Genomic DNA, 71,882 nt, shown 5'->3' with positions numbered 1-71,882 from the left:
ATGTTCCTACTCATTTCAGCACACTGAACCTTTTGGTTCCCAGGAATACTTCAAGGATCTCAGACTTCTGCAAAGAGTGAAAAGTTACTCAGGACTATGAACTTGTGTGGGGTTAACAGGGTAGGAATACAGGGTAGGTTAACAGCTTGGAATGATTATGTCCTTAATTTAGTGCTGCAGGTACAGCAAATGCCTTGTTATTCATTCAGTAAATGAAAACTAAACTGGGTAAAGCATATCCACCACAAAACCATCTACTTGGGTACCACCTTCCAAACTCATTTTCTTCTCCCTTACATAGTTTTGCTGATGGAGACATAATGCTTAGACAAAAAAATAGGAAGTTCAGATAACTATAGGTATCCAGAATTATTTTATCAGCATATTAATGGAATACAGTTGTTTACCATAATTGTTATCATCAAGGATGGCATCTACCAGTCTTACTTTTCTATCTTGCTAAGCTTTTCTATTTCTTCCTTTTTTAACATGGAAAGCCAAGCAATTTATCCACCTTTCTATTGCTTTGATCTATTGCAGTAATCACTGCTTTTCTTTTACAATGGATAAATAATGGGTATTTTCCCCTTTTTTCCTGGCCTAACTTATTTTCTCAGTCCCTCTCTGCATGACATTCTTTCCAAAATGCTCATATCCTTCCTCTTAGAACTCATTCACCAGCCCCTGGATGCAGATCTAGTCTGGTTTTCTCTGCATGCCCTGAAGTCTCTGAGCTCCTGTTACAAAAAAACTTCCTGTAGTGATGGGGTACCATAACTTGGGGTAGATCTGTTGCACCTTTTTTAAAATAAACCCTACCAAAAATATCCAAAGATCTTTTTAACTCTAAAGTTAGGTCTCATGAGAACACAAACTGGACTGCAATTATTTTGCTGACAATGAAAATTCATGTATTTGGGGAGAAATAATTCATAACCATATACATAAACAACCATAAATATACCATAAACATAAGGATAACCATAAACAACTTTTGTAAACAACTTTACCTGTGCTGATTGTCCAGGCAAAATTATGTCAGATATTTAGCTATAACAAATACCTCACTGGAAATGTGTGCAAAGCCTAGTGCAGTACTCACTGCTTCTTTCTTCAGGAAAACAACCGAGGGGGAAAAAAAGAGAAAACCACACCAAAACCAACACAAAACTAAACAAACCCAAACCAATCTTCTAAAAGTAGTTTTCTGATTCTAAGCAAAAATAGTCCAAAGTCCTGAGAAAGAGAAATTACTCTGAGCAAGTTTCAGACACGTTTTGGAACCCATGAAATGAGCTGTGTGCATATAAGGATTGTCCTTTTGGAGAAGATATGACAACAATATCTAGATTTTTAGCGTGACCTTGGTTTTTGACTATCATCTTATAGTGCAAGGATCTCCTTGTAGGAACTGGAGATTGTTCCTTCCCTGGGGAAGAACTGGGTGTGCTTATGGTGTGGTATGCAGGAGAAATAAGTGACAGCATGGAGACAGAAGTCTACAGCCAAAGAGAAATCTGAACAGCTTTAGACTTAGTTTGTGCTTTTCTTAACAGATCTGAGGGAGCCTATGCTTGACTTGCAGGGCATAGTCGGAGGTTTTCTTCCACATTTTGTATAAAAAGTGGCTGACTTCTTACATGCATTTAAATATTCACGTTGCTGCTTCTCTCTATACATCAGCCATTGAAAGACTGTCAGAAATGACAACTTCTGACATTGGCAAATGTGCTACCCATTGCTCAAAAACTCTGTGCTAAATAGATTTGCTCTATCAGCAAAATTATCAACCACTTTCATGGTGTTTCAGGAATTTCTTTTATTCCTGAATCCAAATCTCTGATCCAGCATATGTCAAATTATGACTCTAGATAATCAAAAATATTATCTGGGTACATCTGTCCTATCAAGTAATTTAAGTTACATGTTCATGCTACATGCTAGTTCCCTGGTTGTTCAAAATACATACACACATGTAGGTTTATTTGTTTCTGAGGACTACCTCAGAGTAAGTCCAACTAGTTTACTCTACAAAAAATGTAAATGCAGTTCTACTGCATCACCAATTGAAATGGGAAATATGGGTAAGAGTAAGGCAGAACTGGCTCTTTCTGCCAAACTCAACCACCTTGACACAAGGACCCATGGCCCAGAGCACATTATACCAATGTTACAGAAACACCCATTCTGGTGGGCTGTGAGAGAGTCCTTCAAGGTGTCCCAAAGGCTTTGAATGACAAACCCACAACACCTAACAGCTATATCCTGGGGCCATGGTTTGGCCTTTCGTCTACAAAGACTGTGTGGCTCAGGCAAACATCCTCTTGCTCTCAGCTGCATGGAGCCAGCCTTGCTCAGCTCCACTTACCCAAACCAGGTTGGGCAGTGTAGGGGGATAGAATATAAGAAAATAGTGTAGAAAGTAATCTTACCCTTAAGGAGTTGCAGCTGGGCCAATTATCAAGGATTTGGAACAGGCCTGACTTTAACAGGCCACAGCTGTAACCAGTGAGAAGAAGAATGCTATAAAAGAGTGGGGTGGCTGGTTGAGAAGGGAATTGGAGTCAGTTGGCTGTTTTGTGAAGAAGAAAGAGTCAGTGCTCTGAGCAGCTGCCCACAAGAAACACTAGGAAGGTATGAAACTTTTGTTATAAGGAGACAACAGTATGGAACCTTTGTAATAAGATGATAACAGGGCAGGGAGGGGAAATGAGTGGAAATTTGAAGCACATGTGAAGGTCAATGTCATGGATGAAGACCAAGTCATTAAGCAGTTCCAGCTACTGGGAGGCTGCTATAAGTATTCCCTAGAGCCTTCTCTACTCTAGGATGAGCAGCCCCAGCTCTCTCAGCCTTCCCACATGCTGAAGATGTTCCGTCATCTCTGTGACCTCGTGCTGGACATTCTCCAATAAGTTTACATCTCTTTTTGTCCTCAGGAGCCTAGAGCTGAACACAGCAGTCCAGATATATCTCACCAGTGCCAAGCAGAGGCAAAGGGTCATCTCTCTTGACTGCTTCTCCTAAAGCAGTCTAAGATACTTGGAATTGTAGGCCCCAGGCCTCGCTCCTCTCCCAGTTCCCCCAGATTTGAGCTCTCCTGAAGTGCATGTGTTTATCAAGCTTTCACATTGTTTAATGCTTTGAAAGCAGAAATTTATCCATTTACAGCAATGCTCCTTCTGCAGCTTGCTTTAGTAATTGAAAATTCCTTACAAGTTTCAGTTTCCATGAGGAGGAGTATTTTTCATAAAAGGGCTGTAAACAACATATAATGTGAACATATTCACAGCAACACATCCCACCTCCCAAGACAGCATTTTAGCTGGCAGCTAAGTTTACTTTACAATTTTAGCTCCTAAAGATGGCAGTTGTAAATCTGTATGTTATTAATTGTTGTGGCATATAAAGCAGTTAACGTACCAATTTGGCAAAAGTAGTCTCATAATGCAGAATATGCATATAGCACGTGGGCTATTAATAAGGAAGTCCCCTGCTGGTGAACAGGATTTTTCTTATTATCATTATTATTGTGATAGTAAAATTACCTTGATCAATGCTCTATTTTACTGGTACATTTCTCTTGAGTGCTCCTAATGGTACAATCAGATGTGTGCAGGTCAACCACTGATTTTTTTTTTTAATGTAACACTTCTTACAATGGAGAGTAGAATCATGGCAAGTTTTTGGAGATAAATTACTATCCTCATTGAAGAGAAAAAAAAAAAGTGGAATGAATGCAAGAATAGGTTGGTTTACATAGAGATATATTGACGTGCAAAAGTTTCAGTGCACTTTCTGTTCCTGAGATACAGAAACAAACTGAAGAGTATATTAGCGCACAAGAGGCAAAAGTAAAGTAAAAACTGGGGAGAATCAAAAAGTGCCAGAAACAAACAACACTCATTATTTCCCTCTTTTCCTGCTCTGCCCAAGTACTGCAGTCCATTTAGAGCTTCCCCGAAACAAAGAGTGCTTAAAAGTAGACTCAAATGGCTTTGTCCTTCCGGGTACATCTGCCCTATTGCCAGGAAATACTGACATATGCCTGTTGGCTGTAAACAAAACAAACTTGCCAGCCACACAACAGAGTCAGGTAACTGGATAAATTGGAACCAGAGAAGTCCTGAAGCTTCTGCAGGGACCTGCTGCAGGTACCAGATTCAGCATGTTTATATTTGTGCTTGTTCTGAATGCAGAGGAGAGCTGGGAGAAGGAGAGGCAGGTTTATATTGGGTTATAATATAAGATGGTTTGGACATATTAAGTACAGTTCTGATTCAATGCATACTCATACAAAACAAAAGGTCATAATTTTTAGTCTTTTTCTGGGAATCCTGCACTGCAGTCTGTTCAGAGAGACAAACATTTTCAAGATTAACTAACCTCTGTGTTGTGCCTCCTCATGGGGCTCAGCTCTGTTTGTGAGGTTTTTTTCTGTACTCTATCTACTACTCTTTTGAAGCTTTCATAGTCATTATTTTATTTCTTCAGGTTGTTGTAAGTGGTCTCTTAAGCCCTTTTTTTCAGGCTAAGGGATAGTGTGGATTCATTTTGACATTTGCTACTGTTGGTAAAGCCTTCAAGTTTCATTTTTACTTGATCACTAAATGGGAGCTTGATCTGACTGACAGATCAGTCCATGAAAATGGCTGTAGTAGATTGCAGTCCTTTCTGCTGTCAAGCTTACTGAGACCCTTTCACAAAGAAAAAAACCTTTGCAGATGCTGAGATTAAAAAAATTGTACCTTTTTTTTTTTAAATATGTTGTGCTCCTGTATAAATGCACTAGGATCCTTCTGTGAAAATAGACCAAGAAAAAAAAATCCTGGAAAGCTTTTGAAGGTCTTACACAGTTTCAGTCTTAGGTGAAGTATTATAGGTATGCTATAAATCCCCAAAATCACACAAGTTATAATGAAAATGTTGGCTCATCCCCAAAAATACAGACAGAGTATGATACTGTGTCCTTTTCTGATTTTGATCTAGTACACTGAGGCACTTCATTTCATGCAGATTGATCAAAATCAGTGTCTAGCTCACAGATTCTTCATTTCATTCTGTTGTTCCAGAATACCTGTCCTCACTGAATCATGGTGCAAGACAATATGTGAAAAAAGAAATAAAAGGACTGTGATCTAGATATTGCTTCAAGTAGCAATAATCTATGTTATTCCTTTTGTCTGAAGAAACTCACTGTGTATTGGGTGATTATCTCTTTCCCTCTGCTTTAGTCGGCCGCCTAATTGAGGTCCTGTTTTACAATACTGAATAATGCATATCGATTCATAGCGTTCAGAAAAACTGCAAGAGTAAGATTGGCATCTGGTGGACTTGACAGATGCACGAGGTGCTCACAATGCTTTTCTGTCAGGCAATTCAGTCCCCAGAAAAGGAGACTGCATGACTAATGAGTTTTGCACCTCCTCTTCATGTGCTCATCTGCTTTCCCATTGATGTAATTTATGAGGCACTTCTGTGAGTCACGGTTAGCACACTGAAGTGGCAGCGCTCAGTGGCAGCCATTATAATAACCATAAAGCAAATAAAACAGGATTCAGAAAAGTGGGAAATGAAGTCTTGGCAGCAGGGAACACCTGTTTTCTGTTTATGCTGTCACTAAATATTTGCAATTCATTAAATAGTCACAATCAGAGTTTAATAATGTATTTACATTCACAACTGCTTTTACAAACCAGAATTCTTGCATAATTGCTGGACTTCTGAAGAGCAGGTTTTCTTCATCTCTACTAAATGAAAACTTTCATGCCAGTTTGCTCTGATGAAGTGAATAGTTTATGTGACATCACTTTAATAAAACTTTTGACACTCACATGACCATCTGCTAAAGAGAACAGAGCAGATATTCCTAAACTGTCACAAGGAGACACTTCTGCAACCCCTACAGACACATCTAACCAAGCAGCAGATGGAGCTCAAAATAAACTTAATGTGTTTGAAATGCAGTTGTGTCACAAAGACACACTTGGAGCCAAGGACAGAAAGTCTTTGGTAACCATCAGAAAACTGCTGCTGTCTACAAGGGTCAATAGGGAGCCATTTAGTTGGTTCTTTGGAAGTGTATCAGTACAGGTACAGTACATGACAGTTTTTTCTGTGTAGCCCACTGGTTTTTGAGATGAACAGAAACACTGTGTTCCATGAGAATAAAATAAAGCAGGGAAGATTGTGTTCAGTCAGGAACACAGATTTAAGGTAGGTCAAGACAGACAGTGATGTTACTGTACATAGGATTTATTCTGACAGAATATAAAAGTAGGGTTGTCCAGGGTCTTTTAGGTACAAGCCAATAGCACAAGTCATGAATTTCTATTAGCATCCCAAAAGCTGTATTGCTAGAAGTCCAGAAAGCTGAGCAATACTTGTGTGCATGTTATGAAAAAGGGCATAATAAAGTGAATGTGTTCAGCAAGTCATTATTTTTATAAAAGCAGACTTTTGCTGACCGTGACAAATGTCTAGCAATCTGAAGCTGAGCTAATCATTAGGGAGAGCAGAGACAGGAAGTTCAATAAGAAGTGCAAAACACTGAATCAGCATTGAAACTGTCTGCATGAACAGCAGTCCTGCTGAGGAGAACCCGGAGACAACAGGGGATGGCAGGCTGAGTTCAAGCTGCCAGTGTGGCCCTACTGTAAATAGGGCAGGTTATGGACTGCCCCATGTGAGGATCATGGCAAGCTGACTGAGGAAAGTTCTTAGCTTCCTTCTCTCAGTATTACTGATGAATGCCCATGTACGTGTAGATAGGGGTTCTTAAGTTTAATAGGGCTGTGGAGAAACTGGAGAGGGTCCAGCAGATAAAAGCTAGGATGGCACACAGAACGTATGTGAGGAACTGGACTTTGGTCTTCGGAAGAGGAGATCAGAGGAGCTTGGCTTTCAGAGGGTTCATCAGCCTAAGTCTCTGCAAATGGCAGCTAAAAGCTGATGGTGCCACTCATCTCTGCAGAAGCTCGAGATGGACTTGAGTTGCAGTTTGGGAGGCTTAAGGTGGACATTAGGAAAAGATACATTCAATAGGAGGGTAGTGCAGCACTGAAACAGGTTATTCATGGGGCATCCAGAATCTATGATTTTGGAGGTTTTCCAGACATCTTAAGTCTGACTTACTAAATCTGCTGCAGCAACAGCCTTGTTTCAACCAGAAGGTTGGAGTACAGACCCCAAGAATTCCCTGCCAAACAACATTTTTTACAGTTTTAGGATGGTCTCAGGGTTTAAAACCAGCTGGCAACAAAGTACCACACATCCACTTGCTCGCTTCCCCAGCAAGATCAGAGAAATAATTGGAAGGGCAGAAGTGAGAAAACTCATGGGGTAAAGACTGTTCTAAAGGTAAAGCAAAAGGTACACACAAGCAAAACAAGGAATTAATTCATCCCCTCCTGTGGTCAGCCAGGTGTTCAGCCATCCCCAGAAAAGCAGGGGATGCTTATACTCTGATTTGGAAAGACAAATGCCATCATTCCAAATCTCTCTATTAGTTCTTCTTTCCCCAGCTTTATGTGGAGCGGTGGCCAGTGGAAAGTGAAACGCCCAGGCTAGGTAAGTGTCCAGCCAACCTCCAGCCAGTCAGGCACTTCCCCGACCCGAAGTCAGGGCCTTGTGCCCAAGGCGATGTCAAGCCTTGCGGACGTGTGGCCGCAGTAAAGAGCTCCGAAGTCGCAGGATGAAATGAAGAGGCGACCCTCAGTTTCTTCGGGGGGGGGGTGGTTTTATTGGTAGGGAAACGTGGAGTTTTTCGGTGGAAGAAGCTGAGAGCCCCGAGGCAGGGAAAGCCTCGGTTTTACAGAGGGTGGGAGGGGTGAAAGATAGCAAATCAGAGAGGGATACATTAAGGATTGGCATGATCGGAGAACCCATCAAACACAGTTGTGGGAGGGACCCTGGCCCCTAACCCAATCACTCGACACCCTGGCCCGAACTCTCTAGAAAAAGAGGCAGGGGTGTCGAGTGACAGGCAGGCTGCCAGGGGTGGGGAACAAGAAAGATAACCAAAACAACTGGGGAGGGGTTTGGGGATTGACACAAACTGGTAACAGGGCAGGACTTTCTGAGAGAACAATGGGGGGAAAACTGAACAAGCATAAAACACGCCACAACATTTATGTACTGAGCATGATGTCATATGGTCTGCAACATCCCTTTCATCAGCTGTGGTCAGCTATGCTGGCTGTGTCTCCTTCCATCTTCCATGCACCCCCACCCCTCTCACCATCGTGCCAGTATAAGAAGCAGAAAAGGCTCTGTGTGAGGCCTGCTCAGCAATAACAAAAAGATCTCCATATTATCAACCCTGTGCTCACCACAAATCCAAAACACAGCTCCATACCAGCCACTGTGAAGAAAATCAACTCAACCCCAGCCCAAACCAGCACAGATTGTTTTCTTATCCAACCTGCCCCACATGATCTAGTTGTAAGCAGTCTGAAAGCAGGTGGGAAGCCTGAAGCCATATCAGCAACACACAAGTTAAAAGGCTTCCTTAAAACTGCAGTAAAGGATTAATAGAGATTGCTTGCAAAGGCATCCAGAGAGAGAGTGGAAAACAAATTAAAACTCTGAGAAAAGGCAATCTGAGATGAACAGAACTCAAGCCAAAAAGAAGTTGAGAGGTAAGAGTACTCTAAGCCCATTTTTTTTAAGGTTAGAAAGGTGAGGTAGTATACTGCAGCACTGAAATAAAAAGTTACATTTCTAATGCTATTTGCACAGAGGCATCACTCCTTTATGAAAATAAACATTGGCACTCAAAGAAAAAACAAAGATCCTGCAGAAAAGAAGTAGCTTTCTTCCCCTTCTGCACAGATCTATGAAGCCCCAAATCTTTCCCTGCCTGGGAAAGTCTGGAGAAGAAAGATGAGATGAACTACTTGATTTATTTGAGAGACCCACTTCAACAGACAGAAGCTTAGTGGGGCAGAGCACCCTGATACCCTTACAGGCCGTGGTGAAGCACTTTCTACTTGCTGAAGTAATGAATTAAAAACAGAGGAATGGCATAGAATTGATGAATCTAAAGGTGTTTAAAAAGTCAACGTAGCCATTGATTCAAATGCAGTTCTATTTGAAAACTGTTTCAGTAGATTATACCTAGGTCATGGGTGCAGAAACCATACAACATTTCTTGAAGGTTAGTGCTAAAAGTGCAGGGCCGTGATGATAAGGACATGAACAAGATCAGAGGGCTGGAGCACTCTCCTACAGGCTGAGAGAGCAGGGGCTGTTCAGCCTGGAGAAGAGAAGGCTCCAGAGAGCCCTTAGAGCAGTTTCTCAGTACTTAAAGGGGGCCTATAAGATGGGAACAGACTTTGACAAGCACAAGTAGCAGTAGGATGAGAATTAGCGGCTTTAAACTAGAAGAGGGGAGATTTAGACTACCTGTAAGGTGACATTTTTAACAGTGAGGACTGTGAGGCAATGGAACAGATTGCCCAGAGAGATGGTAGATGCCCCATCCCTGGAAATATCCAAGGCCAGGTTGGATGGAGCTTTGAGAAACCTGTTATAGTGGAAGGTATCCCTGCTCATTGCAGGAATGTTGAACTAGATGACCTCAAAAGGTCCCTTCCAACCTAAATCATTCCGTGATGCTGCTCTATGATTAAAATAGCTTTATTTCAGAGGTGAGCCACACACTTTTCACAGTAGCACTGCTATTTACTGACATAAGTCAACCAAGACTTTGTGTCTCAGTGCTGAAACAAATCTATCTACAATTACCCAAGGCAAGTCTGCACACTGCAGTCCCTGTGGTTCAGAGGTTGAGTTTACTGCATTTGTATCATTTTCTGTAAACTGAAACTGCTGATTTAAATTTTTACCTGAATTTGTTTATTGTGCTTATTAATGCATTGCCAGTTTAGTAAAATCATAGTAACTTAGCTTAGTGTGTTCTCAGTTAAGTAAATATTGATGTGTCCAATACAAGCAAGTTGTACAGAATGAACATTGAGACCTTAAGTAACCTTAGACAAGAAATTTACGACTCAGCTGTCTCTCTGCAGGTTCATTTCCTCTCAGCAGCAATTCAAAAAAGAATTAATCCACTGCAGAATTAGCTTTCTCCAGAAATGCAAATCTTCTTCAGCAGAGCAGCATTATTTAAGCACTTTTATTGCTCAAGCAATTGGGGGTGACGTCTTCTTGGAAGAGCTTATAGAATTTGTAGAGTGTGAAAGTTACAGCAATGTGCAACCACAGCACAGAGATGGAGATAGATGCAAGAAGACAGGGACCTAACTGTATGGAAAGAAGCCAATTTTATACTTCATTATGATTTTAGATATAACCTTCTCAGCCAATGCCTCTCTTCCACATCTATTATTAAAAATTTGAAGTTGTTCATAATCTTTGTATTTACATTTTTTTCATACTTCTGAATCATTACATTCTCTTGAAATACAAGGTTAAAGATACAGGGTCTCATAGTCCGATTACTCACCCTGTTGCAAACAATCTTATGGCATTATATTTTGAAACCTTAGTTATTAAAAAAAATTGTTTTCTTGCCTTCCAATGTAGAAGCAGATAAATCATAATGACAAAGACATTTCTGAAGAAGCAGCAGAACAGCTTCTTCCACAGCTACATATACACCAGAAAACAACCTAGACATATATAAATTTGATCTATTCAACTCTTTCAATACTAAAAAGCATTTGCAGTTAGAAATTGAATTATTTTGGGGGTGGACAGGGGGAGGAAGCAATAGGGAAAGAGGAGATGGAAGAAAAATTGCTACAGCAGCAAGATGTTACATTTTTCTGGTTGTTAGACAAGAATTACTTTAATTTTACAGGCCAAAGAGTGATTCTCTAGCCTGCTATTTAAAACACAACTGTAGCATTTGAGTTCCTCACAGCCTTGAATATTTTCACACATTCCATCTTCCCAAAGAGAGCACAAGTGACACCAGCCTGATTCCAGAACACGAAACATGGGTAAATTCCCCAAAGTCAAATAAAACTACCTAATTTCCAGAGCAGAGCTGAGGAGCATGTTTTGAGCTGTATGAGTTCCCTACAGAGAACATGAAGAGAGTTAAGGTGCATCCAAATGCTGACTCTAAAGAGACAACTCAGACAGACAACCTGTTGGGAATATTTGCTTCCAGCTAACATGAACCCATCTCTCTGCTGGTTACACATGGAGCCAGATGGGATCTGCTTGGATGTAAATATGTAAATCCTAAACTTTTTCTTTTAGTCAAATGAATGTTACCTAGAACAGCTACAGTCTGCCTAAAGTAAGCTGATGGAGAATATTCAGTACACATATGACTCCTAAGTCTGAGTTTTCTCTGGAGGCTTCCAGGGCAGATCTTCAGTGAAAAGTGTTCCATCATCCTTCTGTAATAGTGGGTAGAAAATTTCCCTCATAATTCAGCCCTCAGGCTCATTCTTTCTGCTGCCTTAGAGTGCAAGAAAGGGAACTGTATCTTCTTGTCTCCTCAAAAAGTTTCCTAGTCATTAGGCCATGGGCTGTTTGGGACATAGCAGCTAGGAGACAGGGACAAAGAGAAAAGGTTTGTGTTGGAAGTGCCACATCCTCTCTTTACCTTTTGGCACCATGAGCTGTTTGCAATGGAGCTGCAGACTGCCTGGAAGGCACCTGGAAGGGAGAACACCAACACATGCTCTCACTTGCTCTGGATGTTGCCTGAAGCATGCAGGGGCCCCTGTGACCCCCGGCTGTTCCCCAGCTGCTGCACACAGAACCCCACAAACACACACAGAACAGGGAGCCCCACTACCAGGAAAAGAGGAATGGATTTTCAAGGGAAGACAGGATAGACTGCACTGGTGATGCAATGGTCATGGCTTTTTCACAAAACCTTTGTTAGCTAGCTCAGGTCTCTTGGAGAAAAAAAAAAGTAATTAAAATGCTAGCTGCTGCGTCTGTAGGTTGCCAGAAACAGAGCTAGATGTGGCTGCTGTGCATGAGGCATGATTGCACCAGCCCCATTCCCTTCATAAAAAAGCCTGCCTGCTCCAGTTGGGAGAGAGTGTTTGGATTTTCGTATGCTTTGTTTTCAAATCAGGCATTAGTTATGTTTAAGGTCTACGAATCTGGTCTTGTGGTTTAAAAAATAGTACAACACTCTGTGCAAGCTATGCAGCATGGGGTTGGGGTTTTTGTTCAAGTGGCATTACAAAATGGGAAGATAAGACTTGTGTAACAAGCCAGGAAATTTCAAGAACAAATCTATTTGCTGTAAGTTTCTCTCTTGTTTTTACAGTTTCAAATGATTTTCTTGCAAGTCTTATTCATGGCCAGTCCCACATCCTGGAATCCAAATTAAATTCTTCCCATCTTATTCATTTAGTGAAGAACAAAGATGTGTGAAAAGCCCCTAAAAGCAGGTATAACATAGAAAATTAATGCAATAATCCACAAATATTTCAATATGGAGACTATTATGCAGTTAGCATATAGCAGCTAAATTAGAAGCAGGTAAGCAACAAAAATAATCCCCAAGCTTCACAAACTCATTTGAATGGAAAAGTACAGTTGCAAGAGCTTCCAAATTTGAAACATGATCTGCAGTATCCTTAGCATATGGTGTTTACTCACCCTGCAAGTATTCAGAGCCTTGTTACTGAAGGAGATGGTCTGATGGTGTTATCTGGAATAACCCTCCTCCTCCTCCATTTTAATGCTGGAGACAGTAAACCATTCAGGTATACAAGGATTTGCATGCATTTTTGGAAACTATAGACTGACTTCCCTGTTATTATTTAACCAAAGAATCGAGACTGGCCACAAGTAGCAGTGAGGCATTAATGCACGAGCTTAGTCTTTGTGATACGAAATATCAAAGGGAAAGATAATTAAGAAACAATTTTGACTGAATTAAATACAACTGATTTGCCTAACCTGAGTTATGGCATGTGGAAGATGGCTCCTTCTCCACTTTCAGGACAGTTGCAGAAGAGGTTTGGTCACCTGGTAGCAGGACAGAAGCAGAATGTTGTGCCTGTGGAAGCATCCAAGCTGTCCATGCATAAACCACATATTATTGACAGGAGGCAATGGCAGGGGACAGTAGTGGTAGGTTTCCATTTGTGGTCAACAGAAGCCCCCATCTGCCTCCTTGGCTTGCTATCTAGATCAATTCATGGCTTGCCAGGGGCACAGATCCAAGGTGTAGCAGAGGAACTACCACAGATCTTGGGCTATCACTCCCTGCTGCTTATCCACATGGGTGCCAACAACATTGCCAGAGGAGATCAATGGGGTCAAGAGTGCCTACAAGGATCTGAGAGCGAGGATCAGGAATTATAGGCTGGCCAGCCTGCAAAAAATCCTGGACCAAGGCTCCTTGGAGCACATTTCTGGGCCCATGCAGAAGATAGTAATTAGGAAGAAACATCATGGGTTTACCAAGCATCAGTCATGCCTGAACAACCTGATTGCTGTCTATGATAAAATGACTGGACTTGTGGACAAAGAGAGAGCAGTGGATGACTTTGACCTTGTCTTTAGCACTTGTCAGCCCTTTTTAAAACACGCTTCCTTCTCTCAACTTAAAAAATAAAAATTACAACCAACAAAGTTCTGTAGTATTTCTCTACCAGTTAGCACATGGGTCCTTAGTTGCTTCCGACCACAGTGAGTTGGCATGGAAGATGGAAGAAGAACTCACACAAACAGTTATGTGAGTCAACATATGGCTTTGCCCTGCTGCAGATATAGGGAAGATATTCTCATTTTTATTTCCATGAAAAAACAATGCAGATTTCCATTGTATTGACAGATTTTTCTCCCAAATAGAAGTAATGGTCCACACCGAGATCTTTTGGTGGAGGTCTGCAGTCCAGCTGAGCGGATATGGGCTGGCAGAGCACCTGGGGTAATGCCACAAATGAGGAGAGGAAAAACAAATAAAGTATCAACAACAGGACATGAAACTGAAGAGATCAGAGCAGTAGTTGTAGAAGAAACTTTCTGAGCCTCTGTTCACCCGGACAACACCAGTCACATTTTTGGGATCACCAGCAACATTGCACCTGCAGGTTTAAAGCATTGTCTGGAGACTGCAGTCTTTCCTTGCTCTTTGGCCGAGAGCACATTCACCTTCCCCTTGTCTTTCCCGTACTTTTCCCATTTGGGTAAGTAAAGGCATTGCATAGAGATCTGCTGACATCTTGAGAACCTTCTCTGTCACATGCCATCAACACTTATGACTCTCCTTGACCTCCACCACTGCTTTTGAGGTCTTCCCTTTCTAGGCAAACTCATCCAAAGACTTCTGCTGCAGATCTCTATAGGTGATGCAACATGCCCATCCCTGAAGGGCACTAAAGCCACTCCACTCTCCCCACAGGCACACTCACATGGGTCTGACCAGACCGTTCCCGTTTCTGTAAGTAGTTTCTTCCAGAAATTGCCCCGAACTTCAGGGTGCTTTTTGACAGCAGTGAGATACTGGATGTAGGAATAGGACACAGGTACTTGCTTTCTGTGTGAGAAGACCTATACCTTCATCAGCACATGGAAAATATTCCCTCATCTGGGGCAAAAGCTCCACAGCTGTCCAACTCCTGAAGACAACAGCAAGAACACAACCACAGAACAGACTTCTCCCCATGCTGGCAGCCCATCCACACCTTTGCCTTTTAGCTCTACCACCTCTCTATGTTGATGCTGACCTATTTCTCTATCATCTTTTTTCTATAATAATTACATCTAGACCAATAATGATTCCTGAATTAGACTTAAGATTTTACTTTTGCTAACAATAACTCCTTGGCCTTTATATACAAGGTGTGTTTCCTCTTTGCACATAGACTTGAACACAACATCACATGAGTGGGTTTGAATCTGTCTGTATTGAGAGCCTCCACTGATAGCTTTTGATCTGGGATCTTTACCAGTTTCCATTGCAATCGTTGATATTTGTCTATGTGTTGCTTGTTACATGTCTAAATTTTTGCTTGTCTGTACATAATATTCCTTGCTTGGATTGTTTTACTGTTTCTATACACATTTAATTACAATGCTTACGATTATAATTCACATTTGGCTTCTATCACAAAGCAGAGACATGCTTCCAGCAAATTATTATTTACAACAAAACTGGTGAATGTCACAAAGGTGAGCTAGGGATTCATAAAGTTACATGTATTTAGTAGTAAAATAAGTTACTGTGTTCCATCCACTGTGTAGTGATTTCTACAGCTACAGCCTATGGTATTTCCTGTGCATGCTGACTTACATAGTGAAAGTGTAATTAAATAGGTGATCATTGGAGCTACAGCTGCTCTTTAAACTTCTTAGTATTCAAGTAAAAGTAAGAATGAGTTATTTCATTAGAAGGAGGGAATCAATTTCCACCTATATTCTGGTTTACAAGGTTAGTAGCACTGCATTTGTGTTAAGCATGAACATATATATCACTTTGGCTTCTCTTTGTTTCAGAAGTGGAACTGGTCTGGGAGTACCCAGATGACCTTCTGAGAAGGTCAAAGTCCAGGAAGGAAGAAGTGGTATTAATAATTCTAGCAAGGCAAGGAGTTATGCACTCAAGTGTTGTCCAGTTATCCCTCCTGGTGCCTAGATTCAAATTTTATATTCTCAGAAGTTCTATTTTGCTTGATGCCTGAGCCATAAAAAATCTGGCTAGAAGTGTCAATGTTTATATGCTAACAATTCCCATTCTTTCAAGTCCTGTGGGGGATGGTCTCACCCAGTACACAGACAGGAGCCAGGGAGGAAAGAGAACACAGTGAGTAGAGAAAGCAGTTCTGTCATCTCTTTTATAAAAGAACCCTGAGGTTGACATCAGAGACAATACTGCAGAGACAGTGTTTCTCTGCCTGTGGAAATCAGAATCTAAAGCTCTTTTTGAACACTCACTCCATGAAACTTCATTCCAGTTTCTCAAGTGGCACTTCACAGGCTAATTTGAACTGCAAGCAACCAACAAGTATCCTGCTGATAGCAGGAGTCTTTCCTTGCACCAAACTTCACAGGATGTGATAAATGTGTCTGAGTGAGGGAAGGGCCAGAGATCACTTTTAGGCTTTTGCAGGAAGACTGGAGTGAGCAGAACTGGCTTACTACTGCTCAATCCTTGCTCCCTCAATCCAACCCTTTGCATGTGCATATTCACCTTCCTTTAATCTGTCAGACCTTACCTCCACAAATAAAAGGGTGGAACATTCCTGATACCAGGAAGACTGAGATGAAAAGCCCTCAGCATCCCAACCTGTCCTACTATGTATGAAATAATTATTGATTATTGAATCAGAGACTTATGGCAACTATAAATCAACTTTTAGAACACTTGCTTAGAAGCTGCTGAATACCCAATATGACAGTGATATATTCAAAAAAGAAGGACTGTGACCCTTTCAATTAAAGTAATGAAAATCAATACAAAACCCAATGAGAAAGGTGATATTAATTTTAAACAAAACTTATTCTCCACCCATCCTATCATTCTTTCCTCAGTTTTACTCATATAAACATATACACTAGTACTATGGGATGGATCGCTTCTGCTTAACATGAAGAACAAGATGTGCCAGCCGGTGAATCCCTGCTACGTATTCTGAAATCTCTTTGCTGGTAGCTGTATTGGGCCACTTATTTTGCATCCCTCAGGAGTCCCCAGTTACTGAAGCATAATCTTTTGCCTCAGGAATTCACTTACAACAGCCTCCAAAATGTTAGGCAAGGCAGCTGCCCATTTTCTGTTATTTCCTCATTTTGGGTGTCTTGTGGCTGCAGTCTGTCTTCCTGCTGGAATTCCAGGATGAGAGGGGCACAACCCACATGATACAGACATGCAGGCATTCTCTTGTGGCCAGAGTGCCAGTCTTCCACTGCCAAGGCACCTTCCTCAGCTGCTACTGATTTTATTTCTGTCCCATATGCCATTGGCCATTGATGCTGGCCATTCTCCCAACCAGTGCTCTAGTGCTTTTTGGGGTGCTTTCATGTAGATCAGTTTCTGTTCATGCTGTCATCTCAGTCTGTGTATTTCTGTTTTTTTCCTTCAGCCTGGGTGAAGGCATGGAGAGCAGGGCTTAAAGCACATGCCTTGGCTCACTCTCTCATGAGCTGGAGAGATTTTTAAGGTGCTGGGCTTTCTTCTGTCTTATCTGTAGGCATCAGAATGCATGGGGAGAATGAGTATATTCCTTTAAGCCTTCCAGAGGCACTAACTTAAACAAGAACAGTGGACTATACATGCATATACACTTCTTCCAGCTATGGAACCAGACCAGAGATGTCAAGTGTAGAAATTCTCCTTCTGGAAGAGTTCCATAGGGAAAGAGGAATCAAATATCAAATTAATGTCAATAGTTTTCCACCATCTCCCCCTTTTTACTCAGCTGCTTAAGCCTTACTGAAATACAAGGAAAAAAAACCACAGAACAAAGCTCATAGAATCAAATAAATTATTATAACAACTCACAGACAAAATTCTTGTTTTTCAAAACTCATTTCAAAACCTCATATATGGAGACACAGTCCTTAGTCTCAAGTCTTTGAGAGACCACAGAAAGACAATACAGTTTGTAGATGTGAGGTTTGGAATTTCTAAAGCCAATCTCTCCTGAAATACTTTAAAGTTTGATAGATGTACACAGAGCTATAGAATTGCATGTGCAAGAATAACAGTACTTCCTGCTGGAACTATGCACTATGCTTATCTCCATGGCAGCCAAGCAATTAAGAAAAGAATAAGCAAACATCTACTGCTGTATACTTCTTTCCCTCAGCCCTCTTCCTGTTTTTTGTTATTTGCCAGCAATATGTACTATGATGTTTGGATCAGAAACATCAAGGTTAAAAGAACAGTTACTGAACAGGGCAAAACATTTTATATCCAGCCCTTCGAAGTTCTGTTCCTGCTGGAGGTATTCAGCCTGATCCTGTCCCACCTGGAACAAGGAGGGACTAAGGAATGAGTGCTGTAACAACTGGGTATCAGCTATCAGCTCTTTCCAGAAGGAGCTCTGCCAAATCTTCCACTTCACATTGGCAACTAATTGGCCCCAGCCCTAACCTCCTTTCCCTCATCACACAGGGGTGTCTACATCTTGTGCTGTCCTACTGTTGGCACTGTGAACCCTTGTGACCCATGGCCCCTTCTCTGGTTGCTGACACAAACTTCTCCACACAAGCAGAGGCTAGAGAGTGAGACTGCACAGGAAAAATATGTAGAGGGATACAGTATGGCTAAATGAAGGTGGTATAGAATGTAATCTTACCCCCTAAAGAGTTGCAGCTGAGCCAATTATTAGAGATTAGGAGCAGGCCTGATTTTAACAGGCTACAGCTGTAGCCAATAACAAGAGTGTTATAAAAGAGCGGACTGGTTGGTTGAGGGGAACCGGAGTTAGTTGGCTGCTGTGAGGATAAGGAAGAGTCAGTGCCTAGAGGAGTTCTCCACAAGGAACACTAAGGAGGTATGAAATTCCATCAATATGGAACCTTTGCAATGTAATGACAATAGAACTCTTCCACTATAATGACAACAAAAATAGAATAAAGAATATTTTAGGAAGAAGGTAAGAGAAACTGCAGTTGAAGCAGGACTTGATTGGACAGCCATATCAACCAGCAACTTGCTTATACATGGCTGTCCTCATCTATCCATGCTTTTATCCATTTTCCTATGCTTCTAATTCCTGCCCCCCACCTTGATCCATCTTTTTTCCCAGCCTTGTCTCCAAAATAAACAACTGTAGTTACTTTTTCCCCATTGGTTCTGGTTTTTCTACATTCATAACCACATCTGGCATTTCTGATACCTTTGGCTCTCATATCTCAACCTTACATGATACAGAACTATTAAGGTTGGAAAAGACCTCTAAGATCATCCAATCAAACTGTTAACCCAGTACTGCCAAATCCACATCTAAATCATGTCCCCAGGTGCCACATTTACACATTTTTAAATACCTTCATGGGTAGTGACTCTACCACTTCCCTGGGCAGGTGTTGCAATGCTTGACAACCCTTTCTGTGAAGTTTTCCCAAACCTTTACAAGGTTTAATTGATATGGTAACATGAACACTGAGGATTTTTTCCCAAGATTGCACTCCCCAAAAAGACTCCAACGTTGCCTTCCAGTTCTCTTAGAGTTACCTGGGAAGTTTGTCCTTCTCTCACACAGTTCCCTATAACCAGCTGTGAAATCCAGCTGTTTTTCATGGTGTTAAAACAAACTGTAATGTTTGCCAGCTGCTCACTTTGCTGTTTGTTATGTTTGGCAGTTTCTCTTGTTATGTTCCCTATTTTCTCATGTTCTGTTCCATTACCTAAGCCTCACCATGGGGCCTAGTCATCCTTGTAATGTATTTCAGTGGGGAAAGTAATCCATAATGTGTCCCGGTGCAGAAATCACAGCAGAATACAAATAACTTGTCCCATAGATGGAATCACAAAAAACATGATTAGAAAGGATTTCTGGAAGTCATCCAGGTGAGTCTTGAGAATTGCCAAGGCAGGAAATTCACCACCTCTTTGGTCAACCTGTTTCAGTGCTTAACTGCTCTCACCATGGAAGAATTCCTTCCTTACACGTCACTGGCAGTTCCATTGCTCTGCTTTGCTGCTGAAAAATTTTCCTCTTGTTGTTTCACTGCGCACATCTGATCCAGGTCTGGTGCAAAATTCTCTTTAACAGCATGAGAGGAAAGTTTCTTCCCGTATCCTATGAAGTCCACTTTTCTGCTTCTCTGGTTCAGGACAAAGACGAGGTTAAAAAAAATCAATTAAAATTAACAAATTACTTAATGAAAACAAAAGTCAGCTGCCTTTCCTCATAAATGGTTCAAAGGCCATATCACAGTTTTCAATTCTGTGGAATTACTTCCCCTAAATCAAGGCTACCTCTTGTACAGGGAGAAAAGGAAGGGCAAGAGCCTTGGGTTTAGAGCAGAACAGGGAGGGAAGTTATTCCAAAGCTTTAAATTAAAGATACTGTCAGAAAAGGAACTCTATACCTGGCTAAGGATGTTAGTATTGTCTGAGTTGCTAAGCAACTACATAAGTTATTAATTTCAACATTAAGTAAATTCTGTTATTTCAGAATTCAAAAGTCTACTTTGTATTATTTAGAAAAACCAAAATGTACTTTGTAGTGATAGAGTACTTCTCAGTCTTTCACTTTACAGAAGCCTCCCACTAACATATAAAGCTCATACACTGGTTAAAAAATACAAAATTCTTAATCCAAATGTGGATACCCAGATAGAAGCAGATTTTTTTTTTCCTCAGTTTTTCCTCTTTCCTTGAGATGTTTTAATGTCACCAAGCTTGAAGTTGATCTCTATCACTCAAGTCCTTCTATTTTTTTGTATCTGCATCTCTGTCAGCTTATGGCAGAAAGATGTATTATAGTAATCAGTGTTCTGCTGAAGGTAGAGCATCTTTTTTGATGCTTATAAGATTTATGAGCTAAAACAAGCCCTAGTCAGCATAGATGTTAACTACTTCAAAAAATGCTGTTGAAATCATCTGTGAGTACATTTTTTTTTTACTTTTTTTTTTAATGCTGAAATAGGCACCAAAGCATACTGAGACATTTTGGTTGTTTCCTCATGGTAAAGAAAAAAAAATTAATTGACATGAAAAAAGAGAAAGCCACACAGGATAAGATGTGAAATCATTTAATAGAAGATCAGCTCTTAATACATTTGCAGATGTAAGTATTTACTTATGACCTTTTGTGATTTGTACTGTGTAAGAAATTCATACCACATACTTAGAAGTAACACATAGATCATTGCATAACTTCTCATCAGTTAGAATAATTGTGCTTTTGATTGTACCATGAATACGATAGGCCAAATGATAATTGTCACCTAGTGAAAGCTGGGGAGGTTTTACAGATCTCAACAGACCAATTTATATTGGTCAAGCACCTGATTCATCCTTCTTCCTCCTCTCCTGGCACTTCCTTATTGCTTCTTTGGGGAAGGAAGGTAACTTCACATTTGCAGTCTATCTAGGAATTTGTTTATTTTTAAATAAGGAAAAGTTTCTCCTGGGTGTTATTTGAGGGTGAACAAGAGCCTCAGAACTTAATTCAAAAAGCAGCTCTTAAGCACACAGTTGCATCATGAATATTTATCTGGCTGCGTGCAAAAGCTCTGAATATCTTGGCTACACTGCTCTCCTTCTGCATGAGACCCCCCCCCTTTGTTGGGAAAACGCTGCCATCGCAACCAAGGGCAGCAGAAGGCGAGGGGGCTGGCAGGCAGGGAGAGAAAGCAGGTTGGGTTTTCAGGCTAATTACAAGGTTTTGTGTTCTGGGTCACCTTGTAAATGAGATACGATGCTCAGAAAGCTGCAGCCAAAGCTGCTCGGCAGAAAGTGGAGCACACGCACAAAGGTTCTGCTGGTGTTTAGCCTTTCTTGAACACAACCTGCAATTTTCATGGTGAGCAATTACAATGGCTCTAGAAAATTGGTTCCTAGGGCATCTTGCTAAATAGACTAAAGTTGTTTTTATATGCCAGGCTGTAAAACCGTTCACTCTGGGTCTGGTGAGTGAGCTGTATCAATAGACTTCTTCCCTCAGAATTCTTTTGACACACTTGCTAAAATGCATTAAAATTAATTTTAACACAGCCTCAACGAAACAGATTTGAGCAGCTTTGCAAGCTAATGCTGCTTCAAAACATTTTGTCATATTGATCAGTTTAGCACTCCTTCAGTTCAAGGCTGGCATGGTTTCTGATTATCTGTACTGCACATGGAAAACATTTCTAGGCTATCTGAGGAACAGATCTGAAGGCAGCTGGAGTCTGATTCCTACATCTCCTCTGCCTGTGGCCTGTGCTTATGTTTTTCATTCACCTTATAATTCTGCAACTTGAACCACATTTGCCAAAGGAATATTGCGAAAATTAGTATTTTCACTGCTCTTTGGTGGTGCCTTACCCTCACTCCTGCTATTTTCTGGATGACAGTGGGACAGTTGTTTATTTACACAGTAGGGTTCTATTTTCAAATGCTGCTTCACATAAATGAGCACCAAGGGCACTTTCATTCTTAAAACACTGTACAGGCTGTATCTAGACTCAGACCATACCAGGGCTGATGCCTGACACAAGGTACGGATGTTGTGGGGACATGAAATTGCAGACAGGACTGTAAGAGCACTTTGGGGGCCCCTCAGGTAATGCAGCCTGCACACCTGCACCTCAGCTTTACCTGTGCAGCTCTGCAAGGAGAGGACTTTGCTGCTGAATATTTGCAGCCCTGGGGGTTTTTAAAAGCTGTGTAGATGTGGCACTTAGAGTACAGTTTAATGTTGGACTTGGCAGTGCTGGGTTAATGGTTGGACTCAGTGGCATTAAAGGCCTTTTTCCAATCTGAACAATTCTATGATAGTGTTTATCTGAGGTGTTGATGAGGACATTGGGATGGACTTCTGTCCCTCACTATTCCCAGTCTGCCCCTCACAGACTATTCCCAGCACACCACTAACAAAACTTACTCTCTTAGGGTTTTGGCTTTGTTCCTGTCTGCCTTGAGCAACACGGATAAGTCAGAGAGAAAAACAAGGGATACAATGAGTCATCACTTTGATAGCTCAGATCAGGCACATAACTGCTAGAGCCTGCTCATAAATTTGGGGGTCACAAGGTTTAGTTTACATCAGAGCCATCATGTCTAAAACCTACTTTTGGACTCTGCCTGCTTTTTAATGAAAGATTTTAGCCTAGCTTAACTTTTATAACTAAGACAAAGAATGCCTGAGTGAAACCTTATGTTCTCCAATAATAAGAATTTCTCAGGAATGTAGTAGGGCTGGTAAGATGATCTTGTCTCTACTAGCCTTATACATAAGCATTTTATTAAGTCCTTTATCTTCTTTTGAATTCTCTGGGTTTAATATTTATGGTCACACTCTGGTTTTGCGCTTTTTTTTTTAATCTTAATTGCAGTTATACTAAAGGTTGCTGTTGTGTAAGAGCTTCAGCTGTATAAAAAATCCAGTCAATTTTGCATATTCTCTCTGCAACAATAGGACAGCATCTTCCTTTAAAATACATCAGTCCTTTGAAATTAGCAAGCAATTTGTTGGTCAGTGCACCTAAACACTAAAGAAGCAGTAAATCAATCCCTGCCCTTGGGTCCCTTGGTTCCACAGTAATTGCAAAAGATGCAAAATTAAACAAGATTTTCATTCTAGTGAACAGAGACAATTCAGACCAATGGAAGAATGGGAGAATATTGTCTATTCCTCAGGCAAATATAAATTGCTCATCCTGCCCTTACTAGGGCTGCCTCAGGACTGTTGCAAAGACAGCTACTATAAAAATGGACCAGAATAGCCTTTTGCCTCATCATCACATCTCCCCAAATACTGCTGCCTCTGCAATACTTTTTTCTGTTGCTATTCCCAGGAGATAAACCAGCTTCAATAATTTGCAGCAATTTATAATTATTGATGAGTCTTCAGGTTGCCTTCTTTGAAGGGAATATATATCCCATTAACTATGTATTTGATTATTAGGACCCACTTCAACCCCCTCTTATTCTACTGACAACTGGACAAAATTGTGTGGAAATTGTTCTGCAGTTTTCTAGCTCTGCAGTTTACCAGATCACTTAGAGAAAACAGACCAGCAAAATTGCTCTAATTCCTTTCAATTTTTAATAGCTCTCTGTGCTGGGGCTTTAATCTGTATGAAATTGCTAAAGCACTGAGTAAATAAAGCAGCTGTTACAGCTCCTGGAGCTATAATATGGCCATGGCTTCCTGGAGAATGTTCAATACTACTACACATAGTACATATAGTCACTTATAAAAAATATAAGTTAGTAGAGAATATAGAATTATAGTCAAAAAAAGGACTCCTGGATTCTTACATGAGAACATATCAGTACTGCATGACAGTGTGGTGTGGGACCATTACAACCTGACAGATGCACAATTCCAGGTGGTGTAGGGCTGGATGACTGCATACCTGTATATTTAAATACCATTTTTATATCTGTTTACACTTAATTGCTAACATGTGTCTGTGGCTGTTTAAATGATTGTACAACTGCAGGCTATGATAGTTTGAACTTTTACATATTCATTTAAATGTGTCTGTGTTTACTTGACCAGCCCCAGAGTGCAGATAAGAAGATAAGAAAAGGAAATGCCAAAGCTGTGAGACATAAATTCTTTTTTTCTGTACTTTTCAAAATGCATCTGATGTAGTTCCCAGATGGCTTACAGGGGTGAATTAACAGGCTACAATATTAAAACTCAGTCTATTAAGCTGTTTTGAAATTAATGTTATATCAGTGGCAAGAGGTCTTAGGCACAGCAATATGGTTTTATGCTAGAGGATCTTTGTGCAAAGGAGAATGTCTCCATAACTCCCAGTTTAATATTTACTCTTGAAAAGCACATGTACCTGATCCAGCAAATGCACATGGGGCTAAGGTCCTTTTCCTTTGCCATCATTTAGAAAAGAGGATTTCTAAACATTCTATCAATGTTGACAAATCCTTTGAAAAAATACTGGAGGGTTTTATATGTGAATCAAAATTGACATATACTTTATGCAAATGTTTGCTTAAAAGCTGTGCACATTGTCTTTGCCTTAAATGGCATGGTTCTGGATAAATACAGTGTGTGCAGATACCTTTGTAGGTCAGGAATCTGACTTGCCAAATATATTTGTAATCCTGAAATAAGGAAGAACACTTCAATCATAGAGGAACAGCAAAAGCAAGATTATATATTAAGGAAAGTATGTATTAGAAATAAGCTAACAGAGCTTTTGGTGCAGGGAAGGCTTTACATAGATACATAGGGAGGGCTGTTGAAGCTGCCTAACAGTGTGTGTGAATGTCAGACATCAAAGATGCATAGACAGTCTCTGATTCCTGATGGTCTTCAACAAGTTACCTTATAAAGAATCTCAGAGCATCTCAGGTTTTATAAAGACTGAAGCGAATATTGGAAACAGTTCTGAGAAGAGTGGCAAGTATGATCTGAAGCACACAAAAGTTTCTGTATACACAACAGCTAAACAGTAGCCTGAAACCTGGAAAAAATATGATTGGGAAGGGAATATTGCAGTATTCTATACAACCACAAGGGAAGAGAAGGAAATGTGTTCTCCATACATCTTCCAATGCAAACACTCAGAATTAAATTGGTGGATTACTGAATCAAAACAAGTGAAAGTAGACTTCTTCACATAGTGCAAATATGAACCGTGGAATGCCTTACTCTGAGATTTTGTAGATGTTGCAGTTTAAAGGAATTCAGAGGGCAGCCCGAAAAATTCATGGAGGAAAAAATTGAGACTTATAAAGCTGAAAGGTAATATACATCAAGATGATGATGTCACAGAATCATAGAATTGTTAAGATTGGAAAAGACCCTCAAGATCATTGATCCCAACCATTAACCCAGCACTGCTAAATTCACCAGAAAACCACATCCCCAAGTGCTGCATCTACGCATCCTAAATCAGCGCGGACTAGGGAAGCATAGCCAGTCAGTCAGCTGTGCACTGTTACATTGTTCCGAGGCACAATTTTCTCTGCCTGCAAATCCTCTCTTCACATGCCTGTGATGTTTCCTTAGGCTGTTTGTGCTCCTCAGATAATGATATAAGGTAACAGCAACACCAATATTTGCATGACAAGCTTTGTAACTGATCCTATGATAAATTTTGACGCCAAAAAGATGAGACAAAAAAGAGGAAATTACTTCCTTTCTTTTGCTTTCACCATGCTCTCAGTGAGTTACAACATGTACTCCTAAGGGTTCTTTCCCCTCCACTCAAATCTAAGTAGAGCATCTAAGCTGAGCAGCAAGTTAGACTTTTCTTGGAATCATAACGCTCTGCAACCATGAGTATCAACCTCTAGAGATGACAGAGATTACATGTCATCTCCAGAGCAGAGCAACTTTAGGAAGTCCATTTATATAAAAGCAGAGAGTCTGTCCAATGAAACAGTGTACCTGTGAAGCGATGTGCCTTCTGCAGTGTGCTGCATAAGAGGAGAAATTCCCAAGCTGGGTAAAAAGCAATGTCACGTCGTTTATGCCTAAGGTCTCTGAAAGAAGAAATGTTGTTGGGTTTCTTTCACACACTTCTCTTAAACAGGATGTGCTGTATCACTGAATCCATCTTTTGTTTTATTGAGTAGCAGATGCCTATTCAATTATTCATTTAAGTATTGTAACCTACTAAGTGATGACTGCAAATTATATTAAATAATCTTAGACCGAGTGACATCTGGTGTTTGATCAGAGATCTATTCAAAGCCATTTTTATCTGCTGGAACTTCTTGGGTCTTATGCTTTGACCAAATCAGAGAATGTCTCAAAAAAGTATAGGTCAAATGTAATAAAATAGTAGGTAATAGTCTATTATTGAAAATGTAGTAATACTTTAAAACAAATAAGCTTGAAAATTGAATTTCTCATATATTTAAATGAAAATCTCTTCCTTTAGCAGTGTGTTTCTAAGGTGACTCAGAATAAAATATTTTCTCTACAAAAATGGGACCTACCAGTGGTTTCAGAGACAATTACAAGCTTCTGTTTGTTTACTGACAGGGACTGAAAATTTCCATGATGGTACAGAAGTGGCTTGGTATATGCCATTACATTTATATAGACACAAGAATTTTTCATCCCTAGTAACACTCCAAATAAAAGTTTATTAATATCAACCATTAGCATGGGTGTTTGTTTTTTTGGTTTTTTTTTTGCTGCAGAAATGATATAAATATTACACAAGTAATTTATTAAATAATGCAGCATGATACTAATTTGAATTACCTTTTCCCAGATTTTATATAAAAGTAGCTTTGTCTTCCTTTGAGGAATGTTTGGAAAAATTTGTCTAATGTTATGAAATTGCAAACAGCAAGTGAAGTAGATTCAGGTCAGGTCTGTAGGAAAAGAAATTTTAAGTGCCATTCCTTAGCAAATGAAGGGACTGTTCTTCCAAGAGAGGAGAAAGAATTGTTTTGGAAAATTTCATACTGTGCAGAAAGATGTTTCATTTTTACTGTCTGCATTACATCTTGTTGAGACTAAATACAATCTAGTTCTCAGTATGAAATATGTCACAATACAGAAAATACAGACTTAAGATAATTGCAAGAGCTGTTACAGAAGTATCCTTTATTGTGTGCTCACTTCTCCATTACTTTAATTAAGAAAATATACAGAAGGATCTTAAGCATATGGAAGTAATTGAAATACATGCAGCAAGCAGAGTTTTCTCAGAGCAGGGCAGATATTCATGTCACCTTGGCTCTCTGCTCTGCAGAGCTGGAAGGACATCTGGCACCTGCCCAGAAATGCTGCAGCTATTAATCATGGTAGAGTAAGAAATGACTTTGTGTTGAAACATGAGTATCCAGAAATATTCTTGGCAGGGATATTTATTATGAATTTGCTGTTAAGCTGAGTGTTTGGAACACTTCTTACACATTTTTTAAGTCTTTGTTTATAGAATTCACCTTTTAAATACATTTGTTTAGCAAGGTTTCAGTAAAACTACAAGTTCAGTGAGTAGTTTCTAACTGATCTAGTTAAAATCTCAAAGATCACTTAGGGCAAAAAGAAGTGGATTGCAGGGTTTATCTGCTCTATTTCTGTGATCAGAGGAGAGTCAAAGATGAGATTATGGAGTACCTGGGGAACTGCTAGAATCACACAATAAGCACTTTCAATCACTTGGGAACTGCACTGTCGCAGACATCTTTTTGTGAAAATCTTTTCTTAGGATTTTTTTCCCTTCTGAGAAGCTGAGGCCTCAGAAACAGAATGTAAACAATGGTTATCTGCTGCTGTGGAATGCGTCAGGTGGATTTTTGATTGGGCCATCTTGAATGTTTACAGTTAATGGCCAACCACAGACCAGATAGCTTGGACTCTCTGTCCGAGCCACAGATCTTTGTTATTCACTCTTTTCTATTCTTAGCTAGCTTCTGAGGAAACCTTTCCTTCTATTTCTTTTTAGTATGTATAGTTATAATGTAACATATATATATATCATAAAATAATAAATCAAGCCTTCTGAACATGGAGTCAACATTCTCGTCTCTTGCCTCATCCAAGAACCCCTGTGAACACTGTCACGCTGCACTCATCAAGAAAGCAATTTTTAAAAACATCACAATATGAAATATCTGGGAAATTGTCAAACCATTCCCACCACTTAGCAGTTCATCCAACCAAATTAGAAAGGTCAGTCACTGAAACCCAAACTGCTCTGCCTAGGATGACTTTTTTGCCATCAAGAGACTCTTTTCTGAGTGGTATGAGAGAAACAGATTGTCTCAGGCTCACTGGTGATTCATCTTACGCTGAGAACTGGCTAACAATGACAGTGCCTTGATCTGCATGAAAAAAAACCAAATTAACAAGAGCTATAGGTTGGATAAACCAACAGCTGAGCAGCATCCAACTCCTGTAGCACCTATGTCTGTCTCTGTCAGACTGCACAGCTCTTCATTACTTGTTCTTCACAAGGACGTTTAAGCAAAAAATGCTTCAAGGACAGGGGAAGGCTGGGCACCCAGCTGTTTCTCCTTCCAGTAAAAAAAGGGACAGAGACGATGCTGAGCCTTAACAGGTTGCAGCAAAATCCTTAGCATCCTCTTGATCCATTTCTTTCTCTGCCTGAGCAAAAGAATTTTACACTGACTTTATCCTAAATGGAGTAGAGGAGCACACACTCCATTTTAAAGAACTGTATACTGAGCAGCATTATCCAGCATCTCCTCATCTCACAATGTATGTTATGAAGATAATTGTCAAAAAAATAATTACCTGTAATTACATATTCAGTTTTATTTCCAAAATCTTATTAATCTTACTAAAAATTCAAGGATGCACTTGAAACCGGAATGGCTTCTAACTTTCCTTTGAGATAATTAAAGGCCAACAAAAATCTATTTTAGAAGCTTTGCTGCCTGGCTGATGTTGTTTTAATGTTACCCTTAAAAAAATTCCATCTCACCTCCTACCATGCAGGTAAGAGAGTGGGAAAGAGGAGAGATCTAACAATCTCCTTCACCAAATGCCTTGAAGGTTATCATCAAACAAAGCAGACATCAGGATAATTCAGATATGTGCTCCTTTGCAGAGAACCAATTGACAAAAGAGAAAAATTAGGCTTTTTCTGTTCCATATGCAACTGGAAATGGAAAGCACCATTGTTTCTAGCAATTTTCATTCTACATTATAAACTCATATACACTCCTTCTGGCCACCTTTTCTTGTCTGAGACAAACATAATTTACAAGAGTTACCTCTCTTCAATATTATGCTAAATATGAACAGTTGCAGCAATAGCAATATTTTGAATTGCTAGCCCAGAAATCGTACAAGAAGCAAGAATAAAATAATGGAATAAGAAAGTATCAAAAAGGTAGAACAGAAGCTGAGCAGAACATGAAACCTGATGATTTAACTGAGAGTTTTTTCTGGGTTTGTTTTCTGGTTTTTGGTGCTTTTTAAATTTATTTTTATTCCTAATGTATATATCCACCGCCCAAAAAAAAGTTTTCTTAGATTCCTCACAAAACACAGGCAGCTGAGATTTTGTGATGATGTTATACCCTAATCCTCCATCTCCAGCAACTAGCTCAGTCATCATGTTTACCACAACTACCTAGATATCCAGGGAAAGCATGTGATCCATGCTTTGGCTGTAAATGACCTCTCTGAGCTGGGAAAGCCTGAAACCTTCTTCTCATCAGCAGGCAAGGGTGTCAGTGTTATGGGGGTAGCCATTGTCACTGTGGCCAGCCTCGGGCACTCAATTCATTAACTAATGACAACAATAAATCAATACACTTACAGAGCAGACATTTCACACATTTTGAGGGCCTCTGGGCTGTGGAGCTGCTTATTCCTCATGGCCCTCTAACTCCAAGCTAATCCCAGGACAAGGGCTGATGGCTTCAAACTGAAAGTAGGCAGGTTTAGGTGAGGTATTAGGAAGAAATTCTTCACAGTGGGGGTGGTAAAACACTAGAATGGGTTGTCCTTAGAAGCTGTAAATGCCCATGTCTGGAAGTGCTCAAGGCCAGGCTGGAGAGGGCTTTGAGCAACTCCTCCATGGCAGAGGAGTTGAAACTAGATAACCTTTAAGATCCTTTCCAGTGCAAACTATTCTGTGCTTCTATGAATCCATGAGATATCCCATAGATATAAGTAAGACTTCTTGGAAGCACCAGTCTTAAGAGTCCTACTCAACCAAATCTGACACACAAGCTGGTGTCAGTGCTAGGTGACAGAATACTCCAGCACCCAGACCAGTATCTACAGGCCTCTTACCTCCTAAATGTTCTCTCAACTATCATTTAAATACCGTTTCCCCTGCCTGCTGTCAACAATTTTGCTCTTAAGCTCCTTTTCCAACAGCTCCAACACACAAAAAAACCCCTTTGCCTGTGTCCTATATACATCCCACTTGGCAGTCACAGACCTTGCTCCAACAGCTCCTAGGGACCCAGGGCATCCAGGCTGAGCCAAACACAAACATGGAGCACCTTCTCTTTGTCACTTCTCCAAGTTCATACAGTAAAATTGTGAAGGTGAAAGTGATTAGAGCAAGTGTGCAGGGCAGGGTAATGTCAGGCAGCAACTCAATTAACCTAGACTGGTAGGTAACAAATTTTAAAAGGAACACCTAGTTTTGGTTTTGTTTTTCCTCTTGTTATGTCCAAGTCTGGTGGCACCTGGCATCACGGATGGGCTGTGCCTCAGGCAGGTAACTGAGCACAGAGTGCTTCGGGTGTGCAAACTATGCCACCAGTAACTTCAAACATGCCTAAATCCCTGTTAAGTCTTAGCCAAGTAGGCAGGCCTGCTATGGAGCACATGCAAATACAGTGCTATCTTGGAGCTCCTGCCCAAAACCACTCCATTTAGCAACCAGAAGAAAGCTAAAGCAATAAAATAATTTGCTGACACAAAAAGTCAAGATAGATCTGGGAGAACAAACATAAGCACAAAGGGCTCCAGCTTCAAAAATACCCAAGACTAAAAGGGCTCCTCTTGTTCCCACTGCAAACCCAATCTATCCCACAAACCTCTGATCCCTGGGTGAGGAGCCACCATCCTGTTCCAAACCAGGGCTCCCTTATGTATGAACAGTTACAGATCCCATAGATGAGCTCACAGCTAACCAGGACTTCGAGTGACAATTGCTGATGCCCAAAATCTCCTGTTTCAGGTACTAAAATGGAGGTTTTCATCATAAAACCAAATAAGCCAAGCTGACACCACCTTCAGATGTAAAATTTTAAGAGCCAAGTTTTGATACACATTTCTATCAGTGTGGAACTCAGGAAGATGCTATTTTTTCCACAGCTTTCAGTTCACACTCCAAAGAGAAGCATACAAAAGAAAAATGTCAGGATTTAGGTTTTTTCAAATTTTTATTCAACAACCTGCTTGCAGAAAACAAATAAACAAAAGCTTACATTAAATACTGTACAAAATATTGAAGTTGTAGAGGAGCTAGTCCCCAGGTATGCTCATGTTTTATATCCTTAGCCATCTGCACTGCAGCTCCCAGAACAAAAGATCTGAAGGTTTTCCTGGCTGCAACTAATTATGACACATGAGAACTGCAGCCCTTGACAGGCTCCTGCTCAGTAAAATTTGGCAAGACAAAAGCAGTCAACTGTTCGTACTGCAGTAAAAAAACCCTGAAGTTTACAAATGAAAAATAATCAAGTGTAATACATGTATTAAGAAACAGATGAGCCCACAATCCTGAGGCACACTTTCCAGAAAAAAAAAAAAAAAACAACCTGTTTTTCTGCTATGGAAATGCACTTTGTGGGAAATGTTCTGCATTGATGACCTGTAACCAATTCCATTTCTCAAACCCTCCAGGAAAGAAAAGCAGATTACCATAGGAAGTTTCAACCACAATCACTGAGAAGAAGTCTTCAGAAAGATTCAGCAGCTTCAGACCAGAACTACGAACAACCATGAAGCTCCTTTACAGTCACCACTGCCATTTTTAGTACAGTTGTTAGGAGGGCTTAGATTCTCTCTCTCTCCAATCAATGTTTTTATAGCATGGGGTCAGTTTATGAGACCTTTTTAGAGCTATCAAAGGCCAACTTAAGGAGGAGGATCTTCTCCTCTAATAGCTTTGTACTTTGCCATATCTTCTGGGAACACCTTTGTCAGTTCTTGAATTAACAGGCTTTTAAATTTCTAGAAAAGAAAAAAATAAATGTATGTACATCATCTGGACAATTTATTTAGATTTCATCAAGCAATATTACCTAATGAACAGACATGTTTGTACCCAACACACCTCTCAGTGAAGTACCCAAAAAGCCCCAAAACCACACAAAGAAAATGATATTTACAAAATCCACATAAAATGCCCAAGTGAAATCCACGAGGAATGCATAAGGCAAACATACATGTCTGTGAATTCCCAGAAATTCACCTGCATTTTCTCCAAAAAATACAAAGCAGTTGGACCTCTCTAGTGAACTCTGGTGCACCCATATCTGCCTGACCTTGTTAAGGAAAGCTGATTAAGGACATGTCCTCTTGATTTGATATGGAATCCACTCCACCTTCAAAAAGCAACTCACACCTGCCTTTCAAGTACACAATTTCACAAGCACAGAGAAAAGAAAAAGAAGCTCAGGACTTATCTCCTTAAGTCCACATGGGGCAGTACAACTTATCATCCTCCACACTAAGTTCAGCCAAAGAACATTCTCAGAACTCACTAAACTTCCTTTTCTGACTGTGTTTTTTTGCAGTAGTTCCAGGAGTTAAACAGCATCACGGAATGCTTAGGTTCACACTAAATGAAAGTACAAATTCAGAAACCCCTAAGCACTGGCATGCATTTTCACAAATTTTATAAAGACTGACTGATGATTATAGAGCATATTTGACATTTTAAACCTCTACTATCCATTCCAGACTGGAAAAATACCCCTTCTGTTTTGCTTATTTGTAAACTGTCACACAGCAAATTCCACACCTGCAAAAAACCCAAGTAAAATATCTCTACTGCTACATATAGCTTTAATCAATATAAAATCACAGTGAAAGCTGCATCCCCAACTGTGGGACAAACTACAGGTTTCCTTTCCTGAACAGGCTGTATCAGCATCAATTAAGATACAGGGATGCAGAACAATTTCTAAGACAAATGACATAATAACAGAAGTTAATAACTGCACAAGTGAAAAATACCCACATATTTACAGAAAAGTAAAAATTTATCAAACACATTATTGCATTATACTTCCATTAATTCTGGTTTACCTTCATAGTGTCAATTTTTCCTTTCACTTGCTCATTTTTAGCCAAAGCTCGCTCCAGACACTCTTTAGTGTAAAGCTGAGGGTTGCGGCCTTGATCGATGTATCTGGAAACAGAAAAGACACTGCTAAATGATCATATTCCAACTAGGATGCTCTCCAAGGTACAGAATTACTCATCTTGCTGCCTTTTTCTTTCCACTATTATCTGAAATGTGCATTTTAAAAACCACCACAGTTAAACTCAGCCATTTCCAAAAGGCATGGCCTTCCAAAAGGACAAGGCCATGGCCAGCAAACCTGTGTTTCCAGAAAGCCTCAAGAGCTTTGAATGAAGTATTAAAGGCACACCAAAAAAAAAATAGATGTATCTACCAGCTCCTCACAGGTTATAAGCACAGATGATCAGAGGAAGATGGTCCTTTTCCAATCAACTGGATGGGCACTAACCAGGAAGTGGGTTAGTTAGGACATGGTAAGCATTAAGCACACGGGAATATGGCACCCAGCAAATCAAGGATGAGGAGGAACTGCACATACCACAGTGAAGAGTAAAAAATTAACACTACTGTATCAGCAAACTCATCTGCAATTTTGTTTTGCAATACAATTCCTGGCAAAGGGAAACTTGCTAGAGAGAACATTGAAGAGAGTCATCACAAATTTACATCTGGAGTAAAAGCCCAATTGAAAAAAACAATGTACAGCCAGTAGCACACTGGAGTACAGCAGATCAGCAGCATCTGGACCTAGAAGAAACACCAGTAAATTAACATATCAGCTATATCACAAAAGTTCTCTAGTATAGCTCTTCCTCTAAGTTGATTTTTCTTTTAATGTTGCAATTTTCTAAAACTAAACACCTGAGTACTGACTTAATTTATTTTCCCTTGGAACTTTAAATCCTGATCCTAATCTAGTGTAAAAGCCTATTTTTACAAATGAAAGCTGACTTACTAAATGGGTGTCCCTGCCCATGGCAGGGGTGTTAGAAACACACATTCCTGAAGGTCCCTTCTAACCTGACTCATTCTGTGATGTTATGAAATCACTAAATTCGGCAGAATTCGTGTTACTGCCTACATATGCAGACGTCAAAAAAAGTCGGAAAGGGCAGGCTGGGCAGGGCTCTGAGCAAATTATCTAGTAGGTGGCATCCCTGCCCACGGTGGGGGAGCTGGAACTAGATGAGCTTTAAGGTCCTTTCCAACTCAAAGCATCCCGTGGTTCTACGAAGACAGGTATATATTTTATGACCTCTCCTACCTTTCTGCCTTCTCACAGGCAGAAGGTACTTCTGACCTCCTTCTGCCTGCCCACATTCTCACGACGCTTTCAGAAGGACCGGGTTTGAGACAAGCAGCCCACAGCTAAAATATCCACGCTGCGAAGCCAGGCTACCTCCAGTCACCGACTGCAGCACCCCCGCTTCCAGGCACACACAGACTTACTCAAAAACCTCCAAGGGCACGCTGATATCGTGAAGCTGCTGTCGGCATTTGTCGATATCCTGCAAGCCCGTCACCATGAAATTCCTGTCGGAAAGAAAATGGGTCGGGTTTAGCCGGTTTCGGGGTCGCTGCGCCGCCCCTGAGGGTGGCTGCGAGGCCACCGATAGCCAGGCAGAGAGCGAGACAGCCCTGAGGCAGCACCCCGGGCCTGGAGGGGGAAAAGGCCCCGCAGCCCGGCCCGGCCCGCCCCCGACAACGGCCCCTCACAGTTTCTGATTGAGCCCCGTCTGGCTGCTGGGCTGGAAGTCGCTGACGATGATGCCGAGCTGCCTGATGTTCTCCACGAACTTCTCCAGGTGCTCCTCCAGGGAGTCGAACTTCTCCGCCATCGCCGCCACCGCCTCCCCCGCCCAGCGCCACTTCCGCTCAGTGGCGCCTGCGCGGAAGGGCGGGAGGTGCGAGGCGGGGCGGCCGCGCCCTCAGCCCAAGCCGCGCCCCCGAACAAGCCACGCCCCCTCCCTCACGGGCGGCGCCGTCCCGGCTCCCGCCGCCGCCGCTGAGGGGAATCCGGGACAGCGCCGGATCGGCGGCCGCGCCCCGGCATTGTGTGTTCGAACGTGTCCTGTGCCTGCCAGCTCTGAGCTGTGTTCGGGCTTGTGGAAGAAATAGAAGCGGTGACAGGCAGAGGTTCTGCTTCATAATAAACCCTACACTGGAATCATCTGGGGAATAGCAAAACGTAGAAACACGGAATAGCAGAGTGGTTTGGGATGTAAGGGACCATCTGGTTCCAGTTCTCTGCCATAGGCAGAGAAACCTCCCACTAGACCAGGTGGCTCAGAGCCCCTTCCAACCTGGGCTTGAACACGTGTGGAGGTGGGGCATCCACAGCTTCTTTGGGCAGCCTGTTCCAGGGCCTCACCACCCTCACAGTGAAGAATTTATTCCTGTATCCAATCTAAACGCACCCTCTCTCAGCTTGAGCCCATTGCTTCTTGTTCTGTTATTAATTGGTCTATGTTAAATAATCCAGCTATCAGTCATCCCTGTGGGAAAGTTGCCTGACATGCTTAGACCCCCACGGCACATCACAGTAACTATGTTTTACAAATAGCTTGTTTTCAGTCTGTCTGTTTTGGGTTGAACCTGAGTAGATCAGTCCAGTAATGTCAGGAGATAACTTATCGAGCTCTGGGGTCCCCAACATGGGAAGGACATGGGTCCTTGGAGAGAGTCCAGAGGAGGCCACCACATTGATCAGAGGAATGGAGCACCTCTTCTATGAGGAAAGGCTAGGAGACTTTGGATTTTTCAGCCTAGAAAAGAGAAGGGGAGACCTAATTACTTCTTAGAAAAGGGAAGACCTTCTCTCTTCTTAGAAAAGAGAAGGGGAGACCTAATTACAGCCTTCCGGTACTTGTTGGGAGTCTGCAAAAAAGATAGAGAGGGACTTTTTACAAGAGCATGCAGTGGCTTCAAGCTGAAAGACAGTAGGATTAGATTAAATATTAGAAATAAATTCTTTACTGTGGTGTAGTGAGATACTGGGAGAGGTTACCCAGAGAAGCTGTGGATGTCCCATCCCTGCAAGTGTTCAAGACAAGTGTCCAAGGCTGGTTAGGGCTCTGAGCAGAAGGCGTCCCTGCCCATGACAGGGGCTTGTAACTGGATTATACCTTCCATCCCAAACTGGGAGTTAATGTATTTTATGCATTTTGTAGCTATAACTTGCAGTGATTTCTGCTGCACAATGAGAACCATCAAAATCTGCAATTCTTAATTTCTCGGATGCATCTTATTTTTCCATTTCCTATTAATGACAATAACACGATCAAATGGTCGGTTTCTGTTCTGGGTTACCATGCTAGACCAGTAGCAAGAAGTTGGGTTTTTGCAAAATGTAAAGCACTGTTTGGGAGTTCAAAAGATTAAGTATGCTAACCTAAAATTAAAAAGCAAGTAACTGTAAAGAGCACTGAATATTAAGGAAGATATAGGACAGTGCAGATGTGAAATTAAAAAATAATCCTAGGATGCAGAAAACAATTTACCTGTTCTAGGCCTTGACAAGTATTGTCATCCTATGATAAAGTAATCCCACTGCCTATTGACCAGCAGTTGCTGACCATCCTGTATCTATCATTGGCAGAATGTTGTCTGGACAACAGAAGTCCCAGGATTGTGAGATTTTAAGACAAGTACTTCATACATGAGAGATCTTGGCCTGAGAAAAAGAATAACTGTTTCTAATATTTGGAAGGAAGGATGTAGAATAGGGTGCACTTACCAAGTTAGATATGAACATGAGGAACGGGGGTGTCAAGTTTTGAAAGAACAGTGTAAATTCAAACAATTGTGTCAGGCATGGCTCTGCAGGCACAAGGGACTGGGATTCAAACAGAAGAGTTGATTTATGTCCATTTTTCCATATGGGCAGCCACATCCAGTGGAATTATGGAGCAGAACCACTTACACTAAATTCAGTAACAAACAAGGCTTTGAGGTACTGTTAAAACTTCTTCCAGTTTGGGGAAAGCCTTTGATTCTTCAAACTGAGCAAATATGACTTCGCAAATATGACTTCTAGCTTGCTTGGGATAAATGCTAGAGATGTGCATGATCACATCTAACTCAGGGAAAGTATTCAACAGAAAAAATAATGGAAGTTTAACATCAAATATCGAGATATCCAGCTCACTGTAAATCTGTATTTACTAGCCTGTTTAGGTTAGATTAATGAATTATGTAAGATAAATGTATTCAGTGGTATTAAGGTTAAAATTTGCTATAAATATATTACCAGTTGTTAAATTTTTCTCATGATCACTAGCTTGGGCATTGTTTTTATGTTCAGGGATAAAATGTAAAGATTAGAAACTTTTGTTCCAGTGAGAGAGAGAAACAGAAAGAAAGTCAGTCTGACAAATAACTGAATTGATCAATAGGTATGTAGAGACAAAAAGATTTCGAAAGAAAATGTCATGGCTCATGATGTAAGTAACTGTATTGCACTTGTACCCTGATTTTCATACAGGGAGTGGGCAATTATACAGACATGTAAGCTGGACATCTGCACTGGCAGTTAAGTAGGGTTTGTAATAAAGGATGGAATGAGAGGCCATATGGATCAATATGACCCATTTGGGAAGAGCAGCACAGATTACATGAAAGAAAATCCTGTTTTGCAAACCCCTAATGAATTTTTCAAGGGGTCAGCAAGCATATAGGCAAAAGTGATCTAAATGGTACAATCTACTTGATTTCCCATCAGCTCTAAGAAAAATCCTTAAAATAAATCTTTTAAGGAATAAAGGAATGGAATGAAGAGAGAAATCCTAAACTGAATAAAGAACTGAATTCCAGATAGGAAATGCAGGACAGGGGCAAACATTTAATTCTTGCAAGGGGAGAAATGATCCCAGAAGAGTTCAACGGGGAACTAAGCTGAAAATTCTGCCATTGAGTATGTTCATAGATGACCCAGAAAAGAGATCAGATGGTACAATGAGTAAATTGGCTTATGAGAAAATTACTTGGCAGACTAAAGATGAATGCAGTTTGTAGGAAACTGTAGGAGGACCTGAAAAGACTTTAAGATGGATCATGTAAAGCGATGCGCATAGCAAGCAAAAATCCCCTAGTTTCACATGAAGATTCATGACCTCTTGACCATTACCACACAGGAGCAAGACCTGAGGATCAGAATAGAAAGTTCTTTGAAAACATCAGGTCAGCACTCAGCAGTGTTCAGAAGTCATGTGGAGAGTTAGGAATTGTCAGGAAAGGAATGTGAGAACAAAACAGAAAATGTCGTGCTACTGCATAAATCCACAATTTGCCCCAACCTTGAATACTGTGTGCAGTTCTCATTCCCTGGAGTGGGTCTGGAAAGGAGTCAGAGCAGGGCTGCCAAGATAACTGTAGATATGAAAATGGCTTCTATAATAGGAAAACAGGAACAGACAGGGACACTTCAGCTCAAGAGAGAGAGCCCGCTAATGAGACTTATGGCCAACACTTCACTGTGTTTACAGAGCCATGAGTGGTCTGCAGCCTAGACTGTCTTTCAGCACAAAAACCAGGGGCCATCAAAGTAAAGCCAAGAAGTGACAACTTCAGGACACGCAAAAAGCAGTGATTTTTGTCATACAAAGTTCAAAAGCCCTGTGGGACTATTTGCCAATGGATGTTACGGACAGAAAATGTTTAGCTGTGTTGAAGGGAAAATGGGACAAATGCTTGGTAGACAGCCAGGGAGATGTAGGTAAACCACTCCTGGCTCAGGAAATCCCATGGACTGAAGGTAGCCCCAGGCCAGGAGGGTAGTCAGGAGAGGTCTCATAGATGCTTTTCCCGTCTGCTCTTCAGCATTTACTTCTGATTAGTGCTGAGCACAGGATACTGGCCCAGAGGGAGCTTTCATCTGTATCTGGAGGGTTACTGCTATGAGGCCCTCCCTGCTTGTCAAATGATGACCTGTGCTGTGAAGGATGCAGACAGATTGCATAATGGTTTCTTACCCAGCAGAACGTAAAAAGATTTATTTGAGACTGCTTATACAGCCTTCGGGTCTGGAAAAAAGCTCAGCTCGCTGTTTTCTTATTTAGTCTTACATATACTCCAGATAAATGACTTGTCCAATATAATAAGACACAACGTGGTGTTTAAGATTCATAACTGAAAGTGCTGAGACAGTAAACTTCTCATGAATACAAAAAGCAACAAATAATTCATCTGTTCGTCTATCTCTAGAACTATAACTCTCCTCCCAGCTCATGTTTTCTGCTGCTAGCCAGTAAAGTGGAAGAAAATTATTAAAGAAAGTAAAATAGATCATATTTCTCTCCTGTCTTCCTCTCTTTTCTTCTGCATGATTATATCACTCCTTTTTCATTCTGCAGACAAAGAAATGGAGGTTGAAATTTCAGGTCATTAACTGGGAGCATCACCTGCTAAGAATTCCATTGTGTGAGCCTTCATTGTTTTAATTACAACAGGTAATAAATAAGCAGAAGAGAAGCAGGGGAGATAGATGTGAACAGCACATTGGATACCATTCACCTGCTCCTGATAGGTCAGGCTGATGGCAATTTTATTTAGGATGTTTTTCAGCTGACTCAGAAGCATGTGGTACTGTCACATTTTACTGCATAAAAATAATGTGATACAATAAAATAAAATAAACAATTTTTAAAAATCAATTATGCAGCTGAATAAGAGCTGTAATTATAATTTCCATACAGATTTTGTGTTTAGTAATGTGTTCATTAATGACTTGAAATAATAAATGCCTTACCACAAATTAGCAGGATGATGCATTTATGTATCACGGCTGGATCTCAGTCTGAGATCATCTAAATTTATTTATCTAAGAAATAGCAGGATCAGGATATTGTTCTTAAGTTAATTTTGTGGTCTTCCAAGTCCTGCAGATCTGGGAATGTTCTGGGACCTGATCCAAAGATAACTGAGACCCATGAGGTTCTTTCTATTGATGGTAAAGGACATGGATGACAGTCTGTTCTCACAACACTGCCTCCAAGGAGGTCAGCAAGACACAGCAAAGGACTTACATATATGCTTCAGGACAGGAATATTATTTTCACAGTGTGGTGATAACTCATCTAGATCTGCAATACTGAAACCTTTTATTTCATAGAGCCTTTATTATCCCATAAAGAATTAATTCTTAATTTTGTTTTTCAAAAATATGCTGAGAAATCAGTGGAATTATCTGTGGTTTTTCCCCCTGGAATATTAAAGTTATTCATCAGACTCAGTTTATGTTACATTCATATTGCTGCCATATGTCATTTAAAGCAAAATTAAAGTCTACTCTTCTGAAATGCAGAGTTGCTTTCAACAGTTGAGTAGGGATTTTTTTACCACATGTGTGAGAAAGACGTGTATATAAATATTTATATGTGTATACTTATACATATATGTATATATAATCATACTCCTAGAAAAATGCTCCTCTCATTATACAATACTAACAAGTAAGGTTGATTTGCCTATTGCTGATTTTTATTTTTCCCCCTGAAAACTCAGAATAAGTAGCATCCTGTATTTAAAACTGATACTTTTTTTATTACCTAGGATACGGGAAAGCAGGTATAGGAATATCCTGGGCAGAGACAATTTCTAAGACTCCCAGACAACATGTGCTAACAAATGAAAAAGACCTAGGACCTTTTTCCAGCACTGAGTCCAGCTGACATGGAGAAGACCTTATTTGTATTCAAAATCCTGAAATGGACCTCAGAGCAGTTCTGGAAGCATATGGGTGGTCTAGATGAAAAAGCTGACTGTGTACCTTTGTCACTATTCTATAGTGTGGGTGCCTGTGCTCCTGTGCTTTTGTCCTTCCCTGTCACTTCTCATTTTTCTAAGGTAGAGCTGTTAGTTACAGTGTACAGGGAAATGGAAGCAATGGCCACATGGGTTCAAACCAGGGGACAAATCAACAAATCAGAAAAATTACTTAGCATTCAGGGTTATACCCCTGAAAGAGGTTTAGATAAGCAAGGTGAGCACAGCCATGGTCACAGCTGGTATGGAGCTACTGGCACCAGTTACTTGGGGCTAGAGTATCATAGAAGGGTAGAATATAAAAGGATAGAATGGTTTGGAAGGGACCTTAAAGACCATCTAGTTCCAACTTCCCTTCCATGGGCATGATACCTTTTACTAGATCAGGTTTCTCAAAGCCCCATCCAACTTGGCTTTGAACACTTCCAGGGATGGGGCACCCACAATTTCTCTAAGCAACCTGTTCCAGTGTATCACCATCCTCACAGCGAAGAATTTCTTCCTAACATCTAATCTAAATCTCTCCTCTTTAGTCTAAAAGTTTTTCCCCTTGTTCTATCATTATCTGCCTGGGTAAAAAAGTTGCTCTCCCTCTTTTTTATAATCCTGGGTCTTATGGGGATAGTCCCGTAGTAGAGGCTGGAATCAGTGAACATTACAGGGCTCAGCCTGATCAATACAAAGTATCTCATGTTCACAGAAATCCCCACAAGCTGCCCCCAGAGCTGAGACTACCAGTTCTTCTGAAGTGCACAGGTTTAAACCAACAGTGGTGTATGAATGCATGGCAGAATAAGTGGTAGGCTCTGGGGGACTTCAGGATGTGATGAGGCAAAAGGTTTGAATAGATGGCTCCTCCAGTCCATCCTGTCCTGTGGACTCCTGGGACATAGTCCTAGCCTGTTGGCTCTGTGGTATACTTTATCATGTCAGTAGGAATTCCTTCCTGGAAGGCACGAGAAGACAGGCAGGCAGTGCACCAAAGAAATCTCTTTGTACTATTATTTGGGAGGGGCCTTCAAGTGCCTTTTCAGTTTTAAACTTGTTCTTCACACTCTTGCATGTTGATATCCCACTGTCTCCACAATCTGCCTGCATCACTGTGAAAGATACTTTACTATTCATATCCAGCATCCAGTCTTCAAATAGGTTTTATTTACAGAAGTTGCCTGAGGAAGAGTCTAATTTATAGCTATTGATTCTTTCCACACCTCTGTCTAACTGATGAAGAAATGCTTTATTGCCCAGTTAGTTTAGATACAGATAGTGTATATATATCTATTCTGTGCTTTAATCAAATAATTGAATCATCTCTCAGACTTCTATATGATAAACACACTGAATTTTTCACACTTTTTTCTTTAATGAATTTCAGGTTTTTTGGTGTTTCAATTTTTTTCAATATCAGCAGAAAAGGGAAGGTGACCTGCACATTTCGGTCTTGTATTGGTCCCCACAATGGTGTTGGTCCCTGTTCCCCCATGCCTTGTGCCTCTTCCCTATCCCTTCCTATTTATGCACTGCAGGGCTGCAGAATTCCTCTATTCAACAAGGTCCCTCTATGCCACCAGATTGTGATGATCTGGTACAGACTGACCCCTAATTTCCTTTAATGTTTCCTTTTACAGGGAACATAGTCTGCAGTTACATAAGATTCATTATTTGCTCCTAGTAGGATGACTTCACAAATGATTTTTATTAAAACACATTTATTTCACAAACACAGCTATTCAATTCAGTCTGCCTCCACACTCTATCACTTTGCTGGCCTTTCTGTATGCTTTTCTTTTATTTGCAAGTCTTATTTACCTCCAGACCATCAATAAAACTATTAAATTAGGGCAGCAGCAGTCCCCTGGAAATTCTGCTGGCAATGTTGCCAGGTAATGTCCCACTTGTAAACAGATCACCTGGTCTGTCATATTGCTTCCAAAACTGAATTTGGAATGATTAGAACAGCCTGATGTGAGGCAATTCCAGGATGTCTGGCATAAGGGACTGCCCGAGAGGCCTCTTTTTACAAACTGTATGGATGAGTTTTCTTAGATTTGCCTTGCTCAGGCCATTAGTCCAATGCTATTCCAATGGGCATCATGTCCCTGCATGTCTCCAAAAGCCCTGGCTCAGGCTGTGCCACATAATATCATCATATAATAAAACCACTATTTTCACGGTCCTTCAGTGTCCCTGACTTTCCAAAACAGTTAGTAGCACAGGCTGTCAGACTGCTTTCTGTACTGTGAAGGATGAAAAGCTAGAGCAGGAAAAGCCTGTTTTCACAATGATCCCCTCACAGACCCCATAGTTTGTGTCTTTTCCGTGCCTCCTGCCTCCGCAGCACAGGTCTTCAGACACAACCTCAGAGCACATGTCCAATGGAATGGGACATCACTTGACTAGAGATGGAGGTAAAAAAATCCATATGAACACAGTTCACCATGGTGTTGGGGGCCTCACGTATCTTCCCTGATGTTCACCTTAGCAGGCATCTACTGAAGGAACAGAAGACACTGTGCATCCTAGGGACCATGGCAGAGAAGACTGATCATGCATAGGTAGGGAATAGCATGCCCCGATGCCAGAGAAAGGCTGTTGGAAGAGGAATGGGAGGAAACAAACTATTCTCAGAACAGGAGGAAATCAAATAATCAAGAGGTGTTTGCTCCCTGCCTGCTACTGGATTGACAGCAGCCCTTCCACTCTCTGTCTTCCCTTTGCCACCAGAACCATAATGTCAGACCTGGTTACAGCCTCCTTGGATGAGTACCACAGGTAGAAGGGTGAGTCCTTGGGCAAGCCTAATGAGACACTTCTGAAAACAAACACGCCCTACCTAGAAGCTTGGATGGATCCTCCTTTTCCAGTTTTCACATATTTTTCTACTTTTGCATTTCATATACCACCAAAAGCCACCAAATGCATTTCAAATGCCACCACTGGTTAAGAGTTCAAGCATATGTATGAATTTTGTTGCATGGGATTCTGCTGCAGTGGCCAGCTATGGCTGAGAGGTTGTGTTTAGCTCTGTCCATCACCACTGCTGTAGTTGTGGTCTAGGTCTACAACAGACCTAATGTAATTTAACCTACTTTGAATGCATGTCTTAGAACCAAGCAGATTTTTTGTTTCTATTTCCCATATTTCAGTCTAGAAACAAGGATGTCCAGGGTCATCTTCTGTCTCATCAATCCAGATACAGCAGTATTCTTTAGAAACAAAAGAAGTTACTTATTTCTTCTAATTTAGTTAATTGTAACAAATTAGTTTTCATAGGAACAACCAGATATGAAGCAGCTAGCTGAGGTCTGCTCCTTAGTACGACCATCCCAACCCTGATAACCCCCCCTCTAAAGTGCACAGCAAGCCAGCAGCTGAGGTACCTTCCAGTGCTTCCTGATTCAAGCACAGGTTTGCTCCTACCATTCTTTTGTAGATGATATTGCAGGAGGAAGTGTCTGTTGTTCCTAAATCTAACAGAGAAAAGACTCCATCTTTTTGGCTTGCTAATGATAAACCCAGCAGCTGATCTACAACTGTGTGCAGATTCTGATAATCCACCATCTCATTCTCATGTGCCTCTTTCAATATGTACAAAGAACCACTGACTTGCACTGATCCCACATGGCAAAATCCCTTCTTTTACATCTATGACTTCAGCCACAGGGTGACAAACCATTTGTTCTTCACATGGTATACAACTCAGTGCTCACTATATTCCTCCTTTTATTGGTTTTTCAGAAGCAGCAGTGACTCATGCAAGGAACTGTCATTTCTACTTCAAATGGAGCTGCCACCCAAGAAATTTATTTCTTGAACCTAAGTGGTGAAGCACATGATGTCATTTAATCACAGAAAGAACCAGTGTTGCATTCCTGATGCTGTGAATTCAGCAGGCTTGCTGTTGTAGCCATGCCTGTGGATAACTGCTGACTGGGAGTGTTGTCATCTGTTTGCCCTGTTAACCTAGAACCATAGAATCAGGTTGGAAAAAATCTCTAAGACTATTGAGTTCAATCATTAACCCAGCATTGCCAAGTCCACCACAAAACTATGTCCCTAAGTGCCACATCTACACATAATACAGGTCTTTTGTCATATTCCAAAATGTATTTCGGACTGGATCAATGTTTCTATAACATTCTGTAGATGTGACCCTCTGCAGGGTCCACCTGTCTCCCTGGCAGTTCTTTGTGTAAGCTATGTATGCATCTCTCCAGCCAAGGACCAGGGAACTACCAGCTGGTGGCAGCAGCAGCTTCTCCAAGATCAGAATGTGAGGACTTCATCTCAGGTCCTGGTGACACTGCATGAAAGTAAGCAAATACACTCTCCTCATTTTAAAGAAACTGAGCCATTATCAGTAACCTTGCAACTAATCTAACTATTTTTAAAAGAACTTTGCTTTTCTAATCCTTTGATGCCTTTTGAATTTTTTGTTTAGTAGTTTGGGTGTTGTAAGTGGCACTGAGAAACAAGAAGCTAAAACATATATCTCACTGTTGTGATGACCAGGCTGATGTTAAGGTCTTAGGATAAAGGAGGAAAAGTTCATTGCCCATAAATGCATTGCAAGTGACCTTTCTTATGGCTGTGTGCTGTAAAGTGGAAAATTAGATAATATGGTGAGATTAAAGGGAATATGAAGGTAAAGGATTGACTGGGGTCAAAGAAAAACTGTTGAGCTGGCATCAAAGAGGAGTGTGTGTTGTTCTGAGATCCAAATGTGATCTTATATAATCTTATACAAATGGTCTAATAATTCCCCATCTTTACTCAAAATACATCACTGAGTGCCATCTTCAGTCACATCAACCTGTTCTTTTAAAGCTACATCACTCTGGCAGCACATCTTTTTAATCCCTTCTACCAACACATCCTTCTTTTTTTATCTTCTTTTTTCCTTCTTTTTCTGCTTCTGTGGATTTATGTAAAAACTCCTTATCACTGGCCCCTCAGCACTTTGTACATTTTACTATGGAACTTTATTGTGTTGTCACTTCAGGAGAGCAAAAGGTCTGTGATGCCATAAAAACTTCAGGATCCAAAAGTTATTTCATGGCACCATAAGGTCTTTGAGACTAAATTCCAGCAATTCTGCCTTTAAAGTTTAACTAAAGTTGGTGTCTCTGTGTTAATTTTGTGTGGTTTACACCAACCTCCATCTGTTGATTAGATGATCTACAGTGCTTTTGCTGATCCAGAGGTTAATCTGGTGCTCTGATCAGGTAATAGACATTTTGTGCGTCCTTTTGGTGCTGTGAACCAGAGTACTGGAACACCTGGCATGCTGCTTTCAGGCTCAGCTGCTGGGCACTGACAAGTGAGACAGCCCTCAGCTTCGTGAGGGATGGACTGCATCTGAGGAGGAGACCCTCAGACTCTTCTTGGGGTAAAGAGCCATCCATGAACTGGATACTCTGCAGAAAAGGGGCTACCTAGGGCTCAGATTCATATTGTTTGCCCCCAGTTAAAAGCAGGATTGTTGCAAGGCCTCACCCATGGCCCTGGCTCTTGGGTTATATGTAGGAGCTTAGAAAAGTTCATGATCTCAGGCCTTTAAAAATTCTAGTAATAACTGACAGAATCACACAAACAACAATTTTTGTATCCAAAGTAGAGGGACCATCAAATAGTTGCCACTCCTCCAACCATTTCATGGAATACAGCTTCCTCACTGAGCAGCTACAGATTTACTGCAAAGATGACATCCTAGGATAAAAATGTGGCCAGATGTGGCTGAAAGTGGAACAAGGTAAAGCATGAATTGTACCTTTATCTGGGGAGAAATTTGTAAGTGACTTCTGCCCTGTACTGGCCACATCTTGAATTTGTGTATGAGTGCAAGAATTTAAAAATACTTGTGTGTGTATGTGAGAAGGTCACCTCTGACACAGAGTTCTGTGATTCAGAACTGCAGGATGTAAATGTATTTTAGTCAGTAAGTAGCAATACATGGACATGAACACCCTGAACATAAAAAGCTTCTTCTGAGCATTTCCAGTGCTGTGCAGACTTAAAAATCAGACAGCCAACCATATTCTCCATGGATATTGTTTACCTCACTCATTCTCAAAACCTATCACTGTGATACAATGGCTATTCATTTACCCAGGTATCCTTTGCATTTAGCTGGGCTTATCTTGTCTGTTGAGTAGAGGTCACCTCAAGACTGTTGTTTACCTAAGTCAGTAAAAGAGATTAGCATTGCCAGATGGACTTCCAACACCAAGGAGAAGGTAATTTCAAAGGATATGTTAACAGGAACATAGGAATCACAAATATACCTTTATAAGTTTTAATATTTCAGGACTGAACAATTTTATGCCTTTCTTCATTCTTGCTGTTTGTTGCTGAAAATGCCTTTCTTCTGAATATCCTTCTAAAAATAAATGGCGTTGTGACTTTGGAGGATGAAAGGAGGCAAACAGAAAATGAACAGTCAAAGGTGCCCAGTGTGATACTAGTAAGCATCAGGAAAACTCAGGCAAAAGAAGGAGAGATTAATAAATAGCTTGCCTGCTGAAAATGTGTGTGTTTGCAAGTTGGCAAACAATTAGCTAAATATAAGTCCATTTGATTCTAGGAAGGAGAGTGTGTCCCGTGCTGTAAATTAAATCAATGGAGCCTACCAAGCCAACCTAGGTAAATAACTCCTCCAAAAGAATTCCAGGCCTAGAGGCTGACCTAATCCTGAGTATAACAGCAGGATAAATGAACCCTAAGATTCTAGTGCCACCTATAACAATTTATCTTCAGACCTGCAGAGGAAGGCAAAAAAAAGAGCAGTAGAGGACAAATCATGCATCAGGAAGAATAAAATAAAATCTTTCCCAACTCCAGTGGAAGCCCTGAGGCATGGAATTATTATAATGCAAATTGACAGTGATCTAATCTATTTTCTCACACACTTGGGGATACTGACACACCAGATGCCCAGGGACTCATAATATAAGCTTAATTTTCTCTCTTCAGGCATTTTCCTATTCTATTGTGTTGTACAATTATGCCCATAAACTTCTCAGGCTCCTTGCTACAAGACTGCAAGCTACTCCTTCCAGTGCTCAGGAGAGTATTCAAATGCTTCCTTCATCATATCTGGAAGCCTTTAGATTTCCAGTGCAGATGTATTCAGGATTACTCACTGTACTGCCATTTGATCATGTGATGAAGTCAATATCCCACTCTGACATTTACTTCTCAAATATATTTATTAAGTGTTATCACAGCCCTATTCAGTCTTTGCTGAGCTATACTAAACAAGAAAAAAAGTCTTTAAATTTTCCTACAAAGATAGGACTTTTGTTCCCCTAATCATTCTAGAAATGCTTCTGTGCACTTGTTCAATTTAACATTTTCTATCACTTGGCATTAAAATTCTGCTGCATTTAAATTGAAGTAAACAATACACATATGAACTTTTTGCTGAACCACAGGTAACTCGTTTTTTGCAAACTCAGCAAAAACAAGAAAACCACTGGCCAATATTATCCTACTAGAAAACAAAAAAAAACCAACAAACCCAAACAAACAAACAAAAACCTTCCTGCCAGCCCCAATATCGAACTGGTACTGAAATGGGAGTTCAGTCTCCAGCTCTCCAGCTAGCGGCAGATGCTTCTCCACCACAAGAAGAATCTGAGATGCCCTTCATCAGCTGCACCCTGCTCTGCATGGAGCTGAGGGCTGCTGCCAGACCTGAGCTTTGAATGCTGTCCTGTGCCACTAATAAATGGCTAAGCCTGAAAGCAGCTCTCCAGCTGAATATATAGGAGAAATATCTCCCAGAGGTCAGTCTGTTTTGCATACCCAGATGCCTCTCTGATTTGAAAGTCATTGCATCAGTCTAGGATGTCTTTATGCACTGTGAGTGGATCAACCAGTCCTGCTCCAAGGCAAGGACAGCAGAGCCTTGTCTGGGAGATAGCAGATGAGTTCAGTTTGACTCTTGCACTTGGCAAACTGGTGAGAAAGTATAATAATGAACAAAGTTAATAGATATGTTTTTACTGTTTAAGATACTAAGGAACAGAAATTTATTAGGAATGTGTAAAGAGAGATCATGGACCAAATTTGATCTTTTTTTTTTGTCATTCAGGGAATATGTGGATAAGGACAGTCTAGATACAGGGGAAGTCTCCCCTGCAAGATGTTTTACCACCTGTTTTCCCTCAAGACTTTGTCACAGACAGGTAGAGAAATTATAAAAGAAAGGCCTCATAAAATCAGGCCTGCTCTGCTAAATTAATAACTGGCCTGCCCTTTCTTCTAAGTGGAGCTAAGTACTTTGCAAGTTGCCATGCAAAACCAATCTTGGAATGAGAATTCGTTAACACGACAATCTATTCCTTCAGTGAAAAACAAGTGCACCTATATAAACAATAAGATCTGTCCCAGGAGAATCTGTAGAAAAAGTATGTAAACTATAGATGTGCAAAATGTCATGTTCCAACCAATGTGAATGTATTGTTAACCAATTAGATCTGACACAGAGCCTTCTGATAATCTTATAAAATATGACCCATACAATAAGGATTCGGCTGTTTCCTGCATGACGAAAATGGAGTCTTGGCTGATTTATTACAACAGACTTGACTTTAAGGCATCCAGAGTCCATACTGGACTAACCAAATAACTTGCTTGCTGAGGAAGCCTGGGTATAAAAAAGAAGAGTTCACTCCATCACTTCAGCTTTTTGGCCCTGCAGACAGTATGGGCACAGACTGTGATGAATTTCACTACTTTCAGCACTACCAGAGCAGCTCCCTGTGGCAGCAGAACCCTGTTTGTCCAGGCACACCTATTACACCTTCCTCATTGCTGAAACTTGCTCATCACTTCTTCATTAATCTTCTACCATTTCAGAGAGCAGTGGTGGAAGGCCACAGAGGGGATGCTTGCCTCTGGCACACCTTTGCAGAGACCTTGCTCTTTTCTTTTGGCTTCACCAATAAGTAGATATCTCAGTTATGTAAGACAGGTAAATAACTTCCTTAATGTTAAATTAATGATCACAGCTCCTGCTGCCACCTGGAACACCATGCAGAGACCTTTCAGTTACTTTTCAGTAAAACATTAATGTAGCCAGCACAAAGGCTCACATTGCTGGTTGGCAGTGTGCTTCAGTTCCATGTCTGTGCCGCATCACCCTTCCTGGCCCTAGGTATTCATCCAGAGGTGACCACTGAGCACCTTGTTCCACCTGACTGCCTGTGGGGATTGAAGCTGCAGGTGAGGATTCTGTGACTGCCAGTTTTGGCACCAGAGCAGGAACAGTCTTCCAAACTGTCCCATCAGGTTTCTCAGTACCCTGCTCCATATGCTGATAAGAATTTTCCATGTCTGCCTTAGCTTCTCCCCCTCGCAAGTCCTGCTGGAGTCATTTTCCTGATGAAGCACAGATTACTTTGTTTCCTGGAAGCGTCACACACCACGAGATGTCTGGGTGCAGTTTGTCTGCATTTCAGAAATTTCCCAGCTCCATAGATGGGTCATCAATGGTTCAGGGGAGTGGCATTTCTGCCACACCAGAAGGCTACTAAGGGAAGGCTTGGATACAGCTTCCTATGACCTATAAACTGGAGGTTCTTCAACTGCTCGGACAAATGTAGGAGGTAGGAGATGAATATGGGATGAACAGATCAATCTTTGACACTTCAGCCTCCATCCACTTCACTTTCGCCAGGATGTCTGACCTCCAGGGAAACACTCTGTCAACAGTACTTCTCAATACAGATCTCAGGGGTAGGGGATTTAGCAAACACCTCTCCTGCAACAGACCCAGCTGGGTATCTGCACAAAGGAAGAGATCAGAGCAACTCGGAGGGTTATCGCACTGTTAGATTGGCAAGGTCAACAGGACAGAGGGCAGGAGCAAACAAGGACAGTGTTGTGGCACCTGGGCCTCCCAGCACATCACTGACAGCTTGCTCACAGCCCTTCACCTTCTCTCTGTTCAAAGCAGGCTGATGGAGAAGCACTGGCTATCAGACACAGGTCAACTCTGCCAGTATCTCCTGACATTGCTCTACAGAGTCTTCAGGGAGCAAGAGGAGATCCACCTCCAGATCCTCCACTGGGAAATGCGTTATGGAATAAATGCTGCTATGTGCACACACTGCTTATTGCTTTACATCCTCTGCACAACTAATGTAATCACACTTCGGGCCCTGCCTTCACTATTCCTCAATTCAAAGCATTTCTTGTAATTTTTTTGCTTTTCCAGTCTCTGAAGGTAAAGAAGATGATGGGAACAGAGATTTTGGGAATCAGCTGCTCCTTCCTGTGTTACACAGACTCCCAGGAGGACAGACCTACTTGGTCTGGAGGGGAGGGATGGGATATGTATATCTGCTGTACTGAAGAAAGCAAGATTGTCCCACCATTCCCAACACAACAAGTACCAAAATGTGCGTGCACGCACACACACACACACACACACACACATGCACACACATATATACGTTATGCACTTACAAGTGTTTTTAACCATGTTTATATATCGGTTTTTATAGACATTACGTATGTGATTATAACTGTTTAGGCAGGTAGGTGTAACTATATATGCACATGCACTTATATGCCATAGTCCAAGCATGTGTCCTTACACATGACCACAGAGCTGTTGTGTCCCTGCGGTAGCTGCGGGCTCTGTCCGTGCGCACACACGTGCGCGGAGCTGCCGCGGTGTCGTTTCCTGGCCCTGTGGGCGCCGACACTCGCGCACACACACACGTAAGTGTGCAACACCTGCCCCCGCACCCGCGGGTCTGTCCCGGCGCCCCTCCCCGCCGTCACCGCCCCCGGCCCGCCCGGCCGGCGGGGCCGCTGCCGCAGCGCAGGGCGGGGCGGAGCGGGACGGTCCCCGCGCTGCCCGCCGGCCCGCCGAGCCCCGCAGCGGCAGTGCCGCCAGGCGGGCGGGGGGCGCGGCGGGGCCGTGGCGGCGCTGCCCGGGCGGGCGGCCCCTCTCCCGAACAAAGGGCCGAGCGCGCCGCGGGCCGGCGCGGGCACGGCGGGGGCTGCGCGGGCGGGCTCCGACCCCCCCGCCCGCCTCTGGGGGAGGCGCCCGGAGCGGCGCGGGGCCTGGCCCGCCGGGAGCCGCCGGGGATTGGCTCGGCCGAGCGCGATCCGAAGGTGCCGGGGAAGCCATCTGCAGCGCAGGCGGTTTCGCCGCCGCTGTGCGGGGGGAGGGAGGGGGCTCTCCCGTGCGGGAGGCTGGGGGATTTTTTTTTTTTTCCTTCCTACCTTTCCCCCCCACCACCACCCTCCTCCTCCTTCCTTTTCACGGGATCATGGCCACGGCGGCGGGGCCGTGATGTCCGCGGGAGCAGCCCCGCTGCGGCAATGCTCCCCGCCGCAGCTCTAGGCAGGAGAGGTGTTTGAGCGGCGGCCGCACATCCTCCGGCACCGCGGCGGCACCGCCGCCTCTCCGCGCCCCGGACCAGCGGAGAGGCGCTTCGCCGCGCGCCCGCCCGCCAACAGCACACCCGCCGAGCCGGGCTTTAAATTGATAACAACCACACTAGAGCCCCACCGGTGCTCAGAGGCGGCAGGGATCGCAGAGCCGCGCACAACATGGCCACTCTGCTGCGGAAAATCGGGCTGATTCGGCTGCACAGCCGGGACACGGAGGACCCCAAGCACCACCACCACCGCAGCAGCAGCCAGCAGGGCTCCTCGCTCCGCGGCAGAGGCAACCAGAAGAACAGCAGCAACAAGCCGCAGCCGCAGGGCCCCCCCGGGGGCGGCTGCAGCAGCAGCAGCAGCGAGGGCAGCCCCGGGGGCCACAAGAACAAGAAGGCGCCGGAGCCGGCCAAGCAGCCCCCGCAGCAGGCGCGCTCGGGAGTCGGCCGGGAGAAGCCCCGGGAGCCGGGCAGGGAGCCCGGCGCCGGCAAAGAGGCGGCGCAGCGGCCCGGCCCCGGCTCCGGCCCCGGGTGCGGGTCGGGGCCGGCGGCGCTGGTGCCCGCGGGCCGGCAGCAGCACTGCACGCAGGTGCGGACCCGGCGGCTGATGAAGGAGCTGCAGGACATCGCGCGGCTCAGCGACCGCTTCATCTCGGTGGAGCTGGTGGACGAGAGCCTCTTCGACTGGAATGTGAAGCTGCACCAGGTGGACAAGGACTCGGTGCTGTGGCAGGACATGAAGGAGACCAACACGGAGTACATCCTGCTCAACCTCACCTTCCCCGACAACTTCCCCTTCTCGCCGCCCTTCATGAGGGTGCTTAGCCCCCGCCTGGAGAACGGCTACGTCCTGGATGGCGGGGCCATCTGCATGGAGCTGCTCACCCCCCGCGGCTGGTCCAGCGCCTACACCGTGGAGGCCGTCATGAGGCAGTTCGCCGCCAGCCTGGTCAAGGGGCAGGTAGGGCTCCCTGCTGGGCGAGGAGCACACGCCTCCATCGCTCGGGGTGCGGGGCTGAGCGGGGTTCGGGTGGGAACCCCAAAGGTGGCCAGCCCACGGCTGTCCGCCACCGGGCCCGCTCCTCCCCGAGTACCTGGTGTCACCGGTGGGGCGAAGGCAGGGACACACGTGTTTGGCTCCGGGGTCCCTTCTCCGGCAGGTGCGGCAGAGGTGCGGGGCAGCTTTGAGGGACGAGGAGCACATGCATCCGTCGTGTCCTCCCGCCCGGCTTTTGTCCCTGTGCCTGGCTCTGCCGCCGGTGGCACACCAAGATACCGTGCTCGTTACCCCTGATGGGCACCTCACAGCAAAAAGGGGGCTCTCCGGGCTCCAGTGGGGTTTGGCATTGGTGCCTCCTGCCCTTCACCAAGTAGTCGGCCATGCTCGCTGGTCCCTTGCGTGCAGTGCTGCCGCTGGCGGAGGGCGCGACGCTGGAGCTGCTGCCCCCGGGTCTTTGTCTGTGCTGTCCCGCACAGCTTCCCTCCGGGGACAAGGGGCCACCCCGGCCCTGGGGCTTGGCACACTGCGCTGAGTGTGCCGCGTGGTCACGCCGGGAATCGTGCCCGAGCTGCTGGCAAACTTGTACAGGTTTGTACAAATCGTCCGGCCCGAAAGGAACAAGTAATTTGGGCTAGGTGCTGCAGCTGCAGCAGCCAGACGGTTCCTGCCAGCTCTCCCCTTCAAAGGAGGTGATCGGTTCTCCCGGCAGAGGATCTCGTCTGACCTGAATCGCTGCATTTTATGCTGCTTTTTTCCCCCCTTTTTCTCCTGCAGAATACCCGTAGAAGAGAAATATTTCATAAGCCGTTTTTAATAAATGAGCGAATATTGCTGGTAGGCAGTAGTTCTTCTTTATGCCTTATATTACCCTTTGTATTATAGTGGGCAGTGCACGCATGGCTGTGACAGGGTGGTTTTCCTGTTCGTGAATGCCCTTGAACTCGGAGGACCTGCACAGCTCCGTGTCTGTCAGTAAATTATACTAAGTAACTTAAATTTATATCTCGGCAAGGAGGTGGGGAAAGAATAAATAATAACATACTTTTTATTTGCTTAAAAAAGAGGTTACTCCTGTTGCTTCTGTGGAATTGCTTGCCTGAGCAGAAGTAAAGGTTTGTTTCTTCTTAAGACTGAAATTAATTTTGATTTTTCAACGGGCTCTTTTGTAAGTGGCATGTCCTCCCTTTAACCTATTTGGTTTGGGCCTACTGCTCCTTTTTTTTCAAATCAGATAGTATTTTTCTCTGCACTTCATTTCAAGAGGTCAAGTTTCCTAGGTCACCTTGGGATATAAAAAAAACATCTACCAAGAAGAAAAAAAAAAGTTTTAATTAACACAGAGGCTGAGGTACGTTGAAATTCTGTAGCTGCTCTTACTGCATTACACTGTTTGTTAACCTGTCACTTTTTAGAGAGGTCATAGTTCTTGTTATTTGTCACAATAATTTAGAAGGACAATGCTAAATTCTCTCATTTTGTAACAATTCAACCTCTTCCTGAGGTGTTGAATGTTAAAGGGGTTCAGTGAATATTTACTGGGATCATAAAAAGGCTCAGTGGAGAGAAGCACTGTATTGTTTTATTAGTAATAAATTCTCAGATATATAATCTGACAATTTTCTTCCCTAAACCACTTAAGAGATTTCCAGAAAGTTGTAGCAATTTTTGACTACCAGGGAATGTTTATGTGTGCATCATTAATAAACACATTTAAAAAGCAAGAGTTTCAATAACATTCTTCCAGAAGTTTGCAAAGTCAATTATGACAGAAAGAGAACTTAAAAAAAAAAAGGCAGAAATAAACTGCTGACAGTAACTTAGTAGTTAAATTGATATAACATGGCACGTGTCAACCTCTCAGATTGTTCAATTCAAGTGGAAAGGTTATTAGGCAGTACAGTCAATACATTTATTTTCTGGGTTATAGAGATGTTGCCTGTGATGGGTTTGCCAGCCTGTCACCGTAGCTGGGCTCTGTGTCATGGGAGCCACGTTTCTGTAATTGCACTCCCCTCGTTATGTAATCCCCACTCCATTGCATAATAGGGCTCAAAATACGGCTGGCGCTCCCCTATCCCTGTTTCATTTTACAGGTGATCCACTTTAGACTGGTTAGTTTTTAAAAATAAAGATGGAGCTGACAGAGGGTCGAGAGCTGAGGTGCTGCATTCCCCAGCGCCGTGTGGCTGGGTTTGGGTGACTCCTGCCGTGCCGTGGGCAGTCTTGGTGTCTGCAAGGAGCTGTCCCAAACAAATAGCTGTGGCTGTCACCAGGTTAATTGTGTAATTTCTGTAAGCTGCCTGCAACCTGCAATAGCATGAAATATTCAAGATGCAGTTCATCAGCAAGGCTGGAAGGGTGAGGGCCATTCTCCATCGCCTCAGAATGAACTTGCCTGAACAAATGGCAGCAGCCATTGGGCTGAGGGTGAAGATGGGGCACTGCTGCCACCAGTGAGTCAAAGGGACCTTCCAGAGAAATGTCACTGGTTCCCATCAGTGATTTAGCATGAAATCACCATGAATGCTCCAGCCTGTGACGCATCCAAGAGTGCGCCTGGCTGGCACGGGTGCCAGTGTGAGTGGGCAGGGCTGAGTGTTCTGCTGGCACACCTTCCTCCTTGGGGCAGTCCAGGGGATCCAACCAAGGTGGCTCATTTTGTTGGACATTTCTCGTCAGTCCCATTTTGCTGAGCCAGCTGTGGCACTGTCATTCTCTGCTGGTTCTTCAAAGAGAAACAGCATTTCATGGTCTCTTGGTAGAGCTAGTAGTGGCTGTGAGCATGTATGACCTTCTGTTTTTTGACAGAGAAATCCAAAAGCAGATAAAAGTAACATTGAAACTACATTTTCAGACAGTTAAGATTCTTGACAAACTCAAAAGTTTTTTCATGGATTTCACAGACTTTTTCGCAGAGTAGAAGAGAAATTGCGATAATTCATTCTGACATCTCACGGGATGTCACTCAGCAGTTGTGTCTGTATAGAAACTTAAATGTGTAACAGAGAAATTAAGCACTTTTCTGTTGCTTTTCAGCATTGCACTTATAAGTGGTGAAACCTGTGTCCACGTTCCCAGACCTGAGCATATCTCCCAGGGCCTGGATTTTAAAGCAGGGTGGCTATTTCTCTAGATTTCACCAAGCAGGAACCATATGTCTCAGGTGATCTTGCTTGAGAGATGCCCTACCTTTTGGGATGCCATCATGAATCTAGCACTGTATTTTTTGACTTTTTTGTCTGTAAATAAAAATGTTCAAAGTGAAAGAGAGGTGACTTTTGTTTGAATATAACAATTCAACAGCCCCAAATTTAACTTTTTTTTCCCCCTCAGTTTTCAAGGAAAAAATGTTAATTAACAAACAAGTTGGGGTTTGTTTGGTTGGTTGCTCCAGCTATTCAGCTGAGAAAATCAATTATTCACACAGCTCTAGTCAGTATCTTGAGGGGAATTCTCAGTACATCAAAGGCCAAAGACTGTTTATCTGTCTGGGATCCAGGATCCTATTTTAAAAAACTTGGTGTTGTCCTTAACTCAACTGTAGCCTTGCTTTTAAAGGGATGACTTTGTACTTGCTTCCTGCACAGTCAGCTGCTCGCTGGCTCCTGTCATCACAGGCAAGAGCTTGGCCCTGCTGAACCAGCGAAACAGTCGCTGTGAGCTGCTTTGGAGCTGGGGTGCCAGCCAGGGAGGTGGGGTGATGCTAATGAAATAATTTAAATACCAGTTGTTTATCGTCCTGGAGGCAACTGTTCGACCTGTCTGTCTAGGCAGAGCTTCCCTTGCCTGCCTCTCTGTGCCTGTCCAGGCCTTGGAGGTAGGCCATGGAGTGTTACTCCTTCTTAGCCCTTTAGAATGATTTATTGGTCATTTCAGAGAGAGGTTTAACAATTGGTCAGTTGCTCTCCACTTCCAGATAATGATGTCATTGTCACAATAATATCAATAATGGAAGGAAGGAAGGAGGAATGGTACCGGGTCACAGCAGGAGGTTCATCATGCTCTCCTTGGGTGACAATGCACACAGATGAGACCAATGCCCATGTTTTGGGGAGGAGTCATCTCTCTCCTTTGAAAGCATGGTAGATGATATGGTCCCAAAGGAAAAGGAGCCGACTTTGACCAAAAGTAAGAGAGGGTTTTGTGTCTTCTAATAGATATGTTGTTTCTCACTGGACAGAATGGTTTGGTGGATGCTTAAAAGAGAACAAAGCTGTATATACCAGTGTCCAAGTAATACATCAGGGCTTTGGTTTTTTTTCTTTTTTTGAGAGCAACAAACAGAGCTGCAACTGATCCCTTGGGGACTTCAGATGTAAACTTGCAGTAGTTTACAAGGCTGACCAGTAGATGCCTTGTCCTCTTTTTTGCAAGTCCCTTGTTCTGTCCATGGAGGCTGGGGACCAGACTGCCAGACAAAGGCAGCTGTCAGGTAACTGTCAGCTCTGCAGATTGTCATGAAAAAGGTCTTCGTTTGAGGGAAGTACTCCCTTGTTCTTCCAGTGAATAGGAGGAACATAAAAAAAATTTCCAGGATTCTTGCAGGGAATGGAAGAAACATATAAATTTTGCCGGGACATATTACAATAGGAACAGGGTACCCCTAATTCTGAGTATTGTTGCTGTTGTGGGCTTTTATATAATAATTTAGATAAAAATCAAAAGATAGTTTATAGTTAAGCTTTAATTTTGTAAAAGAAAAGTTCCTGAATTCAAATAAAAGTTGTTGATGTCTTTGATCCCTCACATTGCAGCATTAGAAATACCTCAGTGGGGCCCTGTTCATTTGCTTCAAATGCTGTGTGCCTCGTATGACTATTGAACGGATTTATCTTTCCATTTTAAAGATTCTAATATCTCAGCTGAGTTTTACCAGGTTGAAACAGCAGAAATGGGCTTGTTTTATGACAAACAGCTGCAGAAGGTAGCTGTTAATCATAGTCTAAATTACTCCCTCTTCATCCTTTCAAACAAAAGTGTGAGCGAGCAGATAGCAGATGGGACTTGCACAGTGTCCAGGAGGTCAGCAGACTCCAGGTCTTTCAAATATGTATAGCAGAAATTAATTGCAGATCCATGGGTTTTCATACTCCAGATGCTGGGTTTGAGAAGTGTAGCCATGAATAAATCAGCTAATCTCAAAGGCTGCAGAAATGTACAGAGAGCACAGTGGTCTCTGAATTATTTGGAGCCATTGTATCCTATTAGGCCCTTAAAAAATTAAATTGTTTTACTTTTTGCTTATGATTAGTTGCCTGAGCAAGTGATTATGGGTATCCTCAAGAGGGGAAATGTTGCTTTAGGTCCAGGGGTGAAAAACATCGACTCATATACAAGGATGACAGAGGAGACCAAGACTGTGTTAGGGGACTTGTCTACCATAAAAAGGTATAAATGCTGGGCCAAAGAGATAACAGAATATTGTTTGTCTACAGAGGAAAATCAGATCTACTTACCTTCTAAGATATCTCCTTCATTTCATTTGAGAAACGTAGGATTAGAAGCTGAAGTTTAAGTAGGAGCATATGTATTGAGATGCTGGGCCTGATAAATGGGCTGGAAAAAATAATTGTTCATGTGTACTCTGATATATTGGTGTTCTGACCATCCACTATTATTATGCAAATATATTCTGCTGAGAGGAATGAAGACACAGGGATTCCAACTCATTGAAATAGGAGGTTGGTTTAATTCTTTTAAAAAGCAGAGGGAACATAATCTCCATTTTTCTCCTTCAAAGCATAAAAATGAAAATTTTAAAATACTTTCAACTATCCCTATTACTGTTAAAATAGTTATCAAATGAACGAAATCCCTAAATTAAGCCAAATTACTAATTTTAAAACATGCTTTTATTCTTCTTGGCATTACTTAGCTGATCTCCTAAATAAAAATTTGAAAGAATTGTGGCTTTGGATTTTGTGAGAAAATTGAATTTGCTGCAAAGAGCAAGATTCTTCTTCCCTGAATTATATAAGAAGTGCTCATTTTCTTCAGTGTGAGTGTTCAGGCAGAAAGAACCGTGTACCATTGGGGTGCTTTGTCAGATACTTCACTGAAAATTGTATTTTTTCGAGTGCAGAAAGCCTAGTCATGAAGGTTGATGTCCTGAAGGAGTAACCTAAATAACCCACTTTCTATTGTGAGGAAGATTTACTCTTCCTTTTACAGGCTAGCCTTGAAAATATGCAGCTTTCCTAGCATCCACACAATGCCCAGGGATTTCCATGCATGACCGGATACTTCCAGATTGAAGATTTGTAACTCCACAGTAATTCAGCTCCTTATATGCTGGGATTCTGATTGCCAGGCATGATCCGTGGCATGTCCCCCTGTGGGCATCTGCTCTCACAAAGTGGGACGGTGGTTAAGTAACATAATATTTACTGCGTTTCTTTTTCCAGTCTCAGCTCCTTGGGGCTGGTGAGAGAGTCAGTGAAGGGCTCTTCTTTTCCTTGACGTATTCAGTCCTTCACATGCAGTTTCCAGTTTTCCCCTGTGAATGCCAAAAAAGGTAATGCTGGCATTCAGTGCAAAGGGAGATGGGTGGTGGGAGGATTGCTGGGTGCAATTCCTCTGCATTAAACAGGGAGAACCTCAGATGCTGTGGTAGTTATGCTGGCTGAATGGCTCAAAATGTGTCTTAATTGTAAGGTGCACAGGATCCAGTTGTTGCACTTGTAAATGGAATAGCAGGTTTCTCATGGATATCATTGTATTTTTTGAAAGTGCGGGGTCTGGTCTGTGTTGTACTCCACAAGTCATTTCTGGAGGCTGCTGAGCATTACACGATGTTGGCCTTTAACTCCATCTGGAAACATCAGTAACTGAGTAGGTCCTGGAAGTCTCAGGACAAGCTTTACAGGGAGGATGTGATACTGTTACCTAACCTGGCTCGCAGTGAAATGAGCACTGCACTGGGGAAAGTGCCTGAGCTAGGGAAAAGCGTAGGTGTGCTTTGATGAAAGTGAATTTGTAGTCCTTGCCGGTGTGCACAGAACAGGTAAGTGGGCACCACACTTCAGATGTTCAGGTGATTCCTCTTCTGAACCAGGATAAAGGTCCCAGTCTGATTCACCCTATTCCTATTCAAAGTCACACTGAGGAAGGATACATCAGGCACGTCCGTCCTCAACCCCACGTGGCAGATCCGTGCGTGCGTCGTGCACGTGCAGAGTCTGTCCTTGGAAAATGTCTTTTTATCTGCTTCACGATCTTGTGCGTTTGCTTTGTTAAAATCAATGATTCTCATTGATTTAATCCTTTGCTGCACAGGCCCTCCAAAAGCCATGGAACTTCTGCAGTGACTCCTTGATAGAGTTACAAGTCAGCTATAATCGCAAACCTGCATTGAAAGATGAGTGAAAATAAACTCAAGGAAGGAAGACATAAGCCTGTGTTATGAAATGGCCCGGAGCTCAGATGCTTGTCATAGTCAGGCTTTATGAGCTGTGGAATGACTTGGTATTTCTCCTGTTTCTAGGCTTGTGCTACAAAGGGTAACAAGCCCCCAGCTGCAGTAAGAAGGACTCATTTCCATAATACGTGTCCATGAAAAAAACAAAGCATCATGAAATAGAAGAAATTGATGTTATTAGTTTTTCAAATTTTCTAATAATTTCTAAAAATATTAAATTTTCTGTGAATTTGATAGTATTATCTCCATTAAAATATACCTGGCATTGAAGTGTTCTATAATTATTTGTGGGAGGAGGTTGGAGCACTTAGCCTGAGAAAAGGTGATCTGAGTTTACCTTCCAGGTTTTGCCACTGACTTCAGGTGCAGTCGAATAACTTCACTATATTCCTCTTTCCCACATGTAAAGTACAGGCAAACTTATAAATGACCCACAGGTCATTTGAGGATATGTGCTTGAAGCACTCAGAGGCCTCTCTGAGTAGATGTCCATGTGCATCAGTATGAAACATACTGCAGTCAAGAGATTGGCACATTCATATAAATAGCAGTAGAAAAGCACATCCACTTGTGACTCTCATCTTACTAAATTTGGGTTTAGCTCGATTATATGTTCCCAGAGGCAACCTGCTTTTTACTACGGTTTTGCTCTTGTTTTTTTGTTTTTGTTTTTGTTTTAGCATTGTAAAACTTAGGGGAAGGTGAAGATAGGCATTGTTGTGGTGTCTTTGTCTTTAAAGCCTGTCACAAAGGATGGTTGGGTTGGCTTTGCTTTGGTTGGTTCACACCCATGACTATGTTTGATTGGGGTAGCTTCAGGTTCCTGATGTGGAGGACCTGTGGGCTTATGCAGAGTTGCTGTCATGTTCCCAGCCTTCTCACCTGGACTGGCCTTCAGGAACTCTACCAGTGCCTGATTCCACATACAGGTAGTCCAGTGGGCTCAGCAAAAGACTGAGAATATGTAGCAGAGAAAACATCCCTCTGTCACCTAGACTAGCAAGTGCCCTTCTGGTGGCAGGGAACAGGGACTGCCTCTTTTGACAGAAACCCACCATGTTGTCATACCTTCAGCCCTGGAGATGCTTGAGTCACCAATAATGTAGCCAGCCACACAAATTTTCTTATTCTTTTGCCAGCACGGAGTTTGTCCCACCCATAAAATGCAGGGAGGGAGTTTCTACACCCTTATCTGTGCTGAAATCAAGCTGCCAGCTCGGTGCTGACTTAGGGAGAGGCGAGGGAGAGCAGCACAGCGCTCTGTAGCTGTCAGACAGAGATTGGGGCTGTAAGTGTTTGTATCGATTAAGAGCTACTGGCACTAGGCTACTGGCACAGACAAATGAGCATGAATAATTACTCAGCTGCAACTCAGATTTCTTTTTCCTGGACAAAGAACAGTCATGCTCCCAGAAGGCACAATTTATAGGACGCTTTAAAGCCAGAACTTGCTATGTTTTTACTTCTCTTATGGATTATTCTTAAAAAGGAGATCAAAAATGCATGGAAGTACTGCTTTGGAAATTACACATTTGCAGGAAAACCTCCTTGTTTTAATTCACTTATGCTGAAGCATTATGAGTATTTGTCTGTATCACTTTCTGTACCGCTTTACTTTAGCTATAGCTAATAATCATATACAGTGCAATATAAATTGTGTGCAGTTTTTGAGACATGATTAACTGTGCTTCATCAGTACATGAAGGAAAAAAATTATAAACCATGTAATTGGGGGGAGAGACTGTGTATATTGCGCTCTAAGAGCGATGTTGTGACACATTGCAATCACTGCACTGAGAGCATGACAGTACTCACTTCAGCATCGCTCTGCTTTTGAATGTGTCTCTAAAGCCAGTGGAAATATTTTCCTCTGAAAGCTTGTTTAAATATTCTAGAATAAGGCTGGTTCAGGCTTGAGCGCTGAGTGCCTCTGTTCCTTATCAGAAAATGTTTGAGTGTGTTTGCATAGAATAGTTGGGGCCCAAAGCCATTAGTCACTGGCACATTATGGAATATATTAAGTACCAGAAACTTTTAGCATGCTTCAATATTTAGGAAATCCATGGATTTTGTGTCATACATGGAGAAACCCGGCACAACAGACTTGGAAAATGGGCATATCGTTGTGGTTCATCTTCCTGTCCATGGAGGGATCGCCATAGATGCCATGTCTGGCATAGTGACTCTCAGCAGTCTTTTTGTGCCTCTCTCTCTCTCTGCTTGTTTTTCATCTTTTGACATTTACCTAGGGTTGGGTCAGCAGAACCTGCTGTAGAGATCTGTTAAGAGATGGAGGCAGAAAAGGGAACTGCAGCCATCCGCGTGTCCTTATGCTGGCTTACATGATGGGCCAAGGTTAGCCCCATGTGCAGAAGGCTTGTGTGATTTGCCCTTGGGAGACCAACCTGGAGTTATTTGCATTGCCAGGACTAATGAAAGTACATAGGGCTGAGGAGGTTGTGTTAAGAGCTGTGCTAACAACGTGAAGGTTTGCCTGCTTCTGAGTCTCTTAGCTGTGCACTACAGGAAATTTACACAGCTTTTTGTTAGCTGGTCCAGGTAAAACACCTGGATGTGACTGAAGGTTTGCTGTGACACCTCAGAGATCCACAGCACTGGAGCTTTCATTGTTTCCAAAATAGCATCATCCCTTTAAGGGCTCATGGCTGTGTACACTAAATCTCTGAAAATTTGCAACCTAATAAAGCAGGGAGTGGCATCAGGAGTGGACTGAGCACAACCTTGAAGGGTTCAGGACCTGGCTGTGCAGTGCCACAGCTGGCCTGTGTTGGCAGTTCAGCTCCAAGTGTCTAAGCTGGACTTGGAGACCACCACAGGTCCCTTCCAGACAGTGCTTTTGGTGATTGCATGATCCTGTGGAAGGCTGACCTCTGTTACATAGTCCCGTCCTAGGGAGTGCCAACAGGACACACATGGAAGCATACCTGGTTCTGCCCTAAAATCATTGGGTTGGGATCTGGGAGCTACTATCATTTATTTGACAAGAGAGGGAACTCTGTTTGTCCAGAGAAATCCTCTTGAGGCTGTCCTGACTCTGCAAGGACCAGAAGAAATGGCAAGACTGCTTTTCATAATAGCATAGGCCAGCTGTGGGTAAATATATGGTCATAGTGGGCTCAAGAGTTTCAGGCTTCATATTTGGCTTCTGTACAGGATGTAACTCTATCTTTGGACTACTTTGTGATCTGGTGATGCTGGGGAAGAATTGACATGGCACATTGCTGACAGTGGTACTGACAGATTTTAAAGAGCTAATAGTTCCTGAGTTGGATGTTTTTCAGGATATGCTTCAGTGTCACAGAGCATTATGAAGGGGAGATGTGTTCACAGAGACTACTGTGGCATCACTTGGAAGTAGAGAAGCTGCCAGATTTGCCCACAGAGGTCTGTAGATGTGAATGTGTCATGTTTTAACCTCAGATGCCAACCAAATGCTACACAGTCACTCCCTCACCTCGTCCCCTGGCTGGGGAGGAGATTCCGAAAAAAGAGTAAAAACTTGTGGGTGAGATAAGGAGTTTGGTAATTGAAACTAAGTAAAATATAATACTAATAATTATAATAATAGCAAAATATTGTAATTAGAGACAGAGAGCCAAAAAACCACAAGAAAACCTAGTGATGCACAATACCATTACTTACCACCCACTGACAGATGCCCAGCAGTGATTCGCCCCTCCCAGCCAACTCTCCCCAGTTAATATACTGGGCATGATGTTCTGTGATGTGGAACATCCCTTTGGCCAGTTCAGCTCACTGTTCTGGCCATGTTCCCCCTTGGCTTCTTGTGTGCCTGCTCACTGGTAGAGCACAAGGCACTGTGAAAAATCCTTGGCTTAGTGTGAGCATTGCTCAGCATCAGCTAAAACATCAGGGTGTTATCAACATCATTCTCATGCTGAATCCAAACCACCACTTCTACTAGAAAGAAAATGAACTCTATTACAACTGAAACCAGGACAGGGGGACAAATCATACATGAGGCTCACCTTGGCTTTTCTGCTGAGCATGGCAGGAGGGAGTGGTTGGTCCCTCGGTATGGCCGGGGTCCTGAGAAGGCTGCCCACACAGATCGTGTTCCAGGAGGTCTTTCTGCCCCCCATTATCAGGGTTATAGACTGGATGCTCATCAGCTGTTTGTGCAGGCTCATTAGTTCAGGCAAAGCCTGGTTGAGTGGCATGCAATTGCTCACTGTGCCACGCAGGCTGGCCACAGCAGGAGCACGAGCGAGGGAGGAGGCTGAGCGCAGCACACGTCCCCTGCGCCTCAGCACGGCTGCAGGAAAACCAGTTGGGTGCTGTGGCATTGCTTTCACCTTTCATATGTTTCTAGCTTGTTAAAATTATATCTTGATAAGTACATGAAGTCACAGCAGATGGCAAAATCTGAAACGTTCTCTCCAACTCTTTAATTAGGTTTTCAGTTATCCCTTTATGAAAGGCGCTCTGCGAGTGTCTGAAAGTATTGCAAGTATTTAAATAAGCTCCTGGTGCGACTTCTCAGAGCTGAAGTCGACAGTGATATCTTTATGAAAGACTCCTTGGGGTTTTGCTGTTGTTTTTAACCTCTTGTGGAATGTTTTGATCTTGTTCAGATACCAGCTTGATATCTTTCCTTGATGTGGTGCCGGACACGTCCAAAAGTCAGCCATGCAAATGATCTGTATTCCTCACCCTGGCAGTAGTGGCACATGTGGTTTGGGGATTGGTCAAAATGCAGTTGTGCCTGACAGAGCTGTGGACAGCACATATTTACATACTGTATTTACCAACACTGCCATGTTTACAGAATGCAGCAGCTCACAGGCTGCCCAGAGCTGCTTGTTTAAGTAGCAGGCTGAAAATAAACTGTAGTCAGGGCTGGTAGCGATACCTGGTAAAACATTTGACACTTTCTTCTATAACTGCATCCAAAATTACATTTTTTACTTAAATTTGGGAAGAATTTTTTGGGAATGGCAAAAATCTAAAAATCAGTAAGACGGTAGATACCACCCAAGTATAGGCTTGAAAACATCTGAAGTTGGTCAGCTGAAATTCCAGCCTTCTTTCTTTTTATCCCAGGTTTATTTGAGGCAGCAAATAGGGAAACTTTCAGTCTAGGAGGTTAAATTTTATCCAGATTATAAACAGCTGACAGGATATTAGTTAATAAGAGACAATGCTGACCGTGCCCCCCATAGTTCCTGTATAAGCATAGAAGTACATGGACTGCAGCAGGGTAGAATTAGCTGGCCTTTGAAGGTGTAGTTCACATACAACCTGTATATGGTACCAGAGTGGAAGTGGATTTAATGATCCCTTGCATTAATAACAGAAAGGTTTCAGAATAATCTCATGAAATGATGCTCCTTTCATCTGATATGGCTCCAGTAACATTTTACATGATGTGATGATCCTTACTACATCATTACAACACCAGAGAATTCTTACATTCCTGATTTGAAAGCTGTACATAATCAACACCAAACATGAGCTGTTCACAATGCAAAGGTCCTACTTCTAGGTGCAGCTTACTGTTAATACTTTGTAAAAGCTGGGTGAGATGTGAATTGTACTGTCCTAGTGCTATGCATATAATTCAGAAAGCTATCAAAGCCTTAAAGGATAAAAAATAATATGCAAAACACAAGAGATGACAAATGGATCTAATCCAGAAATTAAGCAGCAGAGTACGTTTATATTTACTTTCAAAAGTATTTCATTGGTGAGATTTTGAGGACAGCATTTTCTGTGCTGATTTAATCTTCTGTTGCATTTTGTTTTTTCTTTTCCTGTTTCTCTGCATGTGCTTCCAACAAAACCTCAGATTAGGAAGAAATTTCACAATGTTTTGTAACAACAAAAATACTCCTGCAGAATAATTATGATTGATAATTATATAGGATATAATTATGTATTATAATTATTGAATAGGATTTTAAAAATATATTACCCAGCTTTATTTAATTATTCCATCTGTCACAACTAAAAATGAGCATTTTCTAAGAAAATTTATGATCAGGACTCAATTGAGAACCATTCAGATCATCCTTATTTGGGACATATTAATTGCTGAATTTGTGTGGAGATGTAGAAGGTGTCTTGCTGTTTGGTCTATGAAGGGGGTTTAAAGAGGAGATAGATTTCTAGTCTGTAAATGGCAGCCAGGGAGAAAGGTGAGGAAAAGCATTGACAGGTAAAACAGATGTTCTGGGGAAAAACAAATGGGTATAAATTGACTGTGAGTAAATGGAGGTGTGAATTGGAGGGTGTTCGTAATCTTTGGTTAAGGTGTTCTCTGAGAGACCGCTCAAACTGCACTGAAAAATTATTTGCTAAAACAGGAGTAGGAAACAGCTTTTTCTTTTATGTGTCCATAGTTTTGCTGTAACAGGAGCAGTGCTGAACACAAAAGAGCCTCTGCAATATTGTGACAGCTTTCTAGAAAGAAATTGTTTGTCCACGCTGCCGACTAATCTTACTCATTTTAGTCTGTAAAAGCAAACTTGCTACCCCGAGGACAGATTTTGTTTTCTTTTTTCCCATTTTCTCTCTTTTCTTCCCTCAATATACCTGACTATTTTCTCAGTATTTGTTGCATGCAATGCCAATTTTTGGTTTAAATTCCAAATTGACAATAAAATCAGAGAAGCAAAAGATTATTTTTGAGCTAAAAACAGGAAAAAATGAGAACATACTAAGTTGAACAGAAAAAATGATAACATACTAACTTGGTTCTTAATAATTGTAACACTGTAATATGGTATTCACTCATCAAATACAATTTATTGTTAAAAAGGCTTTCAGTGCAATCTATCAAACAATTACTAAAATTACTAGACTAGTGACTTTAATAAACCTCTATTTTGTTACAAATCCAGTAGGCATAAATACTTTAAAGGTATTTTGATTATTTTTTTAAAGGTATTCATTGTTGTAGAGTGGTAATAATCTGCAGCAATAATTCTTTCTTTTATCTCTGTTGGTTGGTAATTGACACAGACCAGTGTGAAAAATTAGGTAAGATATTGATAACTCAGTAAAAGTCTCTACTGCCAAACAAATATTTGAATTTTCATACAGCTGTGCAGTTAGAGGTAATATAATTATAGCAGGGTAATAAAAATGCAGTATGTGCAAATGGGTGTATTTTCTTTCATTACCAAACTTGGCGTGAAGGGTAATAAACAAATTATAAGTTTAGATTTAAGATGGAAGCAAGGTGGTTTAAGGCCCTCCATTTAGAAAGGGCAGAGCTGTTCGTTTCTCACAGGTAGGTAGGTGGCAGGAAGAGGGATGGAGTGTGTGTCCCACGGGATGGAGTGTGTGTCCCATGGGATGGAGTGTGTCCCATGGGATGGAGTGTGTGTCCCATGGGATGGAGTGTGTGTCCCACGGGATGGAGTGTGTGTCCCATGGGATGGAGTGTGTCCCATGGGATGGAGTGTGTGTCCCACGGGATGGAGTGTGTGTCCCGCGGGATGGAGTGTGTGTCCCATGGGATGGAGTGTGTCCCATGGGATGGAGTGTGTGTCCCATGGATGGAGTGTGTGTCCCATGGGATGGAGTGTGTCCCATGGGATGGAGTGTGTGTCCCGCGGGATGGAGTGTGGCCCGCGGGATGGAGTGTGTCCCATGGGATGGAGTGTGTCCCATGGGATGGAGTGTGTGTCCCATGGGATGGAGTGTGTCCCATGGGATGGAGTGTGTCCCGCGGGATGGAGTGTGTCCCGCGGGATGGAGTGTGTCCCATGGGATGGAGTGTGTCCCGCGGGATGGAGTGTGTCCCATGGGATGGAGTGTGTCCCGCGGGATGGAGTGTGTCCCATGGGATGGAGTGTGTCCCCGGAATGGATGTGATCTTGGTGTCCCTGCGGGGGGCGCGGCACGGGCAGCCCTGAGCGCAGCCGTGCCCGGGCAGTCGCTGTCTGCCGGGAGGGGTGGGCAGGAGGGGTCTCACGCCGAGCACGGAATGCCGGGGGTGTCCGGGAGCGGCCGAGAGGGAGGCGAGCCCCGAGGCACGGCCGCGGCAGCAGCCACGGGTTGCTGCAAGCAGGGCAGCGTGCCAGCGCAGGGGCTCGCCGGGGAGGAACAGCCCCGCAGATGCCTTCTTTCTTTCTTTCTCTTCTTTTTTATTTTTTCCCCCTCTTTTTTACCCGTTCACTGAACATCATTTTAAATCATCTCTGATAATGCATTTATGTTTAGGAACTATGCTTGCTGGAACCCGTAAGTGAATGCCTCTCGTCCTAATGAGTTGAAAAGTTAAGCTGTGGTTTCCAGATGCGTTTTCACATCTTTAATGAAGGTTTTCTTTTTGTGTTTGGCGCAGGGCCGTATCTGCAGAAAAGCTGGCAAATCAAAAAAGTCGTTCAGTCGAAAGGAAGCTGAAGCAACATTTAAGAGTTTGGTGAAGACCCATGAAAAATATGGGTGGGTCACCCCGCCCGTCTCTGATGGCTGATGTTAGCAACCTGCACTTGACAAAAATGCTGAACAAAAGTACTGTGACATCTCCTCAGTGCTGTACACCGCCCATCCTTTTCTACTTCAGCTTCAGTTACATACCATGAATGTCAAGCAGACATCTAAGTTATTTATGAACAGATGTGTTTACAGAGGGAGAGAAAAAAAATGCTGTGTAGGATTATATTTCAAGACTGGAGAATGGTCATCATTGAAGTCACTTGAGCGGATGCTGAGATTGCGTCATTTGCCCCCATACAGCCCACATTGTCTTCAGCTTCTTTCCATGACAGCAGCACCAAACAGCAGTACTGGAAAGTCTATCCATTACTGCTCAGTTCATTTAAATGTAAATGAAACAGTTAATATTTAATAGGGAAGCAGTGCATTGCAGGTACATGTTTGCTGTGCTGTTTATCTTTGTCTCCTAGCAGGTCAACATAACTTGAAGATTTGTCTTTATGTGGAACTGTGGTCTGCTGTGACTAAATTTAGACCTCATTTGTGCTCTATATATGACCTTTAATTCATAAATGAAACCAGAATTAAAATGCTGAGAGGTCCTAGTGTTGAAAAATTATTAAGTGGAATCACCCAACCGGTTACAATGTGCTCTCTGTGCTGATATTGTGATGTGCTGTTCAGAAATAAACCAGTGCAGTTAGCTGAAGGTTAGGTGGTTTTTTAAAACACGTCCACACCAGGGCTCAGAGGGGTTGGTCGGTGGTAGCAGAAAAATTATTACCCTGACAGTACCTTCTGCAGTAGCATGTGGCCTGTCAGCTCTTCAAAGCAGCAAAACAAATGAGTGGAAATGGACAAAACAACCTTAAAATTTTATCTGTTTAATTTTGAAATGATATGCCAGTAACAGAGTAAAAATTTTCGAGTCAAATGGAACATGGTTTGTAAGATGATTTGCATGACTGGAATTTTTCTTTTTTATTTTTACTCAATAGACATTGTATGTACTTAGAGCCCAGTATCTGAGAAAACCCACTGATGTATATAAATGTCCTATTATTTAATCATTAAAATTTAAGTTTTCTGGTAAACAAATTGAAAAAAACAACTTTCTAAGGGACTCCATAAAAGCTGAAGGTAATGTTAAGAATGGTCTAGAAAAGCATTAAAAAATGTGGATTCCGAATGGAAAATCGTATTGGACACGTGCTGAATAAAATCACCAGTATCGTTTCTGCTGCCTCAGGAATTCAATCATTTTGGCCAGCTTTTGTATTCAAAGTAATGGGTTTTTTGTTGTGAGATTCTAAGCACCATATAGATGTATCTGTTGTGGTGGTATTTTAATTGAAAGTAGGACAGTATCGATTGTAAGACTGATTTGGAGGGGGAAGGCAGTGTGTGTTTGGAAGCACTTCCCATTATACGGCTAACACAAGAACAAATCGAAATGGTTGACCAGTTTCTGTTTGTGTTACAGCAACACTGGAGACTGTACAGAGAGCTTGGGGGTCTGGAGTTTGATTTAAAACTACATGCAGCATAGAAGAACAAAAGGAGCACAATGGAGTTCAAACACAAGAGAAGAAGCAGCGGAGCAGATATTCTTGCAGTGCTGGTGCAAAAACGCTGTTCAGTGAGGCTGTTGAGCTTTGTCAGCTAGATAGAGAGAAAAATAATCAAAGCCTTCACCAAAAGGAATATGCAGGTCAGAGCCACTCAGTTATGTGGGCACTGCAAGAACCTGGTTTCTTACACTTCTGATCTCCATCAGTAGTCACTTCTCTTTCTCCTCTGATCATTTGTGGTGTGCCTTAACTCAGCTACAAAGAGAAATGCTTGGTACCACAAATCTGCCCAGATCTTGCTGCCATTTATCTCACTCTGCTTTATGCTTGGAGACAAGGCTATAAACAGTGTATATATGTACTTTTCCTCTCAAACTGCATATCAGTTCTGTGCATCCAGCAGCAGAATGTGTCTTTTGAGTGAAGAATAACATTTCAAGTAATTTACTTTCTCAATATTTATAAACTTTCTTTGCTCTCCCTTATGTAAGAGGAAACTGGTATGTTTAGTTAAGCATGAAATTATTTGTAATTCCTAGCAGGACTCCCTGAGAACATAGAGAGTGATCTAGCACTGGAAATCATAAGGTTTGTTATTTCCCTTCAGAAAAGCTCTTTCCTCATCAGCACAGTAAAATAATGTTAAAAACAGCATGAAGGTGTGGTAAGTCTTTGGGGGGGGATTATTTCATTTTCTGCTGTTTTTTAATCTGTCTCTTTTTTTCTGTCAGTGAGTTATTTTAAATCTTCCTGAGAACCATATCTTTAATATTTAATTAAAGGGTTAGCTAAAAGGAACGTAGTGGGTGGATTGCTACCACTTCCCTCAAACCTACTTATTATGTGTCTTCTTAAGTGTGCTTTAAATAGTTAGAGCAAACATCATCGCTAAAAATCACAGTTACTTTCTGGCTGTAGGAGGTTCTCTGCATCACTCAGTGTCTTGGAGCAGTAGGAGAGGCAAATCAAAAAATCTGGAGTGCTTTGAAGCTGTAGCAGAAGGGGAGCAG

The 71,882-nt window shown here is 42.2% G+C and overlaps 2 protein-coding genes across 4 annotated transcripts; one reads left to right on the top strand and one right to left on the bottom strand.

Annotated features, from left to right (window-relative positions):
- Positions 1-31,404: 31,404 nt before the first annotated feature.
- MED10 (mediator complex subunit 10) lies at positions 31,405-35,206 on the bottom strand. 3 transcript variants are annotated; one of them, XR_013183319.1, is made up of 5 exons: positions 35,011-35,203; positions 34,744-34,827; positions 33,297-33,399; positions 32,531-32,610; positions 31,405-32,216 (listed from the first exon to the last, which is right to left on the bottom strand). XR_013183319.1 is itself a non-coding variant. In XM_054639265.2 (4 exons), the coding sequence occupies exons 1-4, from the start codon at positions 35,130-35,132 to the stop codon at positions 32,121-32,123; spliced, it is 405 nt and encodes a 134-aa protein (XP_054495240.1). In that variant the 5' UTR covers positions 35,133-35,201; the 3' UTR covers positions 31,405-32,120. The 3 variants fall into 3 exon arrangements, 2 of the variants coding, with proteins under 2 accessions (XP_054495240.1, XP_077038637.1); XM_054639265.2 differs by lacking the exon at positions 32,531-32,610 and having other exon boundaries at positions 35,011-35,201; XM_077182522.1 differs by lacking the exons at positions 31,405-32,216; positions 32,531-32,610 and adding an exon at positions 32,623-32,826 and having other exon boundaries at positions 35,011-35,206.
- Positions 35,207-51,889: 16,683 nt separating this feature from the next.
- On the top strand, positions 51,890-70,537 carry UBE2QL1 (ubiquitin conjugating enzyme E2 QL1). The gene is made up of 2 exons (XM_054635015.2): positions 51,890-53,415; positions 69,207-70,537. The coding sequence occupies exons 1-2, from the start codon at positions 52,627-52,629 to the stop codon at positions 69,336-69,338; spliced, it is 921 nt and encodes a 306-aa protein (XP_054490990.1). The 5' UTR covers positions 51,890-52,626; the 3' UTR covers positions 69,339-70,537.
- The last annotated feature ends 1,345 nt before the right edge of the window (positions 70,538-71,882 follow it).

The sequence above is a fragment of the Agelaius phoeniceus genome, chromosome 1, assembly GCF_051311805.1.
Source record: "Agelaius phoeniceus isolate bAgePho1 chromosome 1, bAgePho1.hap1, whole genome shotgun sequence".
Lineage (NCBI taxonomy): Eukaryota > Metazoa > Chordata > Aves > Passeriformes > Icteridae > Agelaius > Agelaius phoeniceus.
Note: the sequence above shows the minus strand (reverse complement) of the source record. Positions and strands in the feature narration are given on the sequence as shown.

What these genes read in the sequence shown, in the direction of transcription:
- UBE2QL1 (XM_054635015.2), top strand. Translation starts at nt 52,627, where the DNA reads ATGGCCACTCTGCTGCGGAAAATCGGGCTGATTCGGCTGCACAGCCGG. An exon ending in CCAGCCTGGTCAAGGGGCAG is followed by an intron (nt 53,416 to 69,206) that starts GTAGGGCTCCCT and finishes TGTTTGGCGCAG; the next exon opens with GGCCGTATCTGCAGAAAAGC.
- MED10 (XM_054639265.2), bottom strand. Translation starts at nt 35,132, where the DNA reads ATGGCGGAGAAGTTCGACTCCCTGGAGGAGCACCTGGAGAAGTTCGTG. An exon ending in ACGGGGCTCAATCAGAAACT is followed by an intron (nt 34,828 to 35,010) that starts GTGAGGGGCCGT and finishes TCTTTCCGACAG; the next exon opens with GAATTTCATGGTGACGGGCT. An exon ending in GTGCCCTTGGAGGTTTTTGA is followed by an intron (nt 33,400 to 34,743) that starts GTAAGTCTGTGT and finishes TTCTGTTTCCAG; the next exon opens with ATACATCGATCAAGGCCGCA.